The sequence below is a fragment of the Aedes albopictus genome, chromosome 2 (assembly GCF_035046485.1).
Source record: "Aedes albopictus strain Foshan chromosome 2, AalbF5, whole genome shotgun sequence".
In the NCBI taxonomy this organism is placed as follows: domain Eukaryota; kingdom Metazoa; phylum Arthropoda; class Insecta; order Diptera; family Culicidae; genus Aedes; species Aedes albopictus.
The window spans coordinates 139,992,898-140,064,676 of record NC_085137.1 but is presented as its reverse complement, the minus strand read 5'-3'; the positions used below and the strand labels follow the sequence as shown (position 1 = coordinate 140,064,676).

Sequence of the window (71,779 nt, the reverse complement as noted above, 5' to 3'; positions counted from 1 at the left end):
GTAAAAGTTACGAAAATCATCAAAAACAGTAAGAAAATTGAAAAAGTGAAATTTTGATGATCTGGGAAGAAAATCAACATGATCGAAATGAAATCAATCTAGAGTGGCGGTGCTAAATGAGCGCAGTCTGACAATCCACCACAAGATTGGCAAGACAAAGTTTGCCGGGAAAGCTAGTGTCATATAATATTGTTAATCACTTTCTAACTGAAAAATACTCTCTTGGAGAATCGGCATCTACCTCTTAATTCTATTCTAACTTTTGTAATAATAGCTTTGTGTGGAGTATATTAAGTATTCAAATACTACTAAACGCGTTCTGAAATCTATTCCGAAAGTATGAGTCTTCTATCAAAAATTTGAAGATTCTGGTAAAATTTAATATTTTCCCTGTGTTCTGAAAAATAAGATGAAGTTATTACTTGCATTTTGCAAAATTGAAAACTTTTTGTTAAGAAACTAACTAATACTTGGTAAAGTCCACCGAAAGATCTGTTTATATTTTACGAGCTTCGCTATAGTTTGGTTGAATTCTGATGAATTTCAATAATGCAAACTTTAACAGAAATCAGATCAGAACAGAAATTGTTTGAATAAGGCCAGAACAATTCTATTTTTCTTCTTTTCAGTATTCAGAACTATGTAACTTTAAAAATCTATGAAATAATAAAATGATATTTGTTCAGAAAGTAAGTCCAAATTTTCTAAAATGAAATTATGAAAATACGTGCTGGTGGGTCGCCAAATTCTATAACAATCAGAAGTGGGTCGCAAGCTATAAAAAGGTTTGTAAACCCCTGCCCTAACTTATAACACGGCCTTTAAACAATTTATAATGTTTAGAAAGAATTTCATAAGGTCACTCTATGACACAGAATCGTCTCACTGCTTGGAAGCTGTTCATAAACCACAAATACCAAATATAGGGCATCTCAGACCACCCCCCCTCCCCCCTCGCATCAAAATGTCTGTTTTTTCTCCTTTGACAGATACGCGTATTTCGACTACCACTTGTAATATTCCTCAGCGTCCACTGAAGAAGTCATCGCATTCACCACCCCTATCACGGTATTTTCCATTGTCAGCCTTTCCTTAGGATGTTAGAAAAAATCTTAGACTGTTGTTGTCGGCCGACTGTGAGGCTAAGGTACAACTTTCAAACATAATAAACTTTCAAAACTCTTAGCTACTGATTAGAAACCTTATTTTAAATTAGGATTCTTCCGAAACTTAATCTTTTAAATTTCTCATTAACCGCTACAGTAGCAAAACTGCAACTAAATGAACACAATATGTGCTTGAAGAAAAGGAATTAATCTCTATCAATATACACAGTAAATTACTTAATATCCATGGATGAGCGATCAACCGCGCAAACGCCTCGACAGCGGACTTAATCGTCGATTACTAGGGAGATTCGCTCACGATCCGTGATTTCATGCTCCAGCAGTAGGTGCGCAAAGCGTTTAAAATGCTTGACACCTGTTCTATGGCACCATGATCAAATCATGCACGTACAAATCAAACGTTGTACGGTTCTATTGGATTCAGCATCATTGCTGATTTTTTTGCAACTACTTCGACAACCATAGATTAAATGCCTCATCTTCTTTCAAGGTCTCACGATTATCCGAAACTTCAGCGAGTCCATGAGCGAGTCTTTGAAACTATGATCGGTAAGCAGTATTCTTCCATCTAATGCAATTAGACGTCGAAAGATACACATGTAGATCGTAATCCTCGGTATAATTACTGTTGACTCCAATGCAAAGAAATTAAAGACTATTAACTGAACACCTACTATTTTCGGAATGATGTACCATATTATGACTTTCTTTTAACCGAAAACGATAATGAAATTCGCAAATGACATAACACCCCACGAAAGATACCTAATATCTAAACTGAGATCTTATCAGGTGCTAGTCTAGTGGGATGACTGGCACAACCACCATCCAGCGCCAACTGATAAATCGTTTTCCAACTGACAGTTGACACTCATTTGTAGGTTTTCGCATTTTCATTCAATCATCACCGAATACCGAGCGAATGAGTTGGTGTCAACTGATATTGATTGATTGCTGCTGATGATTCTCCATCGAGTCTTTTATCACTTTCATCTCTTTTCGTTCTCGTAACACTATGGGTTATCTAATAGTTTCGCTTTCGTCTTTTCCGTTGCAGGGATTCTCCTGTGCCGACCTGATGAACGCTGGTATGCGTCAATCCGGAGTGTACTATCTGCAGATCCGTGGCACCACCTACTGGTTCCTGAAGGTGTTCTGCGAGCAGGAAGTTACCGACGGTGGATGGACTGTAATTATATGAGCGATCCCGATCATGTGTATCAGAGTGGAATTTTAATCCGGGTTTTATTTGAAATGTCCAAATCTAGGTTATTCAACGGCGTGACGACTTTGGAGAGCCCCGGGAGAACTTCAACCGCGACTGGGCAGATTATAAGAACGGATTCGGCGATCCGGCTAAGGAATTCTGGCTCGGCAACGAAAACATCTACATGCTGACGAACAACGAGGACTACTCGCTCCGGGTCGAGTTGGAAGATTTCGAAGGAAACAAGAGGTATGGGAACGGGAATAGGAATACCGTTGAAGGACTACTTTGCTGACGTATGTATGACTTAGAGTATCCTGAACAGATCAAATGTTTATTCATTTCCACAAAGATGTTCTTCATAGATCAAGCGTTCCAAATAGGTCTTCACAAAGCAGATCCTCAGGTTGCGTCAACACAACTAAGTCTACGACGACCTCTACTCACTGCCACGTACTTCGTACTGATAAGATATATCGGCGTACTTGTTCCACTTTGACTTTTGAAATTTCAAAATAATGATACTTTTCAAATTTGACAAATACGAACAAAATTCCTCATTTGCCATACAGATTACTTCAACTAACTTGTCCCGTACACTACAGGTACGCACAATACTCCCATTTCAAGATCCATTCCGAGCAAGACTACTACAAACTGGAAATCGACGGCTACGAAGGTAACGCCGGCGACTCGCTGAACGACCCCTGGTACGGTTCCAACAACAGCCCATTCTCGACGTACAACCGGGACAACGATCGGAGCTCGCTGAACTGCGCCAGCATGCTCAAGGTAGGTCACTGGGTAATTTGCGATTCTGGACAAATGTTGAAATACTTGGATATCCGTATACACAACAGGATCACGTTTTCGACGAACAAATTGAAATTCTAATTGCAATTGAATACACGTGCTCCGGTGGGAATCAAACCCATGACCCATGACAGGCTGTTGAGGCGCTTCCCGAGCAAAGTCTGATAGCAAATTGAAAACTAATTTTGATGTTGTGATATTGCAAATTTTGATAACTCAGGTTGTTGCCGTTTTGGTCGTTTTAACGGTTAAAACATCAAAAATGAGAGCAGAAAATGTTCCTGTGACAGCAAATTGAAAACCATTCCTGCTATCGATGATAGCAAATTGATAACAGTTTTTGTTATCAGCGCAAGAAAAATGAAAAATCGTTAAATGTAGAGTTTTTCGGTTGATATCAAATCCTCAATGCAATAATACAATTGCACTAATAATATATGTTTTCGATTTGCTGTAATTTTGTTGTTGGACTTTGCTCGGGTTATCTGTTCGGTCGCCTGATGGCGTAGAATTGATGTCGATTCTACTATAGCACATGGTTGGCTCCTTAGCTTGGAGGAATAGAAGCGTTCGTCTAACGAATTAGGAATCGGCAGTACGATTCCCATCGCAGCACCTGGATTTTTAAAATTTTAATTTCAAGTTGTTCATGGAACACGTGTTTCTGTTGTGTCCATGGACTTCAAATTGTTTCAATATAGGGCATTGGCTCCCATTTTAATCCTACGAAAGAAAAGATTGAAGCTTTGTTTGTTTTGTTTCTTATTTTTATATATTTTGATAGAAGTGAGCACGTATGAAAACAAAAAGAACGCAATCAATCGGTGCCGTAATCGCTTGTTTTTCAATAGGATAAATATGGGAGCGTGAGATTAATGATGGCACACATACCCTACTACTACTTGGCTTGGCTAGCCTTAGTCAGATCAAGAAATTCACGGTTTAGACCAATTTTTGCCCTGAAGAGGTGAAATGGCTGGATCAATGCCTGTTTTATTGCAAATATTATAGAAATCCTAACTTTGTTTTTCTCCGCAACTTCCACAGGGCGGCTGGTGGTGGAAGTCATGCGGCCGAGGTCTCAACGGACTCTACCTGCACGATCCCCAGGATCTGACCGCCCGGCAGGGTATCGTCTGGTTCCGCTGGAGAGGCTGGGACTACACCCTCAAGAAGGCCACCATGATGATCAAACCGCGAGGACCGCAGGCAGCGGCTCAGCAGCAGATTGCGGCGGCAGCGGCTGCGGCGGCAACGACGGCGTAATAAGTAGACGGACAAGCAGCAAATGGCGTTCTGTTTTTGGTTCAATCGCGCTCAAAAACTCAAGAGTTTTTTGTACAAATTCTTTTTTTGTTTTTATTGTTTACTCTTTTTTGTTTTATTATTGTTCGCCACAAACAAACAAAAAAAAGCCGTCACGTGGAAGACAAAGATGTTTCCAGGCACGCTAGATGAAACCTAACCTAAAAATGTGTCCCTCGTTCTGGTTACTCGAGGGACCCCCCGCCAATCACAAAACACCTGCAATACCGTTTAGAGATGCTTGTAAATTAATCAACCTCGTCTTTCCCTTAGAGTGAATGGGACTTTCCTCTATCCAACCCTGCCTTTTACGTGTAACTCCGATTACCCGTCCTTTTTGTTGTATATGTATTTTTATATTACGATTAATTTATTAAATTTAGTTGAAAGGACGTGCGTGAGAGCGAAGAAAAAAGGAAAATCATCACTTTTATTTAGCGAAATATCTTAGTCTAACTGTCTGTGGCGCGACGCGAAAACGAAGGGAACGTTAATTATTATTGTTTTATCCCGCCATGGGTTTTCTGGAAAAATCGACTTCCAAATGACCAAACTTATACGATAAGAAGATGAAGCATAGAGAGTACAACACGGACGACGGTTTTGACATTTTCTTCCAAAACATTCGAAAAATTTATAAACCAAGCGATATTTTTCTTTTCTTATCCTATAAACTCTGGCCTTTATAACGCAGACGAAGAGAAGATATCCGAAGATCACGAACTGAAAGAGATTGTTTAACGATAGTGTATTTGTTTTTTATTAGATAAATTTGATCATCCCTCATGCACATTATTTTTTCGAATGTTTTATTTTTCTACCTAGTTTATTTGCTACATTGAGGGTGTGGAATGCGTCGTATCTTGGTTCACTGAGAAATGTTAAATATCTTGTTAAGACTATGCCCCCGCGAAAGAAGCTATGCAGTTTATGATCCATCACAAACAATAGCTTTCACGCTTCGAGAAGACATCGCTACAAACCTAGGACCATTGCAAATAGGTTTGACATTCGCCCTCTAATGTCAAACGAACGTGATGCGTGGCGAATTCCGCATCGCCTACTATGCTACTGTGGATTGCACCCAGCGACAGCCCTGTGCAACCGGAAAGGTCATCACGTTCGGATCTCCGGAATAAGGTTTCCTCTTCTCGGGCCATTTATGCGGTGAATCCAGTGGACCACCGTGGCTCAACTTGGTGTTACCTAATTCTGCCGTGGGTTTTGCCCTCTCTCCTCGTCCGTAAGAAACGATTTAACAACCATGTGCTACCAATCAGCCTACCGACGAGGATCATAATTCATTTCACCATATCGCACGGGTTGCTATTTTTCAAAGCCTTTCGCTTTATCTTCTGCGCTTCTGCGGAACAGATATTGTCTTCAACCCTCTTATACCGCCGTCTCTGAGTTGCGATCGTCTGTCTGTTCGTTCGCAAAGGAGACAGGTAATTCTAGAGTGACGGTAAGAAATGTTTATGTTGCAATGCCCTGCCGTCACCGTTAGGAAATCATAATAACAAAGTGCCTACACCCAGTCTTCCACTGATTGAATGATGCATTTTTACGATTATCTCCAGTCAGATCCGGATGTCAAAAGCATGACGCGCAACCATGTGGTTGAACTTATGTGCTTTCAGTTTCATAACCGCAAACATTGTTATTGTGGAAATTGAGAAAATTTAACAAATCATAGTAGGCTTTTCACTTGTTTTAGAAAACGCTACACGGAACCGCCAAACTACCCAAAATTGAGTTCTTTTGACGCAATCCCATAGTTCGGCCCAATAAGCCAAATTTGATTAAACTCACACTAGGTAAATTGCCTTCACCTCCAGCAAAAACATTTACTTAAGAGTAGGTAAATTCAACCCAAGACCCCCCCTCATTCAACCCAAATTTGAGTAAACCTGCATTTACCCAAAATTGGCTTATTGGGCTCAAGGACCCCCGTTGGGTAGATGCATCTCTGTTTGTTTTTGACAACATCGGTGAGGGAAAGAGGGAAAACAACCTAATTTTGGGTAACTAGTTTATTCGATATACTCAGCTTTGAGTAAAATCGACCCAAAAATTAGGTAGTTTGATTTCTCCGTGTAGGATTGCGTAAATCATCACCAATTTTGATTTCTTAGCTGTCAAATCAAGTATAGAAGAATGAAATCTTCATCGCAGCATAGTGGTTTCGCAGCGCGGTGTCACGAACACTAATGCAAATCTACTGGTTGAAAATATGCCCATTTGATTTTGCTGGGAACAGCTGATCTTTGTTTACTATTTTCAACCAGTAACTCAGGTGGTGTTCGTGTAATGCAGCGTGTACGTACACGCAACACCACTAAAAGCAGAAACCACTATTCACACACTTTGATTTAATTATACCCCCCTTATTTTCCAAGTTAAGCTTACTGATTTTTAGGCAGTTATCGATGAATGTGAACCAACCGGGAGACCCAAGGAAAGTCATAATTCAGAACATAATACTATGAAAATCAAAAACAGAACTCTCATCGATCTTCATCAAAGTGAAAAGCTATGGACGAACTTGAAACATAATATTTCAGTCGTCAAAGAAAAATAAAACATTGTCTCAGAAAAGAAAACCATCCCGCACAACGGAAAACAAACAAAAATATGTTAAATAAAATGACATAATGGAAAACCGATATAGATAGAATCATCTGTACACTCGATCATTTAAGCGTAGAGTATCACACACAATAAAAAAAACCGGCACACTACAAAAAATACCATAAACCGGATAAAAATACAGCCAGATTTGTAAGCGTCATGAATTGTTCGTAATTAAACTATTATTATTGCCCACTTCACAAACACATATACACACAAAAAAAAGAATCAGAGCAACACGCATACACCCACACCACAGATGCACAACTCATAAAAAAATATTGTAAGTAAAATCGAACGTTATTTTGCGTTTTCCCACGAACCATCCAATGAATACTGGTTTCCGACGACACGAGATAAAACCTAAAGAAGTGAAAACGCAAAACGGAAATCATCATCGGAAAGAAGAAAAAAAAAGAAATCGGTATCGGAAAAAAGTATAAGCAAAAATCTTTATATACAGTTACAAAAACACCCAGAAGAGAAATCCAATTGTAAATATCGTTTTAATTTAATAGTTGTTAGGATGTTTTTATATTGAAGTAAAACAAATGTGAAAATAGTTGTAATAAAAACTGTCGCTGGTGTGTTTTTACTTGCAGGATCCGAAATGACCAATTTACTTATTTTGAACCCGTTGGAGTTTCAAATGGTGGGTTTTAGCGCAGATCTCCCAGGCTGAGAGGCCCATGTTCGATGTCTGACAGGATATTCTGATCTTGTACCTCTAAGCAGAATACCCTTTCCGAATGAGTGTTACTAGTTTTGTACCTTTCAATTCCTTCCTATAGGAAGGAATATATTTTGCTTATTCTTTGTCAGATAAGCTTATTTCGTCGACTCCCACTTGTATTCTTCCTCAGTGTCAGTTAACCACTGGATAACTAGATCCAGTGAATAACCGACACTGAGGAAGATTGCAAGTGGTAGTCGAAATACGGTGATCTGTCAATGGAACAGGGAGGAATTAGAAGTTACAAAACTGATTACACTCATTCGAAGAGGTATCAGGTATCAGTACATTTGAGAATACATCAATATATTCCTGAATTAAACTTTTTACATAAAAGATATTTTAAAAATTGTTTTCCAATTTCCCAACTGTCATATTTAAGTATATAGTTGTGATTAAACATCTCGAGTGTTGAAGATCCCCTTTTTAGAATAGGGTATCGCGCCACTTGGGCGGTGGCTTTTATATTCGTCTGTTTTCCACTATAACTCAGTCACTTTGGAACCAATTGACTTGAAAAGTTTGAACACGGGTAGATATTGACTGGTTTGTTGAATATGATATACCGCGCGGCCTTTGTAATGTTCCAAACGCGCATTTGCACGAAATTCCACGCGGCAAATCTTCTTGGAAAGGAACAACCGCACTTGAGGAAACGCCGCAATGTTATCTCCCATAAGAATTGAGTAAAAGGGGAGCAAAAATCGCGGCTGTTCCTTTCCTCAGGGATTTGCCGCGTGTACTTTTGGGAAAATGCGCTAATACTATGCCTATCTCACCACATTCCAAAAATTGTGTCAATTGGTTCAAATTTGACTGAGTTTTATAGTATAAAACAGACGAATATAGAAGCCACCGCCCAAGTGGCGCGATGCGCGATTCCCTACTAGTAAAACATCTGGTTGAGGATAAGAAGTGTTCGTAAATGTCCACAGTCCGTTCTTGTTTGCTCGATTTTGTTCAAGAATATGTATATCACAATCATGATTTCAAAATGTATTGTTTTACATGCAATAATGCAGTGCTTTTTTTTTAAACGCAGACTGTTCTGGCAGCACGGACGACGTTCAGCATTGCCGATTGCCGCATGTAGAATCCCGCTCGTCGTATGATTGCTGACGGTTGAACCACAGACAAACAGACGTAACACTCTGATATTTTGCATCGTACACCGATTTAACGGTCTATTTGAAAATTTGGTAGTTGGCCAACTGACCACCCGTGGCGCTCGCATCGTTTTTGCTCGAGTTTGACGTTTGCCCACTACCGCCACCTAGTTGATGGTCGGCCAAACTCAGTCCTTTTAGCATTGGGCGAACATGTTTCCGTGACTATGATTTGATTCGAAAAATGTTCGAAGTGTTACGTCTGTTTGTCTGTGGTTGAACAATGACCTACTATGGCAGAATAGACAAAGCCAAGAATGTGTGATGCTAATTGTGTATCCCAGGGAAGATTCTGCGAGATAATTATTTGAATATGCTAAAGTTGTGAATTTGTTATATGCCTAGTTGAGTGCGGAGAAATCCAAGTGAATTTATATTATATTGAACTCTACTGGAGTCGATTTCGCGTCAATTAGAAGCTACTGTTGGGATTCGGTAATGCAACTGTTTTGTTTCCCATAAGTTTGCGTATGCATGTTGTGATACTCTCCACCAGGCCGTTGTCCCAAAGGATCTCCGGAATCCTACCGGAAACCTCAAACATCAGCTTACACACGTCGAGTCCTGACGCTTCCACTGTTCCAATTCCCTTGTTCCTATTTCTCCTGTGTCACCGCTAATACCATGTGTATTGTTGTAATTCATTCATTTTTTTCCAAACGTGAAAATATTCCTCCCTTAACTCCCCTTTTTCACAAGGGGGCAGCAGATCCACATTGGAATAATCTTAATCGAAAAATCTCGTACCGCAACTACGCCACACATCTTTTTCCGTGTATAACTCACCTTGATCGATCTCGTAAATCTGATGCATCTCCTTGCATCAACTTTTTCGAAACAACATATTTTTCCATCGGGCAATCATATTTACATCCTGCGGATTGACTGTCAAACGATAAACTGCAACGATCGACGCGCCACCATCTTTCGAATAGCGGTGGGTGTAGGCTAGGGGCAAGACACTGTGAAATCCGGAGCAACTCTGAGCAATCCTGAGTAACTCTTTTTGTTCGAATCCATTCAGAAACGTCTCTACGAAGCGGAAAATCGGGCAAGACTGCTCGATTTTTCACTGGTATCAGGCAACACTTCAGGAAAACCAGAGTGATCCAGAGCAATCCTGAGGAATTCTGAGCAACACTTCGATAACAGAGTTACTCTCGCTGTATCTGTCCTGCCCCTAGGGTGTAGGTACCTTTTTCGCGGTGTTGTTTACGGTGAAGCTACACCGCGAAAAGGGTACCTGTGCTCTCCAACATTAGAAAAATGGTGGCGCGTCGATCGTTCTACGCTAGCGATTTTGCGGTGGGGTGATGACGTTTGGAGGCGAATACAAAGATACACCTTTTGTGCTAAGTTTGCTATAAAATCAAAGTATTTGAATTTGCTATAAAAGAAAACTCGTACGTCCATCCTTTAGGGACGTCGCTTTCTCTCTCCAGTATTCTCAAATACTTCAACAAACCTCCTAATTAAAAACACCCAAGATCAAATATTGCGCGCAAACCCCAAAATTTTATTCCCACCTTTGGGTTTCCGCGCCGAAGACCCAGCGCCAGATTCGGCGACAAAGAAAACTGACAGCAGTCGCCGGACAGTTGGCAATCCTGATATTTGACGGCGGCCGCCCGGTAGACATGGGAGTGGATTGTTGTCATGCAAATAGATCTTTTCGCTGAAAATGCATGTGTATTGAGTTATTGTTCACAGATTTTCTGCAGTGTTAGTGTAAAATTCAGCGATTTTCTGTATCGCGTTAGCCTTCGCTGGGAGAAAACATCAAGTTGTTCAGCGAAGCAAGGAAAATTTTCAGTGAAAAAAGCAATATGTATTCCTGCATACTTTTCATAATACCGGCAAAGCGATGACACAGGTGTCCTTTTGCTTCTGTAAGGCCTGCCTGTATAGCAACGCCACTTGGCATCCGGCCTAGACTTCTTTTTGGATTTGTTCCTACTGGAATCTGTTTTGCATGTTTTCAACTTAGTGTTTTGAGAACTTCACAATTCCGTAATAATTAGCGAAATAGCCGTAACCAACAAAATGTACACAATTTGAGTAATTGCAGGAGTGAAAAGAAGCTACATTTGTCTTCTAAATGCTCACAAAGTTTCCTTGATATCACTTTTCTAACTATTGAAAATCACTGATTGAGTGAAAGGCGTAATCCCATTCTATTCCAAACGAACAAAAACAAGAATTACGCCTTCTACTCCTTTGTTTTGTTTGGTGTTTTGTTTACGAAAGTGAAAGGCGAAACTGAAATCAACACGTAAACACGGCGATAGTAGAAGGCGAAACTGAAATCAAAACGTAAACACGGCGAAAGCAAATGGCGAAATTCTGTCAAAATCATAAACAAGGCGAATAGTAAAAGGCGATTCTGAAAATAATATCGATTCGAGGCGCATAGTATTGGGCGAAATTAGCATTCTCAGGTATCAATTCAGGCGTAATTAAATAAATGCAGTTTTTAGTGCAAAAAATATCAAATTCGTGCAGTGTTCTTAGAAAAACAAGAAACTATGTCAGAACTATATCAATTAACCTTATTTAAGTTGAATTATTCTGTATTACTTCTGAATAGGAATTAAAATTTGATCAGCAAAATTCGGCTGTTGTTTTCGCATTGTTATTGCTTTGTTAGTTACGCCCTATTCGCGAATTACTCCCGAATTGTGCCCGGAAAGTCGAGAATATTATCCCGTCTGGATTGGGAATTGAGCCAGCCGTCGCCAAGTCATAATTTTACTACTCGAATCACTCATCATGCCATCACACTTTCCGGACCAGAACGGAGCTTTGTCAGCTTCCTTCAACCTTGTATTCCTCATGATTTGTTATTTTTTTCTCCGGGAGAAAACGCTGTATCCCGCATCAGCCGTTTCATCCAGGTCTCCAGGACCAAAATACAACTCTTATAACGCTCTCCGGGAGCAAATGCTGTGCTGTGCACCAGCCATTTCCATCCGGTCTCCGGAACCAATCCATTGCGCTCTCCGGGAGCAAATGCTGTGCAATGCACCAGCCTCTTAGCCCACGCTCTCAAAGAGCATTCCTGTGCCACACATTTTGCCACGATTTCCTCCTTTCGAGCCTTGCGTACCAGCTAAAATGAGCCCCTGTTCCATTCCCGGATCGTCGGTCATCAACACGGGTAACACTGTCCATCTACTTTTTTCCGTTCATCTCCGCTTTTCAGCAGCACCTCCTATGTAGCTCAAATCCACCACCAATCACCACCAATCACACGGAGCCACAAATCAGAATATTCTGTCATCTCCGTCCAGGCACCCTGTGGGTGTGATCGATGTTGCCTCCTTTCCACTTAACTTTGCCAATAGCTGATTTACGAATCACAATCTCTTCTCTTTTTCAGCCGAACTTCAGAACCTCTTCCGAACTAGAATTTCTAACCTGTATGCGAACCGTCCATTTTCCATTGCTGCTTTTACTCAGAATGAACAAACCAAACGGATAATCCTTCGTTTATCCCATCCTCAATCGCCACTGTGATACTCTCCACCAGGCCGTTGTCCCAAAGGATCTCCGGAATCCTACCGGAAACCTCAAACATCAGCTTACACACGTCGAGTCCTGACGCTTCCACTGTTCTTCTTCTTCTTCTTCTTATTTCTGGCGAGCCGACACCGTTCGGCATCAGCTCTAGTTTAACGTCCGCCTATTTCTGGTACTAAGCCTAAACACGGACGGTCAGAGAGACATCCACACACACCTGACACCCTACATATCGAACCCATCAACACATGGGCCGGGACCTACGGCTTTACTTCCTATCCGAGGGAAGGCGTGATCAGATATTTTTGTCTCAGAAATACCGACGGCGTCGACTAGGATTGAACCTAGACCGACTGGGGTGAGAGGCAACCACGGTTACCACTACACCACCGACGCCGCTATCTTCCACTGTTCCGATTCCCTTGTTCCTCTTTCTCCTTAGGCATGGTACACAAATTACGTAACGCAAAAATCAGCGATTTCAGACGCCCCCCCCTCCCCCCATGTAACGCTTTTTGTATGAAAACCAAAATTATTTTGTATGGCTCGTAACGCTAAGCTAGACTCCCCCCCTCCCCCTATAGCGTTACGTAATTTGTGTACGATGCCTTACTATGACAGACACTACACTCTCAAGCCTAATATACTCATTTGGGGTGATTACTATACCTAGTGCCAAGGTGTATAAATATTTCATTTACAGGTCACCACACATGTCTAAATGCCGGTCTCTAATACAGATTTGTAGCATATCGGCGGCTTTCATTAAGGGTGCAGTAACACCGCGCGTATAAAGACATTTGCTGCGACTAGGTATGTTTGTAGGTTGACCTCGTAGTTCTATGCTTTATTGATTAATGCTACTCTTAGGTGACGGCTATATACGAGTTCGGTTGCATCGTCCAAAGAGAAGCGGGCTCTGTATACACTGAAATAAATTTTATTGTGAAAACTACCGATTCCATAGTAAAATTACTAACCGTACCTATGATTCTCAACCGACAACAAAATCTGTTAAGGTAACTGAAATATGCTTGAAATTACAATGCATTGTAGTAAATTCAACTAAAAGCGTAGTCGTCTCAACAACAAAACATTGTTAATTTTTCCCGGACACGCATTTTACAACACAGTGTGGTTAAAAATACAATGCTCATTTGTTAAATTAAGATTATTTTTAGTAATGTTAACTGCACTGCTAGTTAAGTTGACAGTGTTTTAGTAGAATTAACTGGAAATTGTTGTCGGTTGAGAATCATAGGTACGGTTAGTAATTTTACTATGGAATCGGTAGTTTCCACAACAAAATTTATTTCAGTGTAGGCAAGATCAAATGTACTGCTCTGACATGACTTCCTCGAAATGTATTCTAATAAAACTACTATTTTTAGCTTTGAGCTGCACACATAAACTGTTGCTGGAAGACCCTTCGCCTATCCGAACACAGACAATCAATGCACTTGCATGACAACTCAATGAAAATGAGGGCGATACTAATTTAGATACATTGAATACCGCCTTACCCCGCTGGTTCGACACGTTTTAATACGACACTTTTTAATTCGTACCCCGCTTATTCGACATTTGTCGAATTGAGTTGTCCAAAAAAAAGTCTCACTAAACCTACTGCAAGCCTATCCATATACGTGAGAACAAAAGATGTTTACAAAGTTCTTACAGATAGATTAACACGGGAAATCTGAACACAAACCACTACCACACAGGAATTTGGATTGGTCAATTAACCCTCTACAGTGACGATTCGTTCGTTGAGAGCTCGTTAGATGGGCTGTCTCGATGGTTGAATGTTCACTGGTTGGGGCAAAACCCAACTAAAAAGCACTGTCAATGTCAAAACAGATGTCAAAACGAGTTTGACGTCTGACTGCCGTCGCATCACAGCTCCTGTATACAGAACGTTTGCGCAAGTATGTGAGTGTTTCATGACGTCTTTCTTGTCACTTGCGTGTGTCTAGATCATTTTGATCAGTTGTCAGTTGCCCCAACGAACGAACACGGTTCGATAATCGGGGCGCAGTCGTGACCCAACCAGCGAATCCAGACTGTAATACCCAACCCCGCCTTTAGACGGGGTATAGTTTGAGCATTTTTGTAATTTTTTGGCTGATATTTAGGACTGCTTTGTATATCTCAATACGGTTTTTGGTGTATTTTAAAGCGTATTTACATTTTTTTTTTAATCATTGAAAAATTGATGTTTTAGTCACCTTCTAGGAGTCATTGTTTATTTTGTATTAAATCGCTACAATTAACATATTTTATATTTTTCTCAAATCATTCTATCCTAGTTTTATAGTTTCTACCCTATACCAAATGCTGCTTCGTAGTCATATGAGCGTAGCCTTTCACAAGCAGTCGACTATCTACTGATTCACGCTTTTGCGAAGACCTAGCTCCTTTGCCAGTTGGGCCTCCGCAAACGTTCCGTTGCCATGAAAAAGGTTTTCGGGTAGGTCGATTTCGTTGGCATTCCAAAAAAAGAGCGTATTATTTCGTATTATCCATACATGAGCTTTGTGATGTTTTACAATATTCGCGGGCGCGTTTCTCGTCAGCGGACTTAAGCGGGAGCGTAGTTCCAGTAACCCGGTCTTCCAGAATGAACTACTGCTAAACTATCTAGTTTGTAATTGTGTCATCTGGTCGCTTTAGGTCGTACCACGGTAGACGGTGGTACCGTACACAATTGATGATGCAGACTTTTGAGCGCAATTTGACCGTAACCATAAAATGGCCAGAGTCCTGACATCAGCTTCAACAGTATTGCAGTAATGAACATCTCAGGTCACACCCAATTGAAGGATTTGTTCGGATCCAGGGAAAACGAAATCATTGCTTGATGATTAGTCAATATATTTTTCTTACATTCATTGCAATTCGCTTCGACCCCCGCGAAATGGGGTCTGGTAGTTTCGCGGTTTGTTACAAATAAAATACATGTAGTAAAAAATGAGGACATCCGATAAATCAACATCCGACATCGATCGACAGTGTCCAGCGAAGGAAGAAAATAGTTGCCGCAGATAATAAATCTAGGTAAAATTTATCGTTTTTTTTTTTGTTTCTCTCTTAGATATTCGTAAGTGTATAAATTCAACTATAGCCTAACGTTAAAAACATGCTAAAATTCACAACATTTCACCGACAGAAAAGTGATTGCCGATTGTTTTCTGTTTTTTTTTTTAGATTTTCGTTACATTATAGTAAAGCTTATTACAAAGTTTCCAAATGCACCATATGCGGGAAAGAAGCGCATCCTATTACAGTAGAAATGCTTTCCGGATAGCAACAACCTTTCTTTTTTTCTTAGTTAACATCATATGATTTTTTTCCACATCTAATTGACAAACGTAAGCTTGTTGTAGTTAAACTGGTACAGTAAGTAAGCTCTAAAATTTTGTTCGTGAAAAATTGCCATAATGCCACCGTAAATGAGGGTGGTTGGTGTGTTGGTTTTGAGATGAGTCAGTCTATGTTGGATAAATGTTTTGGGTCAAATTATGCACTCGTTTTCATAAGAAATGCATGATTAATACGGATGCCTATTTCTTATGGTTAATGCTGCTCTGTTAGGCGCTATTTTAGTTAGTAACATTCAGTTTCGATTGAAAACATTCAGCTGTATAGGAAGAGAGGATTTGGATAACCGTTCATGATGGCGTTTCGTATTCTCTAGCGGTTTGGCAAAAGCCATACTTCTTAAAGACTCGATGTATAATTAAATGCTTAGTAATAATTTCAACAGTCAGTCAACAGTTAGTAGAAATTGCAGGGTGGGGAAAGTGGTTATTCTATTATTATATTATTAGACATTGGTTGTCAACTAGTCGCAGTAAAAATTAATCGATTCGTTCCCATTTTTGTTTCAACTCGTGAACTTTTTTTTATGTGCATGTGTAGGGTAAATGTACCAATAGTGGTGCTATTAGTAGCTCCTCGTAGTAAAATAATTGAATAAAATTGATAACACCACAAAATAAAAATTCTGAAAACGTTAATCGGTAGTTTTTCATCTAAATTTGCTAGGAAAAATGTAAAAACCATTGTTTCTTTCAGTTTTTGCTAATAAATCACTTGCACCAACTATAGGTACACGGTTCCTATTATGAAGGTAAAATAATTGTTTAAAATAGGTTTTTCGGCAAATCCTGAACACAAAACTGAATTAATGTTATTAATGAGTTATGATGCATCTATTAAAAATGTCATTTGCAAGCTTTTTGGTCGAAATAGTGCTAAATTGGCTATACCACCACAATTGGTACTACCTCCACTAAGGGAGCTTTTATCCTATGTATAAAATTATCAAAAGAAGGCGGTACCACTATTGCCCATAACCTATTCTGCCCATGATCGCATATCAGTCCCATCTTTGCTGGGTTTCCTATTCATATGGGACAATTATGCGATCATGGGCAGTATTGATGAACAATAGTAATAATTATGCAGGCAAAACATCTTTGCATTCGTGTGGAAATATCTGTCCCCATCATGAATCTCTGGAGAAATTCATCCATAACATATTAATGCAAGCTTAAAATCTCGTACAAGGGTTACGAATGAACGTTCTGATTTTTTTACAGAAATTGTTGCATGAAACTCTTGCATATACTGGATAGAACTATGTTGCTAGATAATTTTTAAGCGCAATTACCTATAACTGCTTAAACCAGACTTTGTAATCAATTCAACCATGTTTTACGGTTGATTTAAACATGCGAATGTTTAGCGGTTCCATGAATTTAACCATAAAAATGTTTGTTTCAAATATGCATAAAATAAGTTCTGAAGAAAACCTCTACTTGATCCTATATGATGATTTTGTATAGTGCACGTGGAATTATTATGACCCTCTGGGAACGAATCGATTAACCCCTGACGAGTGCTGCGCCAAACGATAAAGCAGCGCAGCCTGCTGCAGCATTACTGAGCTATTCAGTACAGAGCTATCTAAAATGTCCTCAATTCGTTGCATATACTTATAGGAAATCTCTGTGGATACGTGAGCCTCGCGTAGGTCTCATGGTTAAGGTACACTCAATGGGGGAGGTTGGTTGGTAGGTACTTACCCTAGCGTTCGCGTCTCCTGCACTTCCATCCGGTCACACTGAACAACACGACTACAACTAATTGGTCAGCGGGGATCGGGGATATTCTACATGCCTAAGAGCTTATAAATAACCTAGCACCGTTCGTTAGGAAACGTCCATGTTTCGATGAACGGTGACCGGAACGAGGATGTGATGTCCTCCTCCACCGCCGCCGTAGATACCCGTCCGCGACACGGATGTCGGTGAAGGGAGAATGGTTTGTGAAGGATCGATGAACTTGTGCTGCTGTTGCTGCTGCTGATGCTCTTCATCACTGGGCACCAGCTGTGGGGTTTGCTGCTTGGACAGAGCCAGGAAGTTCTGGTGATTGCTGTAAGGACTCGAGACCGAGGTGTTGATCGATGCCGAGTCGGACATCGAGAGACGCTTTCCGGAAGCGTTCGGAGCGACCGGCTCTGCGTTCGATAAGCAAAGGTGTTCGGATTCCTCGTGATGCGTCATGGTGGAATAACCGTGGTCCGAAGAACCTGCGTTCGGCCGCCGGTAATTGGAAGACATCTGATACGGAGAAGCTACGTTCGGGAAGATCATGTAGTTGGCGTTACTTTGTCCATTCATGAGAAGATTCTGCTTGGCATTCGTGCGTCCCATGTCGCCATCGTCCGGAGGACTGTGATCCTCGATGTCGAACCTGGACAGCGGCACTCCGTTGCAATGATCTGCCACGAGGTCATCGTACAGCTGATCGGATGTACCACTTTGGTCGGTATTCTGTCGATAACAGTACATGGCGAACCCAACCACCAAACAGAGAGCAAGGATCGCTCCGGCTACAGGTCCAATAGCACTGTAAGCGGGTGGCAAAACCGATTCCATAATGTTATTGCTCATGATATCACCGTAAGGAGTTGCTGAACCGAAGACGCCATTGAAACAGGTCAACTGCGACGTGCAGAACGGTGTCGTCAGAGTGTTTTCTCCATCGATGTCCACTTGACACCACTCACATCCAACGAGCCCTGGAAACATAAAAGGTTACAATTCCACATAACACAACATCGCCTGTGAAAGAAAACCTACCGAGACACTCGCTCTGCGTCGTGTAATCCTCGCAGTTGATGTTGCTGCAACTTTTAAGTTCGTATTCACTCTCGAAATTGAGGGCGTTCATCGAAATCAGATCCTCCGGGAGGGGTGAACAGAGCGGGATGGATTGTGGCGAAGGCTTACGTCCCGGATTGGTGCTTTCCGCTTGATGACATGTTGAACCCGATGACTGGCCATCTTCGTAGTAATCCAGGGGACATTCGCACGGACACTCACACTCGGTTTGCTCCATTCGGTTGCAGTTGAGGCACGAATTGCCGACCTGTAAGGAGAAGAAGAGTGTTTGAGCATTTCAAATCAATCTATATCGCTTATCTACAAAAACAGATTTCCATTGGGATAAGATTCCGGACTGAGGCGGGATAGCGTTAATTACTTCAGTTAATGTATACCTAAATGGATTCTATAACATTCCCCAGAAAACCATTCCCCAGAAAACCAATCCCCAGAATTCCATTCCCCAGAATGTACCATTCCCCAGAAAACCATTTCCCAGAAACCCATTCCCCAGAATGTACCATTCCCCAGAATTCCATTCCCCAGAATGTACCATTCCCCAGAAAAAAATAAAACTATTGCTTTAATTCTGAATGGTTTATATTAATAGCTAAAAATCAAATATTTATTCGTAAAAAATCACCGGAAGAAACATCCTGCCAAAAATTCTTATTTGACAAGAAAAACTTCGGAAATAAGCATGATTTGCCTTTACAATTTAGGCTATTGGTATAATTATTGGCATCGCAACTGCTTACTTTTTCAACATACATTTTTCCTTCTTTTCTGCATAGGCTGTTCTTTCGAATTGTACTTTTCAGTAAATTATCGGCATCAAAATTTCTTACATTTTCTACGTAGTTTTTTCCTTCTTTTCTGCATAGGCTATTCTTTCAAGTTACACTATTCGGGTAATTATCGGCACAGGTGTTTACAAGCACAGGTGTTTAGAAATTTAGAAAAAAAAAAATGAAATAAATATAACAGCAATTGTAACACCGGTGGAGGCTGTAATGCCCATAATTTCCCGAAAAGTGCAATTCGAAAGAACAGCCTATGCAAAAAAGAAGTCGGTGTTTGAGTTTGACGTTTGCTCACTACTGCCACCTAGTTAATGATTGGCCAAATTCAGTCCTTTTAGAATTAAGCGAACCTATTTTCGAGACTAAAATTTAAATCGAAAAATGTTCGAAGTGTTACGTCTGTTTGTCTGTGGTGACATTGTTTTCCTTGCGGCATTCAAAAACCCAACACTGTTCCTTTTTTTAAACAAACTTTTTTTTAGAATTTAGGCAATTGGTACAATTATTGGAATTATAACTGCTTTCATTTTCAACATAGACTTTTCCTTCTTTGCTGCATAGGCTGTTCTTTCGAATTGCACTTTTCAGGAAATTATCGGCATCACAACTGCTTACTTTTTCAACATAGATTTTCCCTTCTTTTCTACATAGGCTGTTCTTTCGAGTTACAATTGTTCGGCGAGCTGCGCATCCCTACGACAGAAGAGCAAAAAACACCATTAATACACTATATGTAAACCCACACACACACACAAACATAAATTGAATTTGTCCCCATGTATTTCTTCTTAATAAAAGCAGTTGAGTTCCATAGTCAAGAGAATCGAGACGCGTTTTATTGCTTGGCTACGGACAGAATTTCCCGTCGGTTTTTTCCGCTCCCGTGCGTGACTCCGATCCGAAGAAGAGATTTTACAGTCCACTCGATGCCACGAAACATGTGGTCCTTCTAGAACCGGATAAGAAACCGGTGATTTCGACGTGATTTACGGGAAAGTTTCGCGATTCCGAGTGAAAATTTCGACTCGAGCATTTGTTCGCGCTGCGGCCCTACAAGTGTTAGTGACGCGCTGGCAGCTTGTCTCGTGGCGGTCACTACTGAAAGTGAAACATCGGTGCTATTCGCGCAGTGTTTTCCGTGATTTCTAAAAGAAATTCGAAGGATTATTCCTATTCCGATCCGTTCCGAAACGGATTCAACGCAGCGGCAATCGGCAGCTGAGACAAGAACATTGTCTTTGTCCGGCTAGGTTGCAAGTGTGATTTTGCAAATGGCGGCGGTGAAAACAGTTGTGCGTGTGTTCGATGGATATTCCGTGCGCGAGTGAGAAGGAAGATACTTCTACTGTTGCATAGGGTGACTTTGATAACTATGCCGAAAACACCGCGAACGCCACAGCAGAATTTGAGCACGCCGATTGCAGAGCAGAAAGTGGAAAAACAGAAGAAAGAAGATTTGAAGAAGATGGATGACCAGCTTAGAGGGCTGATTAATCAACGCGCGGCAGTTTACGGGAAGGTGGCTCGAGTGCGGGCTGCTTTGTGGCACAGCGATGATCAGCCGAATCCGAACATCGAAAACATTCATTTCCTCCAGCTTCATCAGAAAACAGTGGAGAACTGTTATCATGAATGTAATGCGATACAGAATCAGATCCATGCACTACCGCTCTCTGAGAAAAGGCAGCAGGAAGAAACACAAAGCTACATCGACTTCGAATCTCTTTACAATCATGTCTCCATTCAGTTGTGCACGCTGATTGAGGCGGCGACGGAAGCGAAAATTGAAGCAGCTCCGCCGGTCGGACCTCCGAACGCTGCTGTGCAGCCAGCGATACCGATCCAGCCATATCTCCCTCCGTTGCAAGTTCCTTTGCCGACCTTTGACGGGTCGTATGAAAAGTGGTACTCGTTCAAAGCGATGTTCACCACTGTGATGAACCGGTATCAGCAGGAGGAACCTGCACTGAAGCTGTTCCACCTGCGGAACAGTCTCGTAGGGAAAGCAGCCGGCATCATCGATCAGGACCTGGTCAATAATAATGACTATAATGCCGCCTGGAGAGTGCTCACTGAACGATACGAAGATAAACGCGTCGTCGTCGACAAACACGTCGAAAATTTGTTCAACCTGCCGAAGGTTGGACAGGAGAATGCAACTAACATGAGGAAGATGATCGACACTTGCACCAGGAACGTGGAGGCATTGAAGCACCAGAACCTGCCTGTGGATGGACTCGGAGAGCAAATGCTGGTGAATCTTATCGCCGCGAAAATGGATAAGAAGCTTCGGAAGTCCTGGGAAGCCCGCCAAAAGAAAAACGTGCTTTCAACGTATGCTGCCACCATGGATTTCCTGCAAGAGCAGTGTCGAATTTGTGAGAAACTTGACACGACTGTGAAGCCGCTGACGGAGAGTGCTAAACCAAAAGCGGTGGCTAGAAGCCACACGCTGGTGACAAGTGAACATAAATCCGAGAAACTTGAACAAAAGTGTCCGTTGTGCAAGGCTAGCCATGAACTTTGGAAGTGCGAAGCCTTCAAAAACAAAAGTGTTAGTGAGAAATACGAACTGTTGAAAAAGTGTGGTGCCTGCTTCAACTGCCTGGCGAGAGGCCATCGAACCAATGCCTGTTCTTCGTCACATTCTTGCCGCGAGTGTGGTAAAAAGCATCATACTACACTCCACGGTGAGGATTCATCGAAGAAGACCTCAACAAGCGTAATTACTTCCCAACCAACCGAAACTTCCTCGACGTTGGCCACAAAGGCTGATGTAAACGTGTCTACGAACCCGGTTGCAGGAACATCAACGACCCTGTGTGCAAGCACCGGGAACTCTACGAAGCATACTTTGCTCTCGACTGCCGTCGTTTTGGTCGACGGCTTGTGCAGCACTCCATACCCATGCCGAGTGCTCCTCGATTCTGCGTCCCAGATGAATTTCGTCACGGAGCGATTCGCGAATCTTCTTTCCTTGAAAACGGTGCCCACTGACTTCACAGTTAGTGGTCTGAACGGCAACAAAACTCGGATCTGCCGTATGCTGTGCACCACGATCAGATCCTGTCACACAGACTTCGCCGCTGACATGGATCTGCTAGTGACCCCCCGAATAACCGGTGACCTGCCGGTCACATCTTTTGACGTTTCGGAATGGCCCATCTCAGCCGAACAACTACTGGCCGATCCGACGTTCAACCATCGAGGACTTGTCGATATGCTTATCGGCGCCGAATTGTTTTGGAAGCTGCTGGAAGATGGCCAATACGAACTTGGTCCGAACCTTCCAATTCTCAAGAATACCAAGCTCGGATGGATTGCAGGAGGAACGATTGCCACCGACACGCGGGTCATCGCTCGTACTTTCTGCCAAACTGCCGACGACGAGCCCCTCATCGAACTGCTGAAAGGCTTCTACAAGGTGGAGGCCTGTGACGAACTTCGGATGCCTACCAAGGCAGACGATGCCAAATGTCTGGAGCATTTCCAACGCACGCATCAGCGAAATCAGGAAGGCAGGTACGTAGTACGGCATCCGTTTAACGAACACAAACAAGAACTCGGAGACTCACGAGAGATGGCGCTGAAACGCTTTCTGAACCAGGAACGTAAATTGGACCAGCAACCAGCACTCAAGGAACAGTACTCAGATTTCATCCGCGAGTACGAACGACTCGGGCACATGAGAGAGGTGCAAGAAGAACCGAACGAGCAGCCGGGATCGGTATACTACTTGCCACACCACTGCATCCTGAGACCTACCAGCACAACGACCAAACTGAGAGTCGTTTTCGATGGATCCGCTAAAACGACGACGGGTGTTTCTATCAATGACGTGCTGATGACGGGCCCAACCGTCCAGAACGACCTAATCGCAATTCTGCTACGTTTCCGAAGGTTTCGATACGTGTTCACGCTGGACATTCCGCAAATGTTTCGTCAAGTTGGCGTCCATCAACAAGATACCAAGTTCCAACGCATCTTCTGGAGGTACGACAGAAACGACTTTCTCACCGTTCGAGAGTTGCAGACTGTTACGTATGGTCTGGGCCCTTCACCGTTTCAAGCAACTATGTCGCTGAAGCAAGTTGCTGCTGACCACCAGGAAGAATTTCCGGAAGCCGCCAAAGTCATCGAAAAGGAAACATATATGGACGATATTTTGACGGGAGCCGATACGCTAAATGAAGCATGCCAGTTGCAACGAGAAGTCACGGGTCTACTGGAGAAAGGCTGCTTCGGTGCTCACAAGTGGTGTGCCAACCACTCCCAAATCCTACAAGATATTCCTGAAGAACTGCGAGGAACCTCCTTCGTGGTTAGTGACAACAACTCGAAAGTGATCGTAAAGACTTTGGGCGTAGTCTGGAACCCAACGGAAGACTGGTTCTCTGTGTCGGTGCCTGATTGTGAGAACATGGACGGTATCACACGTAGAAAACTTCTCAGCCAGTTAGCCAAGATATTTGATCCGCTGGGCTTTTTCGGTCCGGTAATTACGACAGCGAAGATGATCCTGCGACAAATTGGCGAGTTGCAGATCGATTGGGACGATCCAGTCCCTGACGAGATCAGTTCCAAGTGGCGGAACTTCAGAACCGAGATGCTAGTCCTGAACGATGTGAGATTGCCAAGGTGGATCAATTGGACTGGTGCGACTAAACTTGAGCTTCACGGGTTCTCGGACGCCTCCGACTTAGCCTACGGAGCGTGCCTCTACGTACGTGCAGTTTTTCCAGACGACTCAACCGAAATGCGGTTGATCTGCAGCAAATCTCGCATTCTGCCGAAGAAGAAGGCGAGAAATAAAGCCATCACGACCCCACGTGCCGAGCTGCTGGCGGCTGTACTGCTCGCTCGTCTGACCGTCAAAGTGATGGATGCTACGGAATTAGAATATGAATCAGTTTCACTCTGGAGTGACTCGAAAATTGTACTGGCATGGATCAAAAAACCCCCGCATCTGCTACATACCTACGTCTCGAATCGAGTAATCGAAATACAAAAGCTGGACCCGAGTTGCAGCTGGAGTTACATTCCCACTCACGAGAACCCCGCCGACTTGATATCCCGGGGAGAACAGCCGAAAAAATTGGGCGAATCCAAGATGTGGTGGACTGGTCCGCCCACATTCAGCAACTCAATCGTTGATACGGCGAAGGGAGCTGAAATTCCGGACGAAGAACTGCCGGAGATGCGAACGAGCGTAGTACTGGCTGTGACTGGCGCTGCTGCTGAACGAATGCCGATTTTTGACAAGGTGAGTTGTTTCATGAAGATTGTACGTTACATGGCCTACTTGGTGCGGTTCGTGACGTACATCATGTCCAAGAAGAAGAACGTGGTAAAGGGTCCGCTCACCGCCGAAGAAACACAAAGGGCAACGCTTGTGGTAGTGCGATTGGTGCAACACGAAACGTTCCAGCCGGAAATTCGAGTACTAAAAAACGGTGCGGACACTAGAAAACGACTCAACGGATTGAAGGCGTTCGTAGACCCCGAGGACGGCATTTTGCGAGTTGGCGGTCGAATTAAACGAGCGTTCATACCATACGACAGCCGTCACCAAATGCTGCTGCCAGCGAAGCACCCCATCACTGAATCACTCGTTCGGTATCTGCACCTGCAAAACCTGCATATTGGACAACGAGGTCTGCTTGCCATTGTGCGACAACGATATTGGCCACTGAACGTGAAAGGCACAATACGAAAGGTGATACGAAACTGCATGGTGTGCTTTCGAGCGAATCCCCTAAAGACATCGCAGATGATGGTGTTGAAGTCAATCACAGCAAGCCTTGATAATTCTAGTTATAGATGACATTTTGCTTAATAAATTAGTTCCTTTTTAACCACTACCGAAGACAGACGTCTTAGCTACTCTCTACAGGTTATGGGCCTGTCGCTGAAAAAAGTTTAGTTCTGGAAGATGGAAAGTTCTCGAAGTCAATCAAGCTTCGGCGGATCTTCAAGCCTCCCGCCCATCGAACGACTGGCAGGACGCCAAAACTGGTCGTCATGGAAGTTCGCAGCGAAAACTTTTCTTCAGCTGGAAGGACTCTGGGATGCCGTGAAGCCCAAGCAGAACGACGACGGAACATTCGAAGCGATAGAAGAGCGGAAGGACCTGCAAGCCCGGTTGAAGCTGATCCTGCTTCTGGACCCGTCAATCTACGTCCACATCGAAGACGCGGAATCGGCCCGCGCCGCGTGGGACAAATTGGAAACGGCGTTTGAAGATAAAGGACTGTCCCGGCAAATCGGCTTGCTCCACAAGCTCATCAAGTCGGATCTGGAATCGTGCGGCTCAATGGACGAGTACGTGAACCAGGTAATTTCGACGGCGAATCAACTGAACGGCATCGGATTCAAGTTACCGGATCTGTGGGTCGGAATGATCCTCCTGGCTGGTCTCCCGGACGAATATCGACCCATGATCATGGCGTTGGAAAATTCCGGCGTTGCCATAACAGGAGACTTCGTGAAAACCAAGCTGCTTCAAGAGCAACCGTTGCTAAGCAACCGGAAAAACAGCCAAGCCTTCGCTACCAACAAACGGAAAGAAAATTTCAAATCGAAAAACCAGCCTACTGCATCCAAGGGCCCGAAATGCAGAAAATGTGGTCAGCATGGACACATCGCAAGGGACTGCAAGGATTCCAGGAAAGGTGAGACGTTTTGCACGGTGCTTTCCACGTTTGGCAAGGGGGACACGAACGACTGGATTTTCGACTCGGCGGCGTATGCGCACATGACGAGCAACAAGCAGCTCCTGGAGAACCTCGAAAACGCCAACGGTAAGGTTGTTGCAGCGAATGGTGGTACGATGGACATCGTTGCCTGCGGTTCGGCAAATCTCCAGCCGAAATGCAGAGGCGATCTAGACGGCGTTACGGTCAGTGACGTGCAACTGATTCCCGGATTGACGTCAAATCTTCTCTCGGTGAGTAGAATCGTGCAGAAGGGGTACTCGGTCAAGTTTGACAACGACGGCTGCGAAGTGCATAATCCGAACGGCGAGTTGGTGGCAACTGCGAGCCACTCCAACAATCAATTCAAGCTGGACCAGGCGGTGAGTAGCAGACAAAAGGCCATGTCATGTAATGCTGCCGCTGGAAGTTTCGAGCTCTGGCACAAACGGATGGGGCATCTCGGGGCCGGAAATTTGAAGAAGCTTGCTGGTGGTCTGGCGACCGGCATCACACTCATCAATCAAGCGGGTGCGGATTGCCGAATCTGCCCGATGGGAAAGCAATCGAAATTACCATTTCCGAAGAACGGTTCGCGTGCGGCGGACGTCCTGCAGCTGGTTCATTCCGACATCAGCGGTCCGATGGAGACGAACTCGATTGGGGGCAATCGGTTCTACATCACGTTCATCGACGACAAGACCAGACGCATGTTCGTGTACTTCCTGAAAACGAAATCAGAAGATGAAGTGTTCGCAGTGTTCAAGAGATTCCACGCGATGGCGGAGCGTCAAAGCGGCAAGAAGCTCAAGGCGATCCGGACTGACAACGGTAAGGAATACCTCAACAAAAGTTTTCAAGGTTACTTACAGAAGGAAGGCATCCGACACGAAACGACCAACGAATACACGCCACAGCAAAACGGCCTGGCGGAGCGTGCCAACCGGACTATCGTGGAGATGGCACGATGTTTGTTGTTCGAAGGCAACCTATCGAAAGGCTTCTGGGCGGAGGCCGTATCCACCGCGGTTTATCTCATCAACCGTTCTCCTACTCGTGGGCACAATATGACTCCAGAGGAAGCGTGGAGTGGAAGGAAACCACACCTTTCACATCTGCGCGTGTTTGGAACGAAAGCGATGGTTCAAATTCCAAAACAGAAGCGGCGCAAGTGGGATCCCAAATCCCATGAATGCATATTGACGGGCTTCGATGAAGAAACCAAAGGATATCGGTTATACGATCCGAAGAGGAAGTCAACCATCGTGAGTCGAGAGGTCGTGTTTCTGGATGAAGGCGTTTCATCTGATGCGAAGTCTCCGGCGGAACCACGCAGGAGGCCTACGACGTTCGTTCAACTGGATTTCGGTGAGCCGTTTGTGACCCCCGTTCCGGAGGAACCTGTGGCGCGACCAGAGCATCCAGTAATTGAAGATGAAGCGGAATCAGATGACGACTACGGTGAATGCGTTTCAAGCCAAGAATGTGATACAAGCACCTCTACGTTAACTGACCTTGTGCTCCCTTCGCGACAATCTTCAGAACCACCTCGGTCAAAGGTGTTGAGGCGCAGCGAACGGGAGCACGTCCTGCCAGGCAAGTACAAACATTTTCTTGTTGATACCACTGGCCTACCCGGTTTAACACTTCCACAGCCAACCTCCGACGATGATTCGAGCGACTTCCATGGGTTCCCCGATGACGACAGCACCGGCAGACCAAACGATGACGATGGTCTTGTGGCGATGGCATCTGGCATGGATGGCGGATCAGGAGACGACCCCGCTTCGCACCAAGAAGCGCTGGCCCGGGACGATAGCGACGCATGGAAACGTGCCATGCAGGAGGAGTTCGACGCGCTGGTGGACAACAACACCTGGACCCTCACCCCGCTCCCGAAGGGCCGGAAAGCGATCAAGTGCAAATGGGTGTACAAGACGAAGTGTGATGCGGCCGGAAATCCTCAACGACACAAGGCACGTTTGGTCATAAAAGGCTATTCCCAGCGAAAGGGGGTAGATTACGATGAAACGTACGCTCCCGTTGTGCGATACAGTTCGCTGCGATACCTTTTCGCCCTCGCTGTGAAGCACGACCTCGCGATAGACCAGATGGATGCAGTAACGGCCTTTCTGCAAGGGGATCTCGACGAAGAGATTTACATGGAGCAGCCCCCCTGCTTCGTAGACGGAAAACGAAAGACGATGGTGTGCAAGCTAAACAAGGCATTGTATGGCTTGAAGCAGTCGAGCCGAGTTTGGAACCACAAACTGGATGCGGCTCTGCGACGTTTCGGCCTGGTACCATCACAATTCGACCCGTGCGTGTACGTCGGCATCAGAGGAGGCAAAATGATGTTCGTTGCGATATATGTCGACGACCTGATGATCTTCAGCAACGACGAAGCCTGGAAGAACAAATTGAAGCATCAATTATCAAGTTGCTTTCGGATGAAAGATCTGGGACAAGCGCAACATTGCCTTGGGATCCGGATTGGTCGAAGCAAGGACTCCATCCAGTGGCGTCTCGTCCATAGGTCCACTGCGTGCACTACACAGTTGACAAAAAATAAAATAAATCATTCTAATTTATAAACTCTCCATTCGACCCTTTTGATGTTCACAACTTCAAGTGAACAAACCACTGTGAGATACCTGTACGTATCCAATAGGAATCTAGTCAATTTTCCAACCTAATCTCTCTATGCCACCACCCAGCCGCTGCCCGACTCCAGGACGCTGAAGCATGCGATACGCACATGTGATAGCATCGCCCAAACATCTTTCGCCTCAGTTCACTTCCAGAAGTACACGGGAGCACTGTATATGCAAACAAGAACTCTGTTTACTTGTGTGGGACTGTTCTGTGTTGCATTGGCAATGTATTAGTAAAATTTTTGTTCACTTCTTCCAATGGACGTGGGCCTCGTCGGTGGTGGAGGAAAGGGAAGATTGTTTGCTTGCGCTCGCGGGGCAGCTGCTAAGTTTGGCAACGTCGCATTTAGCGCCAGTCACACGGTGCATATATTGATCAATAGTTTGCCGTTTTATGGAAACATTGAATGTATAATATTGTTCAAACATAGATTGACATCAATCATTCAACTTTTCCCCTATCTTCCGTTTGATCAACCACACAGCAATATTTCCCCTCCATAGCGCATTTTTCTTCAATTTTCTCTACAATATTTCCCCACCTTCAAAATTGTTACATCAATCCTCTCGAAGATTGTTCAAACCATGGGTCAAATTATTCCATGGATCAATTGATTGGTTCAATATTTCCCCTCCAGATCAACCTATCATTCTTTCAATGCAGCAGCGCGTGAACGAGAGCGTCATCATTGCAGAGCATTCTGCCGTGTTGCCGTATTTTTTTTTAAATTTAAATAAATTAAAATTTAAATAAATTTAAATTTAAATAAATTTCAATAGCTAAATATATTACACAAAAAAACTGAATTCAGATGTAATAAATCATCGAACAAAAAAAAACAATTTATGCAGAAGTAATGTAGTAAATTTATGCAAAGTTTATGTAAAGTAATTAATGCAGAGGTAAATGTAATGAACTCAACGATTACAATGCATTAGTGATAATAAACAGTTCACAACATTTTTTGTGTAATCTTATAACTCGGTTGGTGTCCCACAGAACTTTGCTAAAAATTACTGGTGCACTGGCGGTTTCTAACACCAGTTAATTAATAATTTGCACATTATGGTGGTAACATGCTTAGCTGCGTTGCCTATAAATTAGAAATACCCCCTTCTGACAAATAACACCCTTCTGTAGTAATTTTGTGTAATGTCGAAATATAAAGGTAATTCAGCAAGACGGCACTGATGGTGTTTCGAGTCCCATCCCATTGGCTGTCCAAAAACTTTTCGTAATAAAAAAATATGTAAAATGTTTGATTACATATGTAAAAATGGTAAAGCTTAGAAGAAGAATTAATGTGAATAGAAAATTCATTAAAAATATAAATAAAAATGTGACAGAAATGCATTGTATTCATTGGGCATTGGGATCGGTAGGACTGAAAATCAACCGCACACCCACCGACGACGCATTGATTCAATAAAAGGCTTTGCTTTGCTAGCTGTGCACGTATGATAAGCATGCACGGACACTTGTTTTTTTTTTTCTCTTTATGCATCAACTTCTCTCATACTGCCAGGAGATTTTCTCTCTGCTCGAGCCTCGGCTTGATCTATCTCTCGTGAAAGATATTGGATTGATAATTGGTTTGATCCTCGTGATTTCATCAATAATCCTTGAGAAAGAAATAATTGATAGAATGGTGGAATAAAGGAAACAAGAAAGCGCTGCCAAATAAACATTTTCAAGCACATGTTGCGCATCGTAAATTTTCATTAGATTATTTAGGAATAATGTTTAATATTTAACATTGGTTCATCATGTTTTATATCACATCTTTAATTTCCACTAACGCATATGCGATTTTCTAGTACCTTTAGTATAAAATGCTACAAAACTCAGTATATTTTCGACAGCTTTGTTCTCTTCGTCATGGGGTGTTATCTAAAGTCTGATAAACTGAAAGTTGGCGTCACATTTTTGCCAATCAAACTGTTTACAACTAAGTTTCAAGCTATTTGGACGACAAAAAACTCTTATGGCAAAGAGAGAAACACTGCCAATAATACTCAAAGTCACTCTCAAGGCATATAATTTAATCATCGTTCAGTAATCAATCTAGCTATAGATAAACCTGTTAATAACGGATAAAGCAAACATTTTCAATTATAGCCGAAACAACCAAATCAATATGGCAATAACCTCTTATCAGCCATTGTTTTCCAAACCTCTACTGCTTTACATATTTACTATGACATTAGCAAAAATCAAAACTTGTTCGAACCTAACTATTATTTAATTATTTATTTATTTTTAACTTTAAATTTTGTAAGAGGGAAAAGCCCCTTAGAGTGATTTCCAAATTTACATGTTGAAGTTCGAACCTAACTGTTTATACTTATTGTTTAAGCTCCATTTTGTATGAAATATTTTGGTTCACCGGTAGAAGTTCATAACTTGTGTTAGAAATTAAAAAAACATTAACCTTCTCAAGACATTAGGAAAAATAGCATGATGAATTAGTAGATAGATCCACTATTTACCAATTCATCATACTTATCCGAGAGATTGGGTTCAATAAATAAGAGTTTATGAATGCTTACAAAAAAATCGAATATGGCGTGGTAAATAACCAGAATCATCAAAACATTATTTTTTTCATAATCATTAATGGAATTGAATAAGCAAGTGAAATATCGAAATTTGCACTTTTCTAATGATCAAGTCTTTATTTTATTTACAATGCAAAAACGTGACACTTTATTTCTAAAAATTTGCTTTCAAAGCATTCCATAAAATTCAAATTAGCTGGCCACCATGAACGCCGTGAACCACGCGCTGAATGTTGGTGAATTGCTATCTCTTCCTCACTGATGGAATGGTCTTCGCTCAATCTGCCTTCTCTTTTACCCTGCTGGATTGATCGAATAAAACAACTCAAGGGGAAAGTTTCACGGACTTGGATGATCTTGATGGTTTGGTCAAACTGGATGATAGCGGTGGTTGGATCAATCTTTCGGAGGGGAAATTATTGAAGATATAAACACCAACCTCAATCTCGCTTTTGCAGGTTGGTCAGTATTTATATCAAGATTCAACATTATCATCCATCTTCTTCGCAATAAAAATGCAAGCAATACATTTAGCAATATTTCTATCAATTTGTGTTTCTTGATGAAGTTGAAGGAAGGATTGAACCTCTTGGTTGAATAAATTTATTGATAAGTGTAAATGGCACTTTTGAGCTACGGTGTGCTTTAGCAAGAGAGCCACGCAGAGAAAGAGAGAGCGAAGCGGTAGCCGCCCAGTCACTCTTTCGGCATGCGTGCATGCCTTTGCGTGGAAATGAATGGGTGAAATTTTCATTCAGTACGAGTTGCGCGTCGCGTACAGTTTCATTTTCCTGCAACATTCGAGGAAAAATACAATTCCAGCAATTTGTTTGCCGGGCGGTCAATTGAGGAAAAGCTTATACCGACTTCTCGAACACTGCAGAATAACCTCTGCGATTGAGTGTACTTCAGATTTGTACCTTTAAATCCGCTTTCTAATGCTTGGACAGACACGTGTACTCCGATTACAGTAATAGCTCAATCACACGGATCAATTCCATTTGAATGGCATGGAGAACTGACTGACTGATAATTGATAATTGTGCAATGGTTGTTCCACTTCTTCCTCAGTGTCAGTTATTCACTGCTGAGTCGATCCTTCCAAGTTCAAAAGCTTTTCCGAAAAAAAAAATCCCTAAACAATTGCTGGGCAATGTCTACTCTCGCTTCCTCAATTTAAATAATGCCCAGCTGATCAAAAAGCAGATATTTTTTTTTTTGAAAAAAGTTTCAGAGATTCTCAGTAAGCACCCTGAGAATAAATTGGAAGATATCTTCTCAGAAACGTATCTGTTTATTCATCTGATTATGACACTTGACTTCCGTCGTTAAAAGGGGTTTTTCCATCTTGGTTAGAAGAATAAGGACCTGTTTTCGGTTACAAAAGTCTGAAGAGGCTTATACTGATGGCGGCAGAACACCCCCTGTTTCATCAATTTAAGCAATAAAGCAGTTTTATCGACGAAATCGTCGATAGATTCGCTCGTCGAGCGGAGTGCAGGTTCCTGGTGTTTTCTCACTACAGTCCATTGAGAAAACACTTCAAGTGCACAGTCAGCTCTACAGGTCACGAGACGCCCCTGACTCCATCACATTGGATCAGGAGGCCTACGTCGAGTCGATACTGAAGCGGTTCAACATGGATCGGTGCAAACCAGTGAAGGTGCCGATGAATTGCAGCGAGAAACTGACGAGAGATGTGAGCCCGAAGGACGACGATGAATCGGCAGCGATGAGTGGCGTCCCCTATCAAGAAGCTGTTGGGTGTCTCATGTATTTGGCGCAGAGCACTCGGCCGGATATTCTGTTCGCGGTTAACACACTCAGCCGGTTCAACAACAATCCTGGACTCAAGCACTGGAACGCGGTGAAACACGTTCTGCGTTACCTACGCGGTACTTCCGGCTTCAAACTGGAATATAAGAAGGATGCGGACTCCAGCATTGTGGGCTACTGCGACGCCGATTGGGGATCCGACCCGGATGAGCGGAAGTCAACCAGCGGGAACATCTTTATAGCACAAGGCGGTGCAATTTCGTGGATGTGCAAAAAGCAACCCACTGTGGCACTATCTACGTGTGAGGCGGAGTACATGTCCGTGTCAGCTGCCGTACAAGAGGCATCATGGTGGCGCGGACTATCAGCCCTATTCAACGGTGGTGGCAAAGCGATCGAGATCCGGTGCGACAACCAAAGCTGCATTGCAATTGCGAAGAACGGTGGATATAATCCACGCACCAAACACATCGACATACGCCATCACTTCATCAAGGACGCTCTCGGCCGTGGCGTTGTGAAACTGACGTACGTTGGAACGGAGGATCAAATCGCCGACGGCCTAACCAAACCACTTCAGCGGACGAAATTCGAGGACAGCCGTAGGATGATGGGAATCTCTGCGGCTTGAGGAGGAGTGTTGAAGTCAATCACAGCAAGCCTTGATAATTCTAGTTATAGATGACATTTTGCTTAATAAATTAGTTCCTTTTTAACCACTACCGAAGACAGACGTCTTAGCTACTCTCTACAGATGGGAGACCTCCCGTCGTAACGAATCCAACCAGCACCTGCCTTTTCGAACACCGGTGTGGATTACGCCGGACCATTCTGGATCAAGTCTTCTACAACTGCTCGCAAGCCCCATATTACGAAGGCCTATGTAAGCTTGTTTGTGTGTATGCAGACCCGGGCCATACACCTGGAACTGGTCTCCGACCTGACGACGGATGCATTCCTTGCGGCGCTACGGCGCTTTATCAGCCGACGTGGGAATCCAAAATCGATGCGCTCTGACAATGCAACAAACTTCGTCGGGGCCAAAACAGAGTTGCATGAACTGTGGAAGCTGTTCCAGGACCAATGCGCAACTGGGAAGATAACAGCTTTCTGCACTACCAAGGGAATCGAATGGTCTTTCATACCACCGCGAAGTCCCCACTTCGGCGGTATTTGGGAGGCCGGTGTGAAGCAGGTAAAGCATCATCTCAAGAGGATTGTCGGCGATCGAAAGTTGTCCTACGAGGAGCTGTACACTACGCTAACTCAAATTGAGGCTGTGCTAAACTCGCGACCGTTGGTAGCCAGCTCAGATGACCCTAGCGATTATACAGCCATTACACCTGCTCACTTTCTGGTTGGGCGCGAGCTGCAGTGCGTGGCTGAACCGACCTACTTGAACTGGAAGGAGAACACTCTATCGAGATGGCAGTTGGTGCAGACCATGGTGCAGCACTTCTGGAAACGGTGGACGGCGGAGTATCTGCCAGAACTCCAGAATCGTTCGAAATGGCTGAAGACAAAGAAGATCAAGATTGGCTCACTAGTGCTACTCGTGGAGCCTAACACACCGCCACTCCAGTGGCCACTTGGAAGGATTGTAGCGACGCATCCCGGAGACGATGGTGTTGCACGTGTCGTTACAGTCAAAACAGCGAATGGCACAGAATTCAAGCGTGCGGTGACGGAGGTGTGCTTGCTGCCGCTTGACCTAGAAGATTGAAATCGAGATTTCAACGCCGGGGAGGATGTTCGGCGAGCTGCGCATCCCTACGACAGAAGCATAGCATAGCATGAATACTTGCACAAATCTTGGATGGAGTTGCAAAGTTGAACATATCCATTGACATTGCTAATGTCGCTACTATCTACAATGTCATAGACTCACTCAGCTCCACACACCTGGCCAAGTCCTTGCAAGCATTTATAAATCCCATCATCAACTTAGAAAGAGCCCAGAACTGAAGCAGCTTCCAATAGATGAAAGGATGTTGAAAATAGCGAATTTTCAACTTACAAGTAGTTATATAACAATATAAAGTATATATAGTGTAATCAGAAAGATCTCACCAAGTTCCGTGTAGTCCTCTGATCTGCTTGAAATCGATCTCTTCCGGACCCGTCTCCGAGATCCGAAATCTGAAACACACATCTTCAAACGATGACGATTCTTCCAAATTCTGAACAGTTAAATGCACAAATTGAAACACTAAAAGTGTTCACGTCCATCTCCACTAAGTCGCCGAACATTATCACAGAAAAAGAGTACTGATCCTCTTCGGTATCACAAGCGAAATCTTTTCATCGATCGAATCGACGTTAACGCGTGGACGAGAAAAACGTCGACACCACGGCAAATCGCCAAATATATAAATAATTCTCTTCATAAATCGATACTTTTAAGTCGCCGCACATTATCACTGTCACAGAAAACGAGTACATCACCGATCTTCTATGGTATCACACGCGGAATCTTTTCACCGGCCGAATTGAATTTTCAGCGGAGACGAACAAAAACGTGACAGCTCGAGCTGCGCATCCCTACGACAGAAGAGCAAAAAACACCATTAATACACTATATGTAAACCCACACACACACACAAACATAAATTGAATTTGTCCCCATGTATTTCTTCTTAATAAAAGCAGTTGAGTTCCATAGTCAAGAGAATCGAGACGCGTTTTATTGCTTGGCTACGGACAGAATTTCCCGTCGGTTTTTTCCGCTCCCGTGCGTGACTCCGATCCGAACAAGATTTTACAGTCCACTCGATGCCACGAAACAACAATGTTTAGGCTAATAACAATCGACACCGCAAGCACTGCACAGGTGTTTAGAATTTTGAAAAAAAAATATAATAAATTCAACAGCAATTTAACACCGGTGGTTGTAATAATGCCCATAATTTCCTGAAAAGTGCAATTCGAAAGAACAGCCTATGTAGAAAAGAAGGGAGAATCTATGTTGAAAATGTAAGCAGTTATAATTAAAAAAAAATACTAATTGCCTTAATTTTAAGAAGAATATTGTTTAAAAGGAAGGAACATTGTTGGGCTTTTGAATGCCAAAAGGAAAACAATGATACTTTTTCCCTTCTTCATTAAAAATATTTAGAATTGTTGGCATTAAAACTGCTTATATGTTCCACTTTTTCTATTCCATTCCATAGTATTGGAATAATGATGAAAGCCCTTCTCATACCGCATGAATGAAGAGCCTTTGAAGCGAATAATTAGGAACAGCCATTGGGATGGATCCCTCCAACCGTTTGCAAAGAAAAACGTGGTCAGTTGAGTCTTTAGTATCTTGTACACTGAACAACATCAGAAGAATATGCGTTTTCTCTGTAAATTTTGCACATCACTTTTAAAACGTTATTCATCGTAAAACAAGTGCTGCACAATTTTCACAAATCTGTCAAAAACAAAACATTTTATAGCAACGCAACTGGAATGATAACAGTTTGTGAACTTTCAAGATAGGTTTAAAGACCAACATGCAACTGTGTACAATGGTAATTAAACGTTTGAACCATTGTAGAATATTTTTATGGATATGTATGTATGTATACATTTTTACCTTAATTTGTTACATATACCGTATAAGAAATAGATATTTGCTCGTAATAACACTATAATGTTAAAATCCTTGCCTATAATACTTATGACACACATGTGATACAAGAATCACTGTACAATTGCGCTTGAAATGAGTGCCATATTGAAAATTCTCTCAGTTCAAGTCAGTCTTGTTAGAATTTTCTTGACACTGCGTACCGTTGTACAGGAATCATACTCGTATCACAGGTCTGTCCGGGGTATAACATATCATTATGATCAACATTTTACTGTTTGTGTATCGAATTAAACTTTTTAGCAGAGTATATTAAGCTTTTCTGGGGAATGGTACATTCTGGGGAATGGATTTCTGGGGAATGGTACATTCTGGGGAATGGTACATTCTGGGAAATGGTCTTCTGGGGAATGGAATTCTGGGGATTGGTATTCTGGGGAATGGTTTTCTGGGGAATGTTATAGAATCCCTAAATGTGGTCCCTTTTTAGGTTACAAATTCTCCAGCACTTTTCAGCAATAGACGTGCAAGAAAAACGTTTTTTTTTTATTCAATTCTATTTAGGTATTTTATTTTGTGTAGCCAACGGTTTAAAAAGCTCAATCTAAACAATTTAAAGATTTATATAACCTTCCAGTTGAAAAGCTATAATGAGTAACTCGACAAACTTATTGGCTGTAAATTCGTGTTGTACCTATCTCCATTCAAACCACTACTTGATAGTCGGCACACTACTGCTTCATCGTCAACTGTGTAGCTGGGAGTTCGTAATAAAAAGCATCGAACTCTACATAGCCATCTTCAATTCGCGTCAACGTTCATAAGAGGGAGAAAGAGCGCATGTTTAGTTTTGGATTGCGTTCTATTCACTGTTGTAGCAGCTTCAGAAAATGCACGTTTCCAATGTTTGCATTCGCAACCGCGGCACTTTGTACGATCGCATTCTTCACTCGCGTAAATTCTTCTTTCTCCGTCCCTATCTAATGAGAGACGAACCAGCCAAGGGCTGAAAGTCTCTCAAATAAAGATAAATCAATCAATCAACCCTATCTAATGAATGAGAGCTTCGAGCGCTTCTTCCATCACTTCCCGCATAGCGAAATACAATTTGTCTTGAGGTCCAAACAATAAATTTGTTCTATCTGTTAAAGTCAGTATACGGGAGGTAGTTGCTTTCATGTCGAAGAATATGCAACACAGCTTGTTTAACAATAAGTCACAGTCTATGTAATCCACATCAAGTGTTAACAATATACCATATTTTGCAAACATTGTTTAACGACATGAAGAAGGAATCACGTGTGAAATGGGGCCAATATAAAATCACCCTTTGTCAAGTGGTTTGTTCTTATTTATCGCAAAACACTTACACAAGTTCATTTAACAATTTGTTACTGATGTTGAACAATTTCTCAAATTGTTGCACGCATCGGTATATGTGAGCACCGATAAGCTGCTGTCCTGCTTACTGTGACAGTTCTCAAGAAACAAACAACACAGGAAAAAAGCAAACCGGAGAAAAATTAACTTGAAAATCGTTAAGATTCAGGTATTAAATCTACATTCGGAGCGGTAGTCAACGTGTTGAGGTATGTTTTTAAGCGTAAAACCATACAATTCTGAAATTAATATTTTCCTTCCAGAGCAAAAAACATTTTTCGGAGGCGTACCCGTCGTCGGCATCGGCGGTTAGCTGTCGTTCACCCATCGGCATTCCTCCTGGCAAATTGGCATGCACAGTCTGCACCATTCAAATTGTGTCCACTGATGGCAGAACGGAAAGCATCTGCATGCCCAATTGAATGTTCTCTTGCACCCGTTGGTGTGCAGCGAAAGATTCCAGCAAGGATTCCAGTTACAGTTTCCGGCAAGCTGTCCAAATTGTCTTCCAATTCCAACCTCGAAATAAAATGGAATAACAAAGGTAATTTTTTGTTCATCTGCAAATGTTTTAGTTTAATTTCCTTTCAAAAATTGTTTTGCAGATTGCGGATGAAAATACATCAACGGTCAACTTCGATTCCGACTCCGACGATGCGACAGCGACAGCCGGCGCCGGAGTTCAACGCCGTCAGCTATTGGAGATGCCTATTTCGACGGAGATCTGGTCAAGGTTGCCTTGTACGACTTCAAATAACTGGCTGACGACCTGGATTCAGCCACGCTGACCAACACCGTTGCCCAACAACAGGACGCCCCCCCCCCCCATGGTTACGATAACGACGACGGATCTCAGCAGCAGCTCAACCACCATGCTCGAACAGCACCGCCAAGCCACGACCGCTGAGTCTAAGCGGGGTGAACGCAAGAGTACTCCGCGGTCACTTCTCGTCTCAAAGAAATAAATAGTGACCAAACAAGCACCCGCAAATGTACCCAAACCAACTCATCAAGCGGAATTCTTGGCAGGAGCCAAGAAGTGAGCCATCGCAGGAATCACGCTGGGAACCCATCGAAAATTGGACGCCGATATGTGTATCAGGTACACGTACGGTTTGAGCGCCTAGAAGCAGAGGGTCCTCCCGAAGAATGCCGTTTTCGAGGATAGTGTCTTGGATAGTGTCATCAGGCAGATCCCCTCAAGTCAGACATTTTGTAGAATAACATTTATTTTTAAGCTATACACATTTTATAATAATTATATGTTCAATCAGCAGTAATCGTTCATGCGTTTCTTCTAGCTAAGACTGTAATGCATGATTATATGTACTGCGTATACAAAGCCAGCATATGTCTGTATTAACAATAGTATTAGAAATGAATCACATTCGAGTAATAAATCTATAATTTAACTTGTGTAGCTAATTTAGAGTAATGCTTGCTTTGCGTACACAGTACATATTCATGCATTATAGCTATATCTATAGCATTTTTTTCAAATGAAACTACACCAACAATACAGTATGTTGTTAAATTAAATATACAGTACAATAAACAAACATTTTCATTTGATGTTATAATTTCTTGTAACATGTATGGTTAAACATGTTTTCAACAACATGGCTTGCAATTGTTGTTGCAAAAAATGAACAATATGATAACATTTTGGCTTATTGTATTGCGAAAATTTTGTTCGAGAAAAAAGCTGATTTTTTATTGTAACCTAACTTAACAGCCTATTCGCCATATTGTTAAATAGCCCAATACAATTTGCCAAGTGGTATACTACAATATACTTAGGGTGGGGCGGGGCAAGATGGGTCGCGGGGCAAGATGGGTCAGTGCCATTTTCGGGCGCATCAGTCATGTTTTGATTATGTTAATAATTTTGCTGGATGACCATCGTGAATATACAAAAGTTTGGGGCATTGATTGAAAAATTATTCACTTTCATTGGAAATAAAAAATAAAATGATTTTTATTATGCGATACATTCCATATAATCTCCATATAAACGGCCGCGGGGCAAGATGGGTCACCTTCAATTTTGAACGTATTTTTGGAGCATTCAAAAGATATTTATTTTTTATTACAAGACTATCTCATAAATGACTTCAATCAAGCGGAATGAACGCTCAAAATTATAACATAAAATTATGATAATTTTTTAGTGAAAACATCGATTTTCAAGTCGCCTTAGGACCACTCAAATCGTAAAGTTTTTTATATTCTAAACAAATTTATAAAATGTTTACTAGTAGCTCTTGTTTCCTCAGTATGGATATGGAGCATATATGAATGCGGAACAAATCTTATATTTTGACGTTTTTCGTTGAGAAAATGTGAATTACTTAAAAGGTGACCCATCTTGCCCCGCACTTTTTTCACGGTGCAAAATCGATCACTTTTTAAAAACTGCTTGTTTAATATCATATTTTGTATTTAATGAACTTTTTATCGACTTTTAGCATAGCTAACTAGTGTATTAAAGAGTAGCGAACGAATACAAACCAATACTATTTGTTTTTACAAAGTTATGGTGATCCATCCTTAGGTGACCCATCTTGCCCCGCCCCACCCTACACTACCACATGGAGTGATGGTGGGTATCATGCCATATTGTTCAGGAGTAGTCGCAAGTGGTTGTGGACAATATGTGAGATACTACGCTTTTTGTTCGCAACTATGCGGGTTGCGTTTAATCATGTTTGGTTCTGGGTAATCGTTCACTGCCTGCACTCTGCGAAGTAAACTAATGAAATTCTGATGGCTACCGCTTCTGATTCATTTGTAGAAGGGTCCTAGGTTCAATCCACTCTGTACTTTGTATCTTTCTATTTTCTCTCTCTCTTTTCTCTAGATATACGTCTCATGTATATTCGTACATTTACAGCCATCGCTAGAACCATAAACAGATTGAAAAAGTCCTATCCCTTCCTTCCAACTTCCACAGCAGTGTCAATCAATCGTTTAACAGCTACAATTTATACAACCAAGCGAACTGTGCCCCATCGTCTTCACAGTTATCTTTACGCCTGGCATCCACGCACCAATGCGTGAACCATCTGGATCTGCTAAAAATAACCATTTCCAAACAACGCTGCGACATCCGCATGACCTTGTGCAGGCACAGAGGGCTCAATGGCCTGAAGCGGGCAATAGATCGCAACCGTCCGTTCCCAATTCCTTCCCCACATTGACCCACAACCTGACGTAGCAGGCGCCATTGTTATCTAAAAATAAAAGATTAGCAAGAACAGCTATATCATTGATTTTGTGTAAGTGTAGCTGATCTGACAATACTGGAGTTGCAAGTACGGGCGGGTAATGAAGCTCAAGCTCAAGTAGGTGGTTCGATGAGCGGGTTTGCTGACATTCAGGAAGTCCTGAAGGGATTTTGTATATCATCTAGAGTTATTTAACTGCGTTACTTGAAATGAGACACAATCAGTGAAGTACTAGATTTGTAGTAATGAGCTGAATTTTAGTATTATGAGAAGATCAGTTCTCTGTTTCTGCAATGAAATCGTACAAAAAGCGTGAGTATTATGATTCCTTGCCTAATTTGATGCTGTTTGAGCAAAACTTTGGAAAACTATGTTGTTTATGTTGCAAGAAATGGAGAAAACAACAACACTGTTGCCCAACGTTTTGCTCAAACAGCATCGAATTAGGCAAGGAATCATAATACCCACGCTTTTTGCACCATTTCAATGCAGAAACGGAGAATTGACCCTCTCACCATACTAAAATTCAGCTCATTACTACAAATCTAGTACTTCACCGATCTGCCCTATTTAGGTCACTCTTACTATTTTTTGGAGACTCCTTTTTAGTGAATGTGTCGCCACCAAGCGTCAGAAGAGGTACTACTACTCACTAAATGCATGCGCCATCCGAATGACGGTTATTCTGACGAACTGTCATTGCATTGCAAATTCAGCAGATGCATGAAGGCTCAACGTCCGTCATCATTTTTCGGAAAATAAAAAGCAGTTTTCTCGCTGCAAATCAAAACAAGGATCATGAAAATATATTCACTGCATTATATTCGTCATGTGGAGTACAGTGAATATATTTTCATAGCATAAACTTTTGTTTTGAACGAAAAAACTGCTTTCATATGTTTGATGATGGCGATGATTTCAATGACGAAAAGTTCAACGTAAATCGAGTGGCATTTGAAGAACGGAATAAAAATGCTCATTGTGTTATAAGCCCTACCCACATTACACCATCAGATACGTTCACTGTCCCTAATGAGAGGTTCAGAAAAACCTGTCACATTATGCAGAAATTGTCACTACCTACACAAAGACATAAACATAATATGCGGATCTAAAACAATTACTCACCGTGCTGCACGGACAGAACGCTCCTCCATCGTTGGTCGTGTTGACCACCCCGATAAACAGGTTCGTCCCCGGGATCAACATGATCTGATACTTGGTCCTTTCACCGTACATCAGATTGGTCACCACCTCCGCGAGGGACATGTTGAACTGGTAGAACCGTTGCACCGTCCGATTGACGTAGTTGTAGCACATTTTCTTCGTTACCAGTTGCTTGTGGTTCAGGATGTCGTTCGCCACCTGGGACTCTTTGTGCGTGATGTGCTCCAGCATCCGCCGGTTGTTGTTGATGGCCGGTTCGATCAGCTTGGGATGCGCGATCAAATAGCCCCGGTCGTCCATCAGGAAGCACTTGATGTTTTCCGAATTACAAATGCTGGACGATTCCGTTAGCAGTTTGTAGAAGAATCCCTGGGTGAAGTCCAGCGAGACGACCACTATGGGTTTGTCGTTTTCGGTGTTGTGCAGGGCATCGGCGATGCCTTCGAAGATTGTGTAGGAGACGCTTACGATGTAACCGGCTCCTCCGGCGTCCAAGTAGGGTTTGGTTACGACGATTTTTCCTGGGTATTCCATGGCTTTTACGAACCAGGGTCGTTTGGTGGGTTCAATGTCCGTGTCGAGCAGACCTCCGGGGTAGGCTTCCAGAACACCATTAACGGTTGCCGCGTAGCGACGGATGATGTATTTGCTCAGTTTGCTCTCTCCGTGGCGGCGTCGGTAGATGGAAATGACTTTGAGCAGGGCCAGAACGTCACTGCGGATTTCCGGAAGCAGACCGGGATTCGCGAATAGCGATGTGGTGTCCTTGAGGTAGGCCATGATGTTCTGGATGGCCCGGACATTGTCGTCGTCATTGGCAGTTTCCCGGTTGTTTCGGATGTGAGCGTACGGTGATTGGAACGAAGACGAACTGAGATACAGGGTGGAATCATCCGCTAGGGCAAGTTGTTTCATGAGACGGCAAACACGAGGCGACTCGATGGGTGGTTGATCGAAGCCAACTGGAAAAGCGTTACAAAAGTATGTTATTCATGTCTGTCTTGGGGATTCAATTCGATCACTTACCATTTGAAGGCCTCTGCAGATGAGCCGGATAGATGTCTATCCGGTGGTAGATAAGATCCGATAGAAGGTTGCGACCGGACACACCGTTGCTGGTGATGAAGCTGTAGTCTGCGTTCGATTTCGAGTGGTAATACTGAAGTTGTTGTGATTGGCTGAACCGAGAGTTTGCACCGTTTAGCAAAATGTTCGGATTACGATCGAAGTTGATCGTTCGAACAATGCACATGATGTAGAACCGTGCTCGTTTCCATAGGTAAATCGTGCTTTGATTGGCATTGGGTTTATTCAGGGTGATGTTGCCGCTTTCTTCGGAGATGATGGACCGAAAGTCGGACATGGTCAGTCCTCGCTCCAGACGGGTGATGTTCGTGACGAAGAAGCTCTCCCTGGCCGCCAGCGGCCTAGGAAATGAAGGATGCATGATGGTGTTTCCTTGTAGATCGATTACGAAAGCGTAGCTTTCATCGTCTTGCTTGTAGTAGGAGACATCCTCTGCCAGATCACTCAAATACAGATCGATTCCCATCAGTCCATGGGTTCCGACGGGGACGGAAAGAGTTACCAAAGTATCGTGCGTGGACGGTTCATGATACGGCAGATGGACACGAACACCGCTCTCGGTAAACTTCAAATCATTCAGGAATTGTTCCATCAAAGCAATTACGAATCGATGGGCATCGAAGCTGTGCTTCGAAATCATGACCATTTTCCCTGGACGTGGCTTGAAGAACACTCCGCTCAAGTTGTATTTGGAGAAGTTCTGCGTTGTAACGTCTGCGATGAACTGTTTCTCATAAGAGATCTCTCGCTCATCGAGCAGGATCAAACAAGTGTTTATGATGACCGGATACGAAAGTCGAGATTGTCCTTCCGCGATCGTTCGCATTACTGTTTTTGCTGCTGTGGTGATGGGCGAGAGTTGAGCTCTGCCTAGATACAGGAAAACGATCGGCAGTTCCGTCTGTACTCCCACGTAAGCGTCCTCAATGGCTTTGAACGCATACCGAAACGCCGAAACGTGGGCAGCGGCTGATGAAGTCTTATTTAGCGAATCTACAAAATCCACCAATCGATCTTTGTTGTCCACAGTAGCATTAACAAACGGACCATCCACGCAATCTAGGAAACTTTCCGTTGTAGTCAATTTCTGACTAACCGCTATCAAAGCAATTCGATCGTTTTCGTTCAACAAATAAATCAAGAATTTGACGATTGCTTTCGCCACTTCCAGCTGATCAAAGCTCACCGAATTGCCCACATCCAGCATTATCACGAAGTGTTTACTCCTCACAGAGGACAGATATAGTGACTTCAAACGACCATCCTTCGGATAGTAATGGCATTTGAAGGCGCTTGCTTGGTCGAACGAGGACAAGTAGAACAACTGCTTCAAACTGTAAAAGCTGCTCTGTAGATGTGCGATCTGATCCAGAATACGCTTCTGCAGGCTTTGATTGTTATCCTCCACGGTCTGGTCGCTAATGCGAATCCGGGGGCGATCATCCGGACTCGCCGGAAACGCTGAAAAGTCCAAAAATCCGCCGTCACCCGAAAATTGCTTCAAGCTGCTCGACGAATTGATCAGCTTTGCGTTCTGTATGAAATTCTGCAAATCAAACTGCGGCTCGTCGTCCCACGGATTGATCAGCTCATTGCTGCTGCTGTATGGACACGGATTGATGATGGTGTTGTATTTGGCACTGTGCCGCGAAGCTGATTCGTAGACGAACGCCCGCAGTCGGTCTATCACCGCTGCCGATTGCTCGAACTTGGCCGTCAACTTTTTGGCCATTTTTTCTAGCTCTTCGATGTCATTTCGGATCACCGATGTGAACTCCATCGTGTCGTAGAGCTCCTGAAATCAGATACAACGGTTTGAATCGTAACCATAACCGGTACCAATCCTATCACTCCTTACCTGCACAACAGGAACGTCCAACTCCTGGTTGCGTATCCGTTTCAGCTTCATTTCCAACAGTTTCGTTAGCTCCTGTATGCTGTACTCCCGATCGTGTCCAGCCACTTGTTGCTGCTGCTGCTGCTGCTGCTGTGCGGTCTGAATTACCGGTGCCATCGGAACGAACGGGAACACCGGTCCACTGGGCGTCGAGGGCAAAGGCACTTTGCTGTTGCTGCTGCTATCATCAATGCTTATCACGCTACCACTTAGATTACTACTTATCGAAGGAACTATGTTATTTACAAAGATATGATTGAAGGAGCCGGCAGAGGAGGCATTCGTTTGCCGACAGCCGAAAAAGGCCGCCGTCACTGCCATCACCAGCAGATAATGAAAGCAATAATAATAATACTGATGCGATCGTCGACAGGAAGTCATCTTGACACTTTGTTGTACACGGAGAGCGAATTCTGCCTGGCTAACGTTGCTACTACAGGTATGTGAAATCCAATCAGTCTCGGTGTGTGCAATTCGCTGTTTATTTGGAAGGAAACCTTCTTCGTCTTCCGCCTATTATTCTTCCCCGCGTTTCGGGATTTTTGTGTCGGCGCTCTTTGTTGTTTACGATTTTTCCTTTTCCACCCGCTTTTTGTTTAGCACCGCTTCGGCTGCTGCTGCTGCTGCTGTTGCTGATGATGCTTTCCATTCGTTTCGGCTGCCTTTGCATGGAACTCGTCTTCTTCTTCTTGGCGGCGGCGGTCGTCGATCGTCATCTTTTCTTCAGATTTTTTCGTGACGAAGTCAAATCTCGGTGGTGCTAGAAAGAAATGCTTTTCCCCGATCAGCATTCTTTCGACCCGTACAAACTGCACTTGATTTCGACAGAGCGAACACTGCGGAACGTTTTGACACTGGTTTTGGCACAAAATATTGGTTGAAACTGGGGAAATTTTAGCAAAATTTACGAACTTCGCGAGGATGACATCGATTCATTTTGGTTTCGTCTCGTTCACTTTTCGACTGGGCAACGGTGCACGCACACACTCAACCGATTTGTTTTCGACTGCTCTGATTTTACAGTAGAGGCCCGAAATTGCACACGAAATGCACACAAAGGAACCTTCAGGCCAAACATTTCAATAGGTCCTATCTGCATTTGAGAGGCTCTCTTTGTTCACTTTCTCTTTCAATTATTGCAATGTAATGGTCAGGCTTGATAATCCTCCTCGAAATCAAAAGAGTTTTGCAACATGCTCTAGAGCGGTGTTTTGCTTTTGCCTCGTCGCGAGGGAGCGAACGAACCCCAAACAGAGAGGTAATAAAAACTGAGCGAGGAAGAGGGGAACAAAAAAAGAGCCGATGATTATTTCGGGTTTTTGAGTGCGATTTTCGCCTCGAGAGTCTTTCTTTGTATGGGAGTGGAACTCGCGAGAACTTTTTGAGTGTGAGTGGACGTGAGAAACACAACAAGCAATTATGAGTGTTGGACGAACTCCTCGCTGCGCGGCAAGCTCGCGCTCGGTGCTGTTGAGGATTTGCGTTGTGATTTCTGAGTTTTATTTTAACTCAGGGCTGCCCAACGTACGGCCCGCGGGCCTAATCCGGCCCGCGAGGACATTTTGTGCGGCCCGTGGCACGATTGGACAAAAATGATAGAATTTAGCCCGAGATATTATTATTCTGAATATTTTCCATTTTCAATGGAAATGTATTTTAATAATTTAAAAAAAATAAAATGGCTTTTTAGAGTTTTAGAGAAAATTTTGTAAAATTTTTAAAAGATTTAAAAATATGCAAGCATTTGGTTTGAGTGTCCTACAGAATTGAAATAAAAGATTCTTAATAATAAAACAATTTGTAATGTGAAAATTTATCAAGCGAATTGTAGAACAAAATAGAATGATTACGTCATAAACTTAATTAAGGAAAAACATGAAAAATTATTTCACATTTTTTGAAGCTAATCAGAGATTTTTTTGTGCCATTCAATAGCTCGGTCTAGTACTACATTGAAACATGTTATTGAAACTTCCTAAATACTTTGTCAAGCTCCAATATTCTGCAAGAAATCAAAAAACCTTTCAAATTTCATTAGAAACAATAAACTGCAAAAAAGTTCTTTTCTATTATCTAGCCATGCTCGGAAAAGATAAAAAATAATAATGTATTATTAACGAATTTTTATTTCTGGCCCGTCGACTGGTATGCACTGGTTTCACCTGTGGCCCGCGGCTGAAAAAGGTTGGGCAGGCCTGTTTTAACTCCTCAGAAAAACGCAAAAATCGCTTCCTCATTTTCTCGCGAGTGAGTTTCTGTCAAGCCTGGTAATGGTACACTTTTCAACTACTTTTGCAGTACAAATCAGTAACAAATTTTGAAAACGACGTATAATCAATGGTGTAGCATTGATTATACGTCGTTTTCAAAATTTGTTACTGAAATCAAAAGACGATTGTTTTGACCATCGTTGCAAGGAGACAATCATAATACAAACAAACAGCTGAGATATTAACGAAAGAGAGGGAAACCAAAGAGAGCCTCTCTTCTGCAGATAGGACCTTTAGACATGTTTGGCCTGCCTTTCCCGGAAAGTTGACGGTAAAACTGCATCTAACCTCCGTCTCTTTTTCATTGGACTCAGAAATGTCATTCATCTGTCAAGTTTGTTCGCCGTCGTCGTCGTGTTTTTTGGAGTTTTGTTGTGATCTTGCCCGCAGAGTGTGCGAGTTGTTACATAAAATTGGCCAATTTTGGAAGCGGCATGAAAAATTATCATTGAAATCACAATCGAAACCAGCGCAAATGCGTTTCCGTCGTAGCCAAACGCTCAAACAACTGCTGGACCTGTGGCCGGGCAAGAAGTACCTGGGCATCTATCGGTTTCTGCCGCTGTTCTTCGGACTCGGCGCAACGTTGGAGTTTTCCATGATCCACTGGCGTGTGGGCGATACCAATTTTTGTAAGTGATCCTGTGAGTTTGATTGTTAACTAGCATTCTATCAGCTTTTTTTCGGTTTTCCAGATAACACTTTTAAGAAAAGGCAAGCTAAGGACATCGTCGAAGAGCGATTGCGACTTCACCAGCTGGAACCGATTTGGGAGGTCAACTAGTAAAGATGCCGGCGGGTGTTTCGACAAAGGAGTACGTTAAGTTTATGGCGGCGGCTATGTTTTCGATGTTTGCCGGTTCGCAGCTCGTGCACACGTACTACAATCCGCTGAAGGATTTAAACTATTACGTAGAGAAGGAAATCCAATCGCAACGGTTACGAGAAGTCCCACAGCCGGACGAAGCGAAAGGTGCCACTGATCATGGAATAAAAAAGTAATATAACAGACTAAACTTCGAGTTTTTCCTAGCTTGGGTAAAATGTGATTATATTTGAATATATAGTTTTATGGAGATTATTCGCTCGGTTCGAGTTCCGCCTGTAGTAGCTGGTGGCGTCGTAGCAGGGCCTCGTTTCGCTGGCACTCGGCGGTCAGTTGTTTAACGGTTGCAGCGTATTTGCGCTGTTGCTCGACCAGACACAACAGTTGGGCATTCAGGCCATCACGCTTGGCACGTTCGTCGTCGCATTTCTTTTTAACCTGAAAATTTAGGAAAAAAAGGGAACTAACTTTCGGGGAAACGGGCCAATCAGGGAACCGGCATTTGGGGAAAAGTAGCACAATCATCATTTATTATTAGGAACTATGGAGAATTGGAGAAGGCGATCTAGGCACGCCTAATCTACTGAATGTTTATGGACAAAGTAGTGTTTTCACTGCAAATTTCCAAATTTTCTAAACAAATTGTTTGATTGTAGCTTTTTAGCTATCTCAAATCCAATGAATTGATGACGAAACATTAGTTAAAAAGCCGTTTGCCTTGAAAACTTAGTCAAAATGCGTGAAGTGCGGCCGCATTGGGGACAATTCTGGTTTTCAACCTAAACATGCAGTGCGACGTATCAATCTTAATGATTTCGAAAGAATGGAGCAGAAAAAATGACTTAAGTAAATATGTATCAACTTATATGAAAGCTCCAGAACACTTGGAACAGGTTCCGCGGGGGCCTCTCAAACACAATAACACACGAAATAATCACTTTTAGTCGTTTAGCAAAGCGGAACATTAAGTATGAGGCAATTTTCCTGAGTGTGCATTTAATGACAAAATTCTTAATTATGCCCCGCTTATTCCTACATAGCTCAAATTTTCTAGAGCACCGTTTCAGGTGTCTACTACCTGGAAAAACCTGGAATTGCCAAGGAATTTCGTTTACCCTGGAAAAAACCTGGAATTATCAGGGAATTCCGGAGTCAATCAGGAAATTTTTATTGAAACTAGTTTGAATGAAACTAGACCAATATAATTATTATAAAGAAAATCTGGTGAAATATATGGAACCAGCATTTCTTGAATAAGATTCTTCAGAACTCTTGGAGTTGATTTTGATAGATCTTCGAGGGGAATTGGCATCCAAATCCATTTCTAATAGGGTAACCAATATAATTTGGACCCCCATATATTTTGGACCCCCTGGGCCGAATTATCATTATTTTCACAGATTTAAAGAAGAGATGACGAAAAATTTTAGAATCATTCGCTAAATTAGGTTGTTCTACACGTGCAGCAATCATTTCCTCACTGGAAATAACATTATTTGCCTTAAAATTATGTTTTTGTAATCTCGTCATCCGTGCGAGTGTCGTGGCTTGTTTACGAAAAGAAAAAGTGGTACTTGGCAAATTCGCAGATGTAAACAAAAACGTTTATCATTCTAGCGCATTAAATTCGCAAAGTTCATCTAATCAGCCTTTGTCAATCAAGTAATTAGCAGGATGTGATCCAGCATATCATAGTGGCAGATTCTTCAAAAACAGTTTAAAGCGGGTTTAAACACCGAGTGTCCAAAATATATACTTAAGAAGGTCCAAAATATATTGGGGTGTCCAAAACAGTGAAAACTGGTGCTTCACAAATCAGTTATTTTCATTGAATTTTCAGCCAGAAATGACCTTGTGGGTATTTTTGACGGACAGTGGAGGCTTTTACGGTCATGTCAACATCATCATTATGTGTAATACCCTTTGAATCTGTTTGATTTTAGCTTACATTCAAATTAATGTCCTCTAGGGGACCAAAATTCGACCGTTACCCTAGTTCTTTAATGGATTCGAGCGATGAACCAGTGTTGTGGTTATTATGGCAATAGTTTTGTGAAACTGGCAACACTGGAAGCTCTGCAGTTTTTGTAGAGACACGACCAGTGCAAACCAGTCTGTTGGGAAGATAGTTCCTTTTGGGATGAAGATACTAGGATGTAAGTTAATAATTGAATTGTATGATTAGGTAGTTCTATTTAAGTATATAATATATTTCAGCTTTGAAGCTGATCGAAATGTGATCTGCTGTCAAAAAGTATTTCATCATTCCGAAAGTCACCCCAACAACCAGCCTAGGGCTAAACCACAGACAAACAGACATAACACTCTGATATTTTGCATCGTACACCGATTTAACGGTCTTTTTGAAAATTTGATAGTTGGCCAACTGACCACCCGTGGCGCTCGCATCGTTTTTGCTCGAGTTTGACGTTTGCCCACTACCGCCACCTAGTTGATGGTCGGCCAAACTCAGTCCTTTTAGCATTGGGCGAACATGTTTCCGTGACTATGATTTGATTCGAAAAATGTTCGAAGTGTTACGTCTGTTTGTCTGTGGCTAAACATTGCTAAAATAAAGTAATAATAGTAATCATAAAAAGCAATAGTTTTATTTTGAAATTAAGCTGAAATGCTTTGAGATTTTTTTGATAACTGGTGAATCTTAGAAAAATTCTACAAAATTCTTGAAAAAAAACCTCACAGAATTTTCTAAAGCATTTGCTTGTCTGACTGCTGACATCTAACGGAAATTATTTATAAGTGCATTAAGACCTTCTCTGACGTAGCTAGAAAAAATCGTATTCCGACCTAGTAATTGAAATCAGAAGCTAGTAGTCTGACGTGATTGCTTGCCAAATTTCGAATAGATTCTTTGGGTAGAAACAGACCGTGAGGAAATTTTTAGAAATTCACCTAGGCAAATTTGTGCAGGACCTTTTGGAAGTATTTCTATGGAACCCCTGCAAGAGTATTGTGCAAGTCCCTGATCATTCTTAAATCATTTTTTCAACAAATCCCCTAAAAGGTATGGTTGGTAAAATTTCTTATTGTACCAATGATCTTCTCATATTGTTGGATTTTCGAGGAGTGTATAGTTTTACATAATATTTTAGAAGTTTTTTTCCTAAACATTAAAAAATAGATGGAATTTAGAACACTTAGAAGCGAATTCTTGAAGGACATTTCTGTAAAGAATTTTCGAATATTTTTTGGAATCAGACTTGCAAAGGGTTTTTTTAAGAATGTCGACAGCAAAAAATCCCATGCAGTTTCTAAAGAAATGTCGCAAAAAATTCATTATTCCAATGTAAAATTTTCTGCGACATTTCCTGAAGCGAATTGATAACATAATGTGTTTCTACAACCCATGATGCTATCTTATCGTAAATTTTCAAAATATTTGTTGAAATTTCTTTAAGACTTTCACCAGCAATGATCAAAAAAATCTCTATTAATTGACAAATAAATTAAAAAGACTTATGCATTAAATTGATTTCGAAATCCCTTAATTACTTATCTTGGAAATACGCTGAAATTTTTTGGAGCTGCTCCATTTCTTCCAAAAGTTACACCAGAAATAAACCTACTAATGCTGCCACAAATTTCTTCTAACAAAATTCAGCAAATCATTATCTGTCGTGTGTATGGCAAATTGGTGGTGCGTTCATTTTTTTCTGTCTGTTATTATTTCTGAACCTGGAATTATTTTCTCAGACCTGAAAAAAAAACCTAGAAAAATCAGGGATTTTTTTTTGTAAGCGAGTAGACACCCTGCGTTTTTTAGAATGGTTAAATGGATTCGGATGAGAAATCTCTATTGAAATTCCAGGAGGAATCACTGCATAAATTCTATGAGGAATCGCTAGAAAATTTCTGGTGGATTTCCTTGAAGAATCACTGGAGCACTGTCAGGAGGAATCCCTGGATGAATTCCTGTAGGAATTCCTGAAGAAATCCCTAGATGAATATCTGGAGGAATTCCTGGACAAATCAATGTAGGAATTTTAAGGGGAATCCCTGCAGAAATTCCCAGAGGAATCCTGGAAGAATACCTGACAAAATTCCTGGAGGAATCCCAGGAAGAGTTTCTCAAGAAATCCAAGGTGTAATTCCTGAGGGAATTCCAGCATAAGTTTCTGAAGAAATCCCAAGAGGAATTCCTAAGGGAATATCTAAACAGTTCCTGGAGGAAATCGTAGATCAATTCCTGGAGGAGTTTCTAAAAGAAGTCCAGGAGCAAAGAATTCCAGCAAAATTCCAAAAAGAGTTCTTGAATGCATTTTCATTTTCATTTTCATTTTCATTTTGCAGCATTTGGTGGGGCAATGAGAGCGCAAGTATTGGACTGATAAGGAGGGGTAATGGATGAATAGTCTTTGCTGACCACATAAACGCCATGGCATAGGGAAAGGGTATTTTGGTGTGGGATTAGGGTGTTGGTTCAGACTTGGCAATATCAATGCTATTCAGATGCAAACTAATTTTATGGCTCAATAGTAGGGTGGCCCACACTTGTATGAAAAAAAAATTCGAAACATACCAAGTCTTACCTCCTAAATTAGTTGTTTTGGACTCCCAGAAGCTACGTTCAAAATTTGAGCAAAATCGGTTGAGCCTAAGGGGGCGCTCAAAACGCTTGAAGTTTGTATGGGAAAACTTGGCCAAATGTATGCAGAAATTTTAAGTTTTCGAATTTTGCCGCTAGGTGGCCCTGTAAGCGTTCAATAATCAAACCCTTGACTATATGCCAGAGAACTTTGTCGAAGATTGCGAAGTGATCCAACGGCTGTGAAAAAAGTTATACCCTAGGCAAAGTGAGGCAAAGTACCCAACTAACATTTTCAGCGCTATAAGCTTCAGTCATTTGCTTTCTGTTGTGTAACGATCGAGTAAAAGCAGTCAATGCTGAATAAAAGGAAAACAAGTCAAATATAAATCATAAGCTAATACACGACTGCAAAACAAGCACCATACAGCTACCAAACTCGGTTTTCAGAAATCCATTGCTTGTCACTGGGGCTGCCTTTACTCCACTCTATTCCAACTCCGGGAGATTTCCCGAAAGATGTGAAAACTTGAACACATCGAATAGGAGTCCCCACTAACAAAACAGCTACTACTATACAGTACAATTCGTTATACTGACAAATCCCCAAACAAGCAGCGCTTTAAAGGCCGTTTTGCGATTTTATTACGGCTAGAAGCTGTAATAAAGAAACTGTTGGTTTACCAACACGGCTTGTTGGATATAAACATTATTTTCAAAACAAACTTTAAGCGGGATATATATGTATCCCCTAAGGAATAATTCTTCATGGGAATGCTTCCGGGATTCTTCATGGGGTTTCTTCAGAAATTCCTTCAAGAATTTCTTCAAGGATTCACTCGGGAATTCCTTCTGTGTTTATTTTAGGAACAACCATTGGCGTAACTAGAGAGGGGGGGCAGGGGGGCCAGGCCCCCCCCAGAATCCGCCAGGCCCCCCCCCCCCAGAAATTTTTCATGACTTTATATATGGAAATTAGAAAAATCTGAAAACAACTGTCGTGGTGACAAACATAGATCTATATTCTCAATTTAGTTGAAAATCGGAGTTTTCGACTAGCGAAGTTGGATTTTTCTCCAAATCCGTGCGTCGGACCTAACTTCGGAAGTGGTGCGCTGTATAGCAAACAGCTATACAGCGCACCACTTCCGAAGTTAGGTTTGACGCACGGATTTGGAGAAAAATCCAACTTCGCTAGTCGAAAATTCCGGGTTTCAACTGCACGTACAGTAATAGAAATTTATTTGGCATAATATGTGTTTAAATTGACAGTTATTGGAGACAATTCTCAACTTGTCACGCTTTACAAGATCATTGTCCAAAATGGTCTATGTAATTAGTTCGTTTTGTTTGGAAATATTATATAATCAGAATTATATATAAAGCAATACTTTGTACATCATCTTTTTTAAATCGCTGAGAAATTAAATCTAAATTATAATTTCCAGGAATTCCTGGATGGGTATCTTTAAGAATCTTTGAATTTTCTAGCAGCATTACTGCAAAATATAGTTAAGTGCTTCTTTATGGAAATCAAGTATCATGTGGGAAAAAACTAAATTTGCAATGGAATTCCAGCAAAAGTTTGTGAATTCCTAGTGAGAATAGATGTACGTAGCTGAGGCGTAAACGCGAGTGTATTCATTAAAAACATGCTGGAGGTGATTTCTAGTCGGTTACTATTAATTGCTTTTATTTCGTGGGCCAGGGGTATTTTTGCGTATATCAAACAACGCACAAATTCAAATCGTCATTGAGGAAGTTTTAATATATTTAAAAACTGGTGCTACAAGATGTAATGGTAAGTTTGAAGGTATTCATTCATGATTGGACTTTTAAAAGACTTGGTATTCATGAGATAATTGTGAAAGAATTCCTGGATGACTTCTTGGAGAATTTCTTGGCTTCTATGTCCCTCTAAAATTATCTAAAAGAATTTTTTACAAATCGCTGGAGGAATTCCTTTAGAAATCCTTCAAATTATTCAAAAAATCTACAAGTAATCCTAAAAAAACCCTGGGGTGAATCCCTGAAAAACATTATGAACGGAATATTGTAATTTTTTAACTAACCGCTGAATATTTTTTTTTTAAATCCCGAGAGAAATTTCGGATGAAATCATTACAAGAATTCTCGGAGCAATATCTGCAGGAACCCCTGAAGTAATTTGTGAAAGTATACCTGGAGGAATCCCTGGATGAATTCCTGGAGGAATCCGAAGAGCAATTATGCTAGGAATTTCAGGAAAAAAAATCTGAAGAATACGCATCAGAAATCCCTGTAGAAATTAATAGAAATTTTTTTAGATGATTCCTTGGAGGAATTTCTGGATGCATTCCTGGAGGAATCCTTGGAGGAATTCTTCAAGAAATCACAGGAGGAGTTCCTAGATGAATTTCTGGAGGATATCCGGGAGAACCTTCTGGAAAAATTCCATGCGGAATCTCTGGAAAAGTTCCTGGACTAATGCCTGGATCATTAGGGGATTTTTTTCTATTATCGTACAAATTGGTATGAAGTTTATATATATTTATATATATTTGAAAAACTAAATTGAAAAAATCAGGGTCGCCTAATTTTCCGGAAAACTCCAGTGAAAATCAAACATTTTCCACAGACACCACCTACTTTGAAAAATCAACAAATCAACGAAGCATCATAGGCACATTTTTTTTTGTGAAATCATAAGCAAATTTTCTCAGCAATTCCAAGATGGATTTCTGGAGGAAAATTTTTTTGGACAAATTCCTGGTGGATTCTGTGGAAAAGTTAATCGATTATTATCATTTTATTTATTTATTTACACTAAGTCAACAGGTAATACAAGTCACCCCAATGACACTTACCTTACACTTACAGACTGACGCGGTACCTTACATAATTCACGTTTAAAACTACACTTATTTGTCTTACGTGAAGCATTAAAATCAAAAACAGAATAACATGTATTGAACACACGGGACATGCTACGAATCGGTTCGTGTTGACCGTAATTAGTCCTAGCTGAAGGAAGACGTAAAAATGAGTGTGTTCGCAGATTCCGGCGGCGTGCGTTGATGTTTTCCTGGGAGAATTTCTAGAGGAATTCTGGAAGGAATCCATGGAGAAATTTCTGAATATATTCATAGAGAAATTCCTAAAGAAATTCTTAGAGAAATTCCTAGAGGAATTCTGAGAGGAATTTCTTATGGAGCTCCAGGATTAATTTCCAGAGGAATTTCTGGAGGACTTACAGGAGCAATTTCAGAAGGAATTTCTGGAAGAATTACTGGAGAAATCATAGGACGAATTTCTGAAGGAATCCATGAAATAATTCCTGGAGGAATGTGTAGAGGAAACCGCGGAGAAGAAATTCTTGGATGAATTCTTGGGGGAAACCCTGGAAGGATTTCTGGAGGAATTCCTGGAACAATTCCTGAAGGAATTGCTGTACGAATTTCCGAAGAAATTCCTGGAGGAATTCCTGGATCCATTCCTGAATAAATTACCGAAAGTATTCCTGAAAATGGCGGCAAATTGTTGATTCAATATTATCATGAATTTGATGTGAACTAAATAAATGAAATTCCTGAAGAAACACCTGGGGTAATTTTTGGTGAAATTCGTGGTAGAACTCCTGGAGGAGTCCTTGGAGAAATGCCTGGAAGATATCCTGGAAGAATGCCAGGAGGAATACTTGGAATAATTCTTGAATAAATTCCAGAAAGAATTTGTGGGGAAATTTTTAAAAGAATCCCTTGAGGATTTCCTGGAGGATTCCCGAAAAAATATTTGATGGGATTACTAGAGATATCTCAGGAGGAAATCATTCAGGAATCCCAGGAAGAATTATTGGAATATTTCTTGGATAAACTCCGGGAGGAATTCTTGGGGTAATTTCTAAATGAATCCCTGGAGGATTTTCTAGATAAATTCTTGGAGAACTTGCGGTAGTAATTTCTGAAGGAATCCTGGATTAATGCATGGAGGAATCCCTATAGAAATCTCTGGAGGAACTTCTGGAGGAATGCCTGGAGTAACCCCTGGATAAATTCCTGGAGACATGCCTGTATCAATTCCTGGAGGAATCTCTCGTGAAATTCCTTAAGAAATCCCTGGAGGAAACCCTGGGGAATTTCCTTGAAAAATCCCTGGAGAAATTCCTGGACTAATGCCTGGAGTAATCTCTGGATACATTTCTAGATGTGTTCCTGGTGGAGTTTTCAGAAGAATTCTGGGAGCAATCTAGTGGAGTTTGGAGTTTTTAGAAGAACTCCCGAAGCAATCTCTAGATGAATTGCTGGAGAAATCCCGGGATGAGTCCATGGAGAAACTCCCAGGAGAAACTTCTAAAGGAACCTCTTTAAAAATTCCTAGAGGAATCCTTAGAGAAATTTCTAAAAAAATTCTTAAAAGAATCCCTGGGAAAATTCTTTGAAAAATCTCTGGAGGAATCCCTGAAGCAATTTCTGGAGAAACCTCAGGAGGAATGCCTGGAAAGTTCTGGACAAATTCCTGCAGGAAGTTCTGGATAAATTCCTTGCGGAATCCCAGAAAGAATTCCTGGATTAATCTGCAAGGGAATTTTTGTGGAAATTCCTTGGAACTATCACTGGAAGAATTCTTGAATGAATTCCTGGAGGAATCTCGAGAGAAATTCTGGAAGCAGTTAATGGAGGAATTTCTGAAGAAATTCCAAAAGAAATTTCTGAAGAAATTCCAAAAGAAATTTCTGAAGAAATTCCAAGAGAAATTTCTGAAGAAATTCCAAGAGAAATTTCTGAAGAAAATCCAAGAGAAATTTCTAGAGGAATTCCCAGAGGAATTTTTGGAGGAATTCCAGGAGGAATTCCTGAAGGAATTGCGGTAGTAATTTCTGAAGGAATTCCTATGGGAGTTCCTGGATCAATTCCTGGAGGACTTTCTGAAGGGATTCTTGGGGTAATACTTAAATAACCTCTTCAGGAATTCCTGGAGGCATCCTTAGAGGAATTTCTAGAGAATTACTTAGGAGAATCCCTGGGGGAATTCTTGCAAAAAACCTGGAGGAATCCCTGAAACAATTTCAGGGAGAACCTGAGGAGGAATTCCTGGACAAATCTCTATAGGAAATCTTGGGGAAAATCCGTGGAACTATTCATGGAAGAACTGCAGGAGGAATCCCTAAATGAATATCTTGAGAATCCCTGAATGAATTCCTGGAAAAATCTCTAGAGGAATTCTGGAAGGAATCCATGGAGGAATTTCTGAAGGAATTCCAGGAGAAGTTTTTAAAGGAATTCAGGAGGAGGATCCAGGAGGATTTTCTGGAGGAATTACTGAAGGAATCATCAATGGAATTCCTGGAGGGATCCATGAAATAAATCCTGGAGGAATGTGCAGAGTAAACCCTAGAGAAGAAATTCCTGGAAGAATTTTCGGAGGAATTCATGGAAGAATTCCTGGATCCAAACTTGAATAAATTCCTGGAGTAATTCCTGAGGAAATACCTGGGGTAATACCTGGAGAAATTCTTGGTAGAACTCTTGCAGAAGTCTCTGTAGAAATGCCTGAATGAAATCCTAGAGGCATGCCAGGAAGAATATCTGGAATAATTCTTGAAAAAAATCCGGGAGGAATTTCCGAAGGAGTTCCTGGAGGAATCTCAAGATTCATTCCTGATGAAATACAAAGTTCGATTTCTGAGGGAATTCCAGGAGGATTTTCTGAAGAATTCTCAGGGGAAATACTGAAGAAACCGCTGAAATTCCTGAGGAAATCCTGGATTAATTCCTGCGGGAGTTTCTGAAGGAATCCCCCTAATAGAAAAATATGATACAACGTGCTTAACAACCCTTTCGGGCTATCATCTTGATCATACACGGAATGATACAATCATTCACCCAATCGCCAGTGTATAATTCATTTTTATTAGGGCCCAATAAGAGTTCTTCTAGAAATGTTTGATAATCTCGGAATTCGTTTTTGTAAGAATAACAGAAGAAATTTCCAGTGAATCCCTGGAGGAACTCTTGAAATAATTTCTGAAGAAACCCGATGAGGAATCCCGGAAACAAGCCCCATTAGGAACTCCTTATGGAATCTCAGGAGAGCTTTTTTTAGCGAATATCTGAAGGAATTTTTGTAGGAATATTCCTGGATAAAAAAATGAAGAAATCAATGTCTGCAGTAAATGTTGAAGGAATACTAGGATCACTAGTGGAGCGGACCTGGTGGGATGGTTAGAACACTTGACTATCAGGCCGAGGACCTGGGATCGAATCCCACTCCCGACAAACTCGCAAAATGTGAGTTCTTTCTTCGGAAGGGAAGTAAAGCGTAGGTCCCGAGAAGAACTTGCCTAGGGCTAAAAATCTCGTTTATACAGATAAAAAAAAACTAGGATCCGTAAAGGTTTTTGTACAAATTTTTCAAGCAATTCTTGGAGTGTTTTTTAAGAATCTCTAAGTAAAATTTTCTTAAAGAATTTCTGGATTACATTCCTGCAGAAATACTTCGAATCATTCCAGATGTAATTATTGGAGCAATCTCTAGTGGAATTTTGGAAGGCATATATGGAGATATCCCTGTAGAAATCTCTGAATACTTGCAGAAATACCTTAAAGGATCTTTGGAGAAATTCCTTTGAAACTTTGAAAAAAGCACTGGAACAATTACTGGAGGAACCTCTAAAGATATCTCAGGACAAATTCCCGAATAAATGTCTAGTGGAATCCTCAGATGAATTCTTGATTGAATTTCTGGAAGAAACCAAGATGGAATCACTGAAATAAGCTATGGAAAAAAATCTTGGAGGAATTGTTCGTACTCATATAGTTTACAAAACTATGAACAAATCTGAAATAGTCATTTTGATTACTCAAAACTACAATACTGATTTGCATATTCACATATCGGGCGCCCATCCCGCTTGAAATTCATCTCAGGTCAGGCCCCCCCTGGGCCCCCTCCAGGAAAAAATCCTAGTTACGCCAATGGGAACAACTTCCCGGATTATATTTAAAATGCATTCAAGAACCCTGGGCTTGGATTATATCTTCCAGGAAGCTTTGATTTCAGGCATGTGGCCGATGTGCTGGAATTTCTGGAAGAATTTCTGTAGAAATTCCTGGATAAAAAAAAATCGGAAGAAATCCATGTCTGCAGTAATTATTGAAGAATACTTCGATGAACTCCTAAAGAATTTTATGTGCTAAATTTTTAAGCAACTGCTGTATTAATTTTTGAATAATATTTAGTAAAAATTTTTGAAAGAATTTCTGGAAGAAAGTCCTGCAGATATACTTGGAATAATTTCAGATTGGAATTGTTAGAACAATCTCTAGCGGTTTTGACCTGAATGACCATTTTTTGGTTAAAAGGTCGTTAAAATAAATAAAAAAAAATCTCTAGCGAAATTCTTGAAGGAATATATGGACAAATCTCTGAAGTTCCTGCAGAAATACATAAAAAGATCTCTGGAAAAAATCCTGAAGGAATCCTCTAAAAAGCACTGGAACAATCACTGGAGGAACCTCTAAGGATATCTCAGGACAAACTCCCGCAGAAATATTTGGTGAAATTAATTCTTGAAGGATCCATTATGAAATCACTGAAGCGAACTATGGGAAAATTCCTGGAGGAATTGCTCATACCGTGCCATGCCCTAATACCGTGACCTTAAGGATGCTCTTCACTTCAAAGAGCCCTGTAAAAATCAATAATCCATGTTTCTTGATTTTTCAAATGCTACATTATTGCTTATTGTGTGTATTGTTTTTTTTTTTTTTTTTTGAAAGGTTCCTAGCGGCACGCCGACGGACGTAGAGACGCACAAGCGTCTCGCGTTTGCGCGGACAACGACAGTTCACTAGGCCTTTGGATAGGATAGAGTACGTAATCCTTCAGAAGCAGTTCACCAGCCGTGCACGGAACATGTCGTCCAGTAAGACACTGTTGCGTACTGACTCAGAAGGTTACGGTAGAAGGTGTGAAAGTTTCGGTTTTGTCATATGGTCAATTTTGTATTTGTTTTTTTTTGTCATGTCAAGCTTTAAAGAATGTTATTGTTCATATTTATGCTGTGCCCTATAATTCAGTAATCTTTGGTGTGCCTATGATCTGTTAGATAGTCGATGTGTTTGTTATGTCCATTTTCGTTGATCCTCATTTTAGTATTGTTTTTATTATCTTTGAAAGTTGTCTTTCGTCCACATCCCTATCAGCACTATCAGCATCGGTCCAAATAAGTCCATATTAAAGAAAACCTTTCATACACTCAGTCGAAAAATCTAATTTGTCATAAATAGTCTACGTTAGTCAAAGTCGAAGTAGTCAGTTTTTGTCGATTTCGTCTTGATCACACGTTAGCTTCGAATCTATAAGCAAGCACTGTTAAATGCTGCACTTCCCACTATTAGTTACTTAGTTATTTTAAATTGATATTGAAAATTATAGAGAAAATTGAATCACGAAAGCACATCAAATGTTGAGAACTATGTATTAGCAAATTGAATACGCGAGATACTACTAATTATTTCATATTTGAATTAAATTTGTATTTGTATAGTGTATTTGTTAAAATTAACCGAATAGTGGGAATAGTGGGAAGCCCAGGAAACAGTTCAAAGTCTGCTAACTCAAAAAAGATTCCGAGACTCGTCACAAAACACAAAAAATTGCATTATGATTCACAACGACTCTCGAAACCTTCCCAGACTCAATAGACCAGAACTGTTTTCTGGGTATAGAAACTACTAGGCCCCAGCAGGTCCCTCCTGTTTATCGAGCATTTCTGATAAATCAGCCATACTCCATCTGTAGCAGCCGGTTCGCAATGAACCGTTGGAGGCGCATTAAAGTGTTAAAGGTGATATTTTCATTACAAGAATTACAATTAACATCCTTCACTTTAATACCGTCGAACCCTGTGATCTTGGCCAGGGATTGCTTATTGTGTGTATTGTGTATAATAAATATGATTAATGGAATTCCAAATGTTTAATCCATTGTTAACATCAAAATTGTAAAACATAGCATTGTTCCAAATACCGTGTATATGACCCGCAAACATTGGTGGTCCTTTGAATCATCACTATATCAATCATACTAAGTTCATACTTAAAAGAACCTGTGCGTCAAACGTTGCCTAGAGGCTTGTGCAATTGATTCATAGAGTAAAAAGTATCAATAATATTTTCAGTTTGCAAGTTTTAGCCGAAACACGGTATTTGGAACACATAAGGAACCATGCCCTAATACCGTGAATAGGTACTTTGCACTCACATTCTGTAAATATTTTTAATCGCCTGTTTTTGTAAATATGTACCAAATTTATCATGTCTAACTTGAAAAGGTTTAATATGCTAATGATTGAACTAGTTACTCAGTTAAAAAAATAATACACTTAGTAAAATATTTGCGTTTTTTGTCAAATACACGGTATTAGGAGGCACACGGTATTAGGGCATGGCACGGTACTCATAGTTTACAAAAGTATAGGGACAAATCTAGTACAGTCATTTTCATTCCTCAAAATTTCAATGCCGATTTGCATATACACCGGGCGTCCATGTGACTTAAAAGTCATTTTAAATCAGTCATTTAAAAGTCATTTTAAGTCATTTTAAATCAGCCCCCGCCCCCTGGGTCTCCTCAAGAAAAAAAAAATTAGCCATGCCAATGGACGATTGATGATACTGCCAAAAAGAAAGGGAAATTAACGACACCTACCTTCGTCTTATTGTTACGAATGCCATCGACAATCGTTTCGAACTGCTGCACAAACTGCTCCCGGGAGTTGAACGACTGCATGGCGTTACCATAGTTTTCGTAGATCGAATTCAGCAGCGACATTTCCTTCTCCAGGTACAACTTGGTATCGTCCAGGGTGTTGTACAGGGTGTAGAACTGTTTCGTCTCGCGATGGGTTGCGCTGACTGGAAGGAACAATAATTTTCAGAAGAGTTTTTGGAAACTTAGGAGGGTAACAAGCTTCCTAACCAACCTTGGTTATACAGCTCTAGGAATCTTCTCTGATACTGAGCCAGCTCAGTACGATCGGGAATGTTATCCAACTGGCGGTTGATGGATACGTAGGCACGGTTTTTCTTAGCCAGCTGCAGACGCAAGGACTTTAGACGTTCCTGCTCCACCTCTAGTTGCTTCTGGTATTCGACTATGTCTTCGTCTGGAGTCGATGTTTCGGCTTTCCTGAAAGGAAATGAAGAGATGAGTTCCAGATGTCAGGTCGAAAGGTTTCTTCGAAAACCTACTGTATTTTCTCCTGTAGCTCCGCCAGTTCTTTCTTGCAATTTTCCTTGAATTCCGTTTCAAGCTGTTTCATTTTTTCGTTCTTCAGGATCAGCTCTTGAACGTGAGCCAGAATTTTCTGATTTTCCTCGTTGATTTCCATGTTGTCCAGGTTGTGGATTTCCGCCTCTAGCGAGTCTTTCAAGTCCATCATGCCGTCCAAGTCTGCCTGTTCTTGCTGTAGAGCATCTTTCAGCTTGCTGTTTGAAGCTTTGACACGATCTAGTTTCTTCTCTAGAGCTAACTTTGTGGCGAGAATCGTCTTGATTTTGTTCTGCTCGGATAGCTGACTGGTATCGATCGACATTTCCCGTTTGAGATCCTCGTAATGTTGTGTCAGGGCGGTTCGTTCGGCGTCCGTCAGCTCAACCGAGACGTTTTGCTGTTTAATGAGGGCAAGTTTAGTAAGCAATGATCACGAGATAGCCAGTGGTGGGTATCAAAAGATTTGCCAATCGAGAACAAATGTTCGTAAAAGGTTAGTGGAAAAACAAACTAGTCAACAAAAATAATTTAAAATATCCCACCACTGCCAGTTGAATTGATCTAAATTTACCTCTTTTGCAACTGATAAGTTTTTGAACAAATTATCAAAATCAAGCTAAAATGATAAAAGAAAATTTTAATAAATATAACAAGCCGCATACCATCAAACCAATAGACGCATACCTCTTGTTCGGTTCTCTGTAGAATTCCTTCAAACACGTCCTCCGATTCCCGCGCATCGTCCACCTCGGCAATGTCTACATTAGTCCTCACAGAAAAGTCCCTCGTTCCATACTCCATCAGTGTAATCCGCACCCGACTCATCACATCCTCCGGGCCCTTCTCCGTGCGCCGGAACTGCCTCTTCGGAATGTACCGATCCTCGACCGTCCGCAGATTGTCCAGCTGTTTCGAGTGCACTTGTTTGGTTTCCCGGTCCGATTGGAGCGTAAAATGATTCTGAAACTGCGACGCCGCCAGTTTCTTCAGCTTCTCGGCTTTCTCCGAACGGTTTTCCGCCGATCGTTTAACCAACCATTCCACCACCGGAAAGATGTTAATGAAATCCAGTCCTTGAATCTGATGTGGTTCCAACTGGAAGGGGCACTTCATCTTCGGAAGCACCACGACGATCTTTTCCGTGAGGGAGCTGAAAATTGTGGAAATTATTTATCAAATTCTCATCATTTTTGAATTTTGTTCCCCCACATCTTCTGTCCGATGGTCAAATTCTCGTGGAACAGTAGATCCACGTCCACGTCGTAATCGCACGCCTCGATGCACCAGGTCATTCCGCCGACGATTTTGTCGAAGATGGACAGACCCTGGATGTGTGCCCGGTAGTACCCGGCGCCCACCAGGATGTCGATGATTTCCTGCTCCTTGCGCTTCTGTTCCTCATCTTCGCGACGTTCCACCTAAATGCAAATGAAAGACGGACCAAAACATTCAGAAGCTGCCTGCTAGCCATCCGCCGACAAATTTCGTTACTCACCTGAATCTCATTGCCGTCGGCGTCAAATCGTGTGGCAAGTTTTATGTTGGGCAAATGCTTCGAGAAGAGATTTTTCGAACCCATTTCTTTTACATTCTATACGGCGATTTGCGCAAAAAAATAATAAATAAAACGTAACTTTTGCACATAACTTGATGTTTTCTGATAACAAAAATGCACTTTGCGATGTCAGCCGAAACAGCTGATATGTGACAAACAAAAAGTGACAAAAAGTGCAACTGCAATGGGCACCGGTGTCTATTCCCGGGAATTTCTTTTCTGTGGGACGGAAAATTCGAGCAGCTTATCATGAAAATCCTAGGGGCAAGACACTGTGAAATCCGTAGCAATTGGCTTCTTTAGCGGTGTTGAGATAATTCCATATTCTTAATCTGCATGCAAAACTGAGCCGAAATCCAAATTTTCATGAATTTTGGTGCCCGGGAACCTATTTAAAAATCAATTTGAAGTTTGTATGGGAGCGATTTGTCGAATCATCCCTCGTCGCATTTTGTACTGGGTGGAGCTGTCAAACAGTTACCCAGCTGTCAAAAGGTGATTTCAAAAAAACTCTTTTAAATTGATTTTGAGTACCAAAATAAAGTTCTAAAAATCTGAAAAAAATCATAGTGGCTCAGAAAAAGGTGCTCTTTCGTATAGAATCAAAAAATCTATACATTTTTCTTAATTTAAAACCCCAATTCCCAGCACGGAGGAAGTTAGGCGTTCGACACTGTTAGGCATTTGTTAGTTATGTTGCTCATCGAAAATTGCTGGAGAGCATAAATCATAACCCCGAATTTATGCTGAATGTTCGATTTTTTCGCGCATCATTGTCAGTTGAGCAAATGGCAGTGGAAAAAAACTTTGTTAGTTGCGGCAGCTTGAAAACCGCGTTCGTCGGTCGAGAAAATTAAATATGCCATGTTCAGACTACGAAGTTATATCATGATACAAGCAACGTGATATTCCAATATCACGAAACCGTTCACACTGGGTGAATGGTGATATTGCTTGACAGGTGATATTCGGATGTAAACATGTTTACAATTCTTCATCTTTTTCATTTCTATTTTTTGATCCAATGTTTTTCTGCATTATTCGCGACTACGAAGTTGTCGAATGTGCGTGAAGGTTTACGTGAGAAAAAACGAGAGGGAAATATTTTTTGCATTTTTTTCACGCACATTCTGACAGTTCCTTACGAGGTTTTTCATTAGAGCGACAAAGAGTTGGAATCTCTTTTACCTTCGTAGTCGCGAATTGCAAATTGTTTTCGAATAATCTGGTTTTGTGTTGCGGATTTTCAGCTGGAACCCAGAATCTAGGCCGGAACCTAGACTGCATGTTGCGCGTCACCCACTGCCAGAACAACGATGTGAACATTTCGACTGGGATTTGACCTCCAGCTGGGTATTTATGCCGCTCCAGGAAACGCCTAGAATATTTTACAAGTGAATGCATCCGATAGATTCTGTGAATGTATCCGGCAGAAATCCGACAGACTCCGTTGAAAACTTGCTACTGTTGCCAAAAAATGGTATTGTCATGAAGCTCCAGAGAATTCCTCCAGGAGTTCCATCTTGGGATCCCACCAGGAGTTTCCTATGGGGATTCCTCCAGAAGTTTCATCTGGGGATTCCTCAAGGAGTTCCCTCTGGGAATTCTTCCAGGAGTTCCATTTGGGAAATCTTCCAGGACTTCCTTCTAGGAATTCCTCCAGGAGTTCCCTCTGGGAATTCCTCCAGGAGTTCCCTCTGGGAATTCCTCCAGGAGTTCCCTCTGGGAATTCCTTCAGGATTACCTTCTGAGTGTTCCTGCAGGATTTCCTTCTGGGAATTCCTCCAGGAGTTCCATCTGGGGATTTCTTCAGGGTTTCCGTCTGGGATTCCTGTAGGAGTTCCATCTGGGGATCCCTCCATGAGTTCCATGTGGAGTTTCCTCCAGGAGTTTCCTCTGGGGATTACTCCAGGAGTTCCTTCTAAAGATTCCTCCAAAAGTTCCCTGTGAAGATTCCTTTAGGAGTTTCCTCTTGGGATAACTCCAAGATTTCCTTCTGGGTATTCCTGCAGGAGTTCCATCTGGGAATTCCTCCAGAAGTTTCCTTTGGGTATTTCTCCAAGAATTACTTCGAGGAATTCCTGCAGGAGTTTCTTCTGGAAATTCCTCCAGGAGACGCGTCGCGACACGGACACAACACTTATCGTTCTTACAAACAGAAAATTCCGCCGTGTCTTGTGTGTGTTCTTACGTAAGCACGAAACCTAAAAAATGAATGATTCCTCCAGGATTTCCTTCGGAGGATTCCTGCAGGAGTTCCTTCTTCCTCCAGGAGTTCCATCTGGAGATTCCTCCAGGAGTTCCCTCTAAAAAATCCCTAAAGAATCCCTTCAAGGATTCTTTCAGCAATTGCTTCAAGATTTTTTCCAGGATTCCCTTCAAGGATTCTTTCTGGAATTCTTATAGGAACTTGTTCAAGAATTTCTCAGATGATTCCTTCAACAATTCCTTCAAGAAATATTTCAAGGGTTCTCAGGTATTCCTTCAAAAATTTCTTTAAGAATTCTTCAATTACTATCCTCAAAGAATTTTCATAAATTGTTTCAGGAATTCCTTCAACAAATTTTTCAAGAATTCCTTCAAGGAATCCTTCAGGAGTTCTTTCAAGGATTCCTCCAGGAATTCCTTCGAGGATTCTTCCAGGAATTCCTTCAAGGATTCCTCCAGGAAATCCTTCAAGGATTCATCCAGGAATTCCTTCAAGGATTCATCCAGGAATTCCTTCAAGGATTCATCCAGGAATTCCTTCAAGGATTCATCCAGGAATTCCTTCAAGGATTCCTCCAGGAATTTCTTCAAGGATTCCTCCAGGAATTCCTTCAAGGATTCATCCAGGAAATTCTTCAAGGATTCCTCCAGGAATTCCTTCAAGGATTCCTCCAGGAATTCCTTCAAGGATTCCTCCAGGAATTCCTTCAAGGATTCCTCCAGGAATTCCTTCAAGGATTCGTCCAGGAATTCCTTCAAGGATTCCTCCAGGAATTCCTTCAAGGATTCGTCCAGGAATTCCTTCAAGGATTCCTCCAGGAATTCCTTCAAGGATTCCTACAGAAATTCCTTCAAAGATTCCTCCAAGGAATCCTTCAGAAATTCCTTTAAGGATTTCTTCAGAAATTCCTTTAAGGATTTCTTCAGGAACTCCTTCAAGGATTTCTTCAGGAATTCCTTCAGGGATTCCTCCAAGGATTCCTTCGGGCATTCCTCTAAGGATTCCTTCGGGAATTCCTCCAAGGATTCCTTTGGGAATTCCTCCAAGGGTTTCTTCAGGAATTCCTTCAGGATTTTCATCAAGAATTCTTTTAGAAATTTCTTCCAGGATTATTTCAGGAATTCTTCCGAAGATATCCTTTAAGGATAACTTGAAAATTTTCTTCGGAAATTTCTTCAAGGATATTTTCTAGAAAATTCAGGAATTCCTTCAAGGATTCCTCCAGGGATTCCTTCAAGGATTCCTCCAGGGATTCCTTCAAGGATTCCTCCAGGAATTCCATCAAGGATTCCCCCAGGAATTCCTTCAAGGATTCCTCCAGGAATTCCTTCAATGATTCCTCCAGGAATTTCTTCAAAAGTTCCTCCAGGAATTCCTTCAAGGATTCCTCCAGGAATTCCTTCAAGGATTCCTTCAGGAATTCCTTGAAGGATTCCTCCAGGAATTCCTTCAAGGATTCTTCCAGCAATTCCTTCAAGGATTCCTACAGAAATTCCTTCAAAGATTCCTCCAAGGAATCCTTCAGAAATTCCTTTAAGGATTTCTTCAGAAATTCCTTTAAGGATTTCTTCAGGAACTCCTTCAAGGATTTCTTCAGGAATTCCTTCAGGGATTCCTCCAAGGATTCCTTCGGGCATTCCTCTAAGGATTCCTTCGGGAATTCCTCCAAGGATTCCTTTGGGAATTCCTCCAAGGGTTTCTTCAGGAATTCCTTCAGGATTTTCATCAAGAATTCTTTTAGAAATTTCTTCCAGGATTATTTCAGGAATTCTTCCGAAGATATCCTTTAAGGATAACTTGAAAATTTTCTTCGGAAATTTCTTCAAGGATATTTTCTAGAAAATTCAGGAATTCCTTCAAGGATTCCTCCAGGGATTCCTTCAAGGATTCCTCCAGGGATTCCTTCAAGGATTCCTCCAAGAATTCCTTCAAGGATTCCTCCAGGAATTCTTTCATAAATACCTCCAGGAATTCCTTCAAGGATTCCTCCAGGAATTCTTTCATAAATACCTCCAGGAATTCCTTCAAGGATTCCTTCAGGAAATCCTTCAAGCATTCCTTCAGGAATTCCTTCAAGGATTCCTTCAGGAATTCCTTCAAGGATTCCTTCAGGAATTCCTTCAAGGATTCCTTCAAGGATTCCTTCAGGAATTCCTTCAAGGATTCCTTCAGGGATTCCTTCAGGAATTCCTTCAAGGATTCCTTCAGGAATTCCTTCAAGGATTCCTTCAGGAATCCCTTCAAGGATTCCTTCAGGAATTCCTTCAAGGATTCCTTCAGGAATTCCTTCAAGGATTCCTTCAGGAATTCCTTCAAGGATTCCTTCAGGAATTCCTTCAAGGATTCCTTCAGGAATTCCTTCAAGGATTCCTTCAGGAATTCCTTCAAGGATTCCTTCAGGAATTCCTTCAAGGATTCCTTCAGGAATTCCTTCAAGGATTCCTTCAGGAATTCCTTCAAGGATTCCTTCAGGAATTCCTTCAAGGATTCCTTCAGGAATTCCTTCAAGGATTCCTTCAGGAATTCCTTCAAGGATTCCTTCAGGAATTCCTTCAAGGATTCCTTCAGGAATTCCTTCAAGGATTCCTTCAGGAATTCCTTCAAGGATTCCTTCAGGAATTCCTTCAAGGATTCCTTCAGGAATTCCTTCAAGGATTCCTTCAGGAATTCCTTCAAGGATTCCTTCAGGAATTCCTTCAAGGATTCCTTCAGGAATTCCTTCAAGGATTCCTTCAGGAATTCCTTCAGGAATTCCTTCAAGGATTCCTTCAGGAATTCCTTCAAGGATTCCTTCAGGAATTCCTTCAAGGATTCCTTCAGGAATTCCTTCAAGGATTCCTTCAGGAATTCCTTCAAGGATTCCTTCAGGAATTCCTTCAAGGATTCCTTCAGGAATTCCTTCAAGGATTCCTTCAGGAATTCCTTCAAGGATTCCTTCAGGAATTGCTTCAAGGATTCCTTCAGGAATTCCTTCAAGGATTCCTTCAGGAATTCCTTCAAGGATTCCTTCAGGAATTCCTTCAAGGATTCCTTCAGGAATTCCTTCAAGGATTCCTTCAGGAATTCCTTCAAGGATTCCTTCAGGAATTCCTTCAAGGATTCCTTCAGGAATTCCTTCAAGGATTCCTTCAGGAATTCCTTCAAGGATTCCTTCAGGAATTCCTTCAAGGATTCCTTCAGGAATTCCTTCAAGGATTCCTTCAGGAATTCCTTCAAGGATTCCTTCAGGAATTCCGTCAAGGATTCCTTCAGGAATTTCGTCAAGGATTGCTTCAGGAATTCCGTCAAGGATTCCTTCAGGAATTCCGTCAAGGATTCCTTCAGGAATTCCGTCAAGGATTCCTTCAGGAATTCCGTCAAGGATTCCTTCAGGAATTCCGTCAAAGATTCCTTCAGGAATTCCGTCAAAGATTCCTTCAGGAATTCCGTCAAGGATTCCTTCAGGAATTCCGTCAAGGATTCCTTCAGGAATTCCGTCAAGGATTCCTTCAGGAATTCCGTCAAGGATTCCTTCAGGAATTCCGTCAAGGATTCCTTCAGGAATTCCGTCAAAGATTCCTTCAGGAATTCCTTCAAGGATTCCTTCAGAAATTCCTTCAGAATTCAAGAATTCCTTCAAGGATTCCTTCAGAAGTTCCTTCAAGGATTTCTTCAGGAATTCCTTCAAGGATTTCTTCAGGAATTCCTTCAAGGATTTCTTCAGGAATTCCTTCAAGGATTCCTTCCGGAATTCCTTCAAGGATTCCTTCAGGAATTCCGTTAAGGATTTTTTCAGGAATTCCGTCAAGGATTCCTTCAGGAATTCCGTCAAGGATTCCTTCAGGAATTTCGTCAAGGATTGCTTCAGGAATTGCGTCAAGGATTCCTTCAGGAATTCCGTCAAGGATTCCTTCAGGAATTCCGTCAAGGATTCCTTTAGGAATTCCGTCAAGGATTTCTTCAGGAATTCCGTCAAAGATTCCTTCAGGAATTTCTTCAAGGATTCCTTCAGAAATTCCTTCAGAATTCAAGAATTCCTTCAAGGATTCCTTCAGAAGCTCCTTCAAGGATTTCTTCAGGAATTCCTTCAAGGATTCCTTCACGAATTCCTTCAAGGACTCCTTCAGGAATTCCTTCAAGTATTCCTTCAGGAATTCCTTCAAGGATTCCTTCAGGAATTCCTTCAAGGATTCCTTCAGGAATTCCTTCAAGGATTCCTTCAGGAATTGCTTCAAAGATTCCTTCAAGGATTGCTTCAGGATTTCCTGCAAGAATATCTTCAGGAATTTCTTGAAGGATTTCTTAAGGAATTCCTTCAAGGATTCCTTCAGGAATTCCTTCAAGGATTCCTTCAGGAATTCCGTCAAGGATTCCTTCAGGAATTTCGTCAAGGATTGCTTCAGGAATTCCGTCAAGGATTCCTTCAGGAATTCCGTCAAGGATTCCTTCAGGAATTCCTTCAAGGATTCCTTCAGGAATTCCTTCAAGGATTCCTTCAGGAATTCCTTCAAGGATTCCTTCAGGAATTCCTTCAAGGATTCCTTCAGGAATTCCTTCAAGGATTCCTTCAGGAATTCCTTCAAGGATTCCTTCAGGAATTCCTTCAAGGATTCCTTCAGGAATTCCTTCAAGGATTCCTTCAGGAATT

The 71,779-nt window shown here is 41.7% G+C and overlaps 4 protein-coding genes across 5 annotated transcripts in view; 2 read left to right on the top strand and 2 right to left on the bottom strand.

The window, feature by feature from the left end:
* Positions 1–6,172, top strand: part of LOC109410204 (angiopoietin-2) — an 842,481-nt gene extending 836,309 nt beyond the window's left edge. For both annotated transcript variants that reach the window (XM_062850535.1, XM_062850534.1), the window contains exons 4-7: positions 2,185–2,316; positions 2,396–2,583; positions 2,940–3,126; positions 4,195–6,172. In XM_062850535.1, the coding sequence (XP_062706519.1) occupies positions 2,185–2,316; positions 2,396–2,583; positions 2,940–3,126; positions 4,195–4,413 (726 nt within the window). In that variant the 3' untranslated portion in view covers positions 4,414–6,172. The remainder of the gene's footprint in view (positions 1–2,184; positions 2,317–2,395; positions 2,584–2,939; positions 3,127–4,194) is intronic.
* A 10,775-nt stretch (positions 6,173–16,947) lies between these two features.
* On the bottom strand, positions 16,948–46,540 carry LOC109417524 (VWFA and cache domain-containing protein CG16868-like). The gene is made up of 5 exons (XM_062850526.1): positions 45,454–46,540; positions 43,536–45,390; positions 42,471–43,471; positions 18,654–18,942; positions 16,948–18,592 (listed from the first exon to the last, which is right to left on the bottom strand). The coding sequence occupies exons 1-5, from the start codon at positions 45,871–45,873 to the stop codon at positions 17,718–17,720; spliced, it is 4,440 nt and encodes a 1,479-aa protein (XP_062706510.1). The 5' UTR covers positions 45,874–46,540; the 3' UTR covers positions 16,948–17,717.
* A 1,571-nt stretch (positions 46,541–48,111) lies between these two features.
* LOC109410208 (small integral membrane protein 4) lies at positions 48,112–48,778 on the top strand. Its single transcript, XM_019683733.3, has 2 exons — positions 48,112–48,394; positions 48,458–48,778. The coding sequence occupies exons 1-2, from the start codon at positions 48,238–48,240 to the stop codon at positions 48,544–48,546; spliced, it is 246 nt and encodes an 81-aa protein (XP_019539278.2). The 5' UTR covers positions 48,112–48,237; the 3' UTR covers positions 48,547–48,778.
* Position 48,779: 1 nt separating this feature from the next.
* Positions 48,780–65,040, bottom strand: LOC109410207 (coiled-coil domain-containing protein 93). Its single transcript, XM_019683731.3, has 8 exons — positions 64,884–65,040; positions 64,598–64,806; positions 64,073–64,538; positions 63,960–64,004; positions 63,367–63,785; positions 63,099–63,304; positions 62,825–63,030; positions 48,780–49,026 (listed from the first exon to the last, which is right to left on the bottom strand). The coding sequence occupies exons 1-8, from the start codon at positions 64,965–64,967 to the stop codon at positions 48,841–48,843; spliced, it is 1,821 nt and encodes a 606-aa protein (XP_019539276.2). The 5' UTR covers positions 64,968–65,040; the 3' UTR covers positions 48,780–48,840.
* Between the last annotated feature and the right edge of the window lie 6,739 nt (positions 65,041–71,779).

What these genes read in the sequence shown, in the direction of transcription:
- LOC109410207 (XM_019683731.3), bottom strand. Translation starts at nt 64,967, where the DNA reads ATGGGTTCGAAAAATCTCTTCTCGAAGCATTTGCCCAACATAAAACTT. An exon ending in TTGACCATCGGACAGAAGAT is followed by an intron (nt 64,539 to 64,597) that starts GTGGGGGAACAA and finishes CACAATTTTCAG; the next exon opens with CTCCCTCACGGAAAAGATCG. An exon ending in ACTTATCAGTTGCAAAAGAG is followed by an intron (nt 63,786 to 63,959) that starts GTAAATTTAGAT and finishes CTCATTAAACAG; the next exon opens with CAAAACGTCTCGGTTGAGCT.
- LOC109417524 (XM_062850526.1), bottom strand. Translation starts at nt 45,873, where the DNA reads ATGACTTCCTGTCGACGATCGCATCAGTATTATTATTATTGCTTTCAT. An exon ending in TGGACGTTCCTGTTGTGCAG is followed by an intron (nt 45,391 to 45,453) that starts GTAAGGAGTGAT and finishes ATCTGATTTCAG; the next exon opens with GAGCTCTACGACACGATGGA. An exon ending in CGTTCTGTCCGTGCAGCACG is followed by an intron (nt 18,943 to 42,470) that starts GTGAGTAATTGT and finishes TTCTCCTTACAG; the next exon opens with GTCGGCAATTCGTGCCTCAA.
- LOC109410208 (XM_019683733.3), top strand. Translation starts at nt 48,238, where the DNA reads ATGCGTTTCCGTCGTAGCCAAACGCTCAAACAACTGCTGGACCTGTGG. An exon ending in TGTGGGCGATACCAATTTTT is followed by an intron (nt 48,395 to 48,457) that starts GTAAGTGATCCT and finishes TCGGTTTTCCAG; the next exon opens with ATAACACTTTTAAGAAAAGG.